At 41.1% G+C, this 72089-nt stretch overlaps 1 pseudogene; it reads left to right on the forward strand.

Annotated features, from left to right (window-relative positions):
- The first annotated feature begins 16706 nt into the window (after positions 1 to 16706).
- Positions 16707 to 42879, forward strand: LOC131998713 (S-formylglutathione hydrolase-like; annotated as a pseudogene).
- The last annotated feature ends 29210 nt before the right edge of the window (positions 42880 to 72089 follow it).

Below are 72089 nucleotides of genomic sequence, written 5' to 3' on the forward strand. Positions count from 1 at the left end.
CCCGGGATCTTCCTCCTCCATCAGCACTGTCCCTGGGGGCTTGTCTTCTGATTGCCTGGTTGGGATTGTGGAAATATGGCTTAAGACTTCTTGAGACGTCACAAAAAAAGCTTTGTTTTTTTAATTCATCTTTCTTTTTTCCTTATCTCAGACTCCTTTTTCTGAGATCATGGTTGTCCATGGGGGTCTGGCACCCACATGTGAGAGGGTAGAGTCCTTAAACGTGCAGTACTCACTCGAGGCTGAATTATCACTTTATCCTGAAGCCAGAAGCTCAGAGCTGAACTGGAGAACCAACCAGCTTGTACCTGGACTAATTGCTTCTTTCGTTAATTCTTCTTACTGACTGCGGGCCTTATGAAAGCTTTAGACTTTGGCCTTCTGTAATTTCACTAAACTCCCTTTTTTATCTTTTTCAAGAACTGAACATCTGGGTATTACATCTCAGATGAAGACTTTTCTAAAGTAAAAATAAAACCTAAGTAACTACAGAATTCTGGGTATAGCCTCAATTACACCTACATGAACGATGACCTTTGAGAGTAGCTGTCTTGGGTGGACGCAATATTATTTAGGGTCATTCAGGTACAAATGGAAGAAAGTCACTCTAGCTAAATTAGACAAAAGAGGGATTTATTTTAAGGATACTGGGATGTCTCACAGAACCTGGGGACACAAATATGACCAGTTTCTGGGATCAGAGACCCAGACGCTCTCAGAATTCAATTTCTATTTCTTTTATCTTAGTTTTCTCTCCCTCCTTCTCTTTCTCCCTCCCTCCCTTCCTTTGCTGAGGGAGAGAAGGCCTGAGGTACAGAGGGAAAGAGGGAGAGAGAGAATCTTAAACAGGCTCCACACTCAGTGCTCACAAAACCCAACATAGGGCTGGATTTCCTAATCCTGAGATCACAACCTGAGCCAAAGATCAAGAGTTAAACACTTACCCCAATGGGCCACCCAGGTGCCCTTTTATTCTCTCTACATAAAAGTTTCTTTCGTCCCCCCTTTTATGTGTTAAGTGGTCCCTCCGTTTCTCTAGGCTCCATTATGAAAAAAGTAGAATATAAATCCAGCTTGCACATCTCATCCTACAGGAAACCACTCAAGGACTGATTTTTCTTTCTTGGTTTTAGTTTGCAAGGTTCCCATGCCAGCCCTTTGGTTGGCTTAACTCAGGAGAGGTGCCTGAGTCTAGGAGCTCTCCTGGTAGCCAGCTGGATGAAGTTGTCAGATGGCGGTAGGTGGTTGCCAGAAGAAGGGCGAAGGTGTTGGGAAAATGAAAAATAAGCATGAAAATCAGCAACTTGTCAATGTATTTGTGTGAGCAAAGACTGAATTCATTGGTTCTGCTAAGTCAGGGCAATCCATTTTCCTAGGAAGTGAGCAGTTGTGGGTTTTTAACTCTATGAGCTATATGCCTCTATTATTAATTGAATTTACTTCCTTCAAGAAATCAATTCCTTTATAAGATAACCATTTATTTAAACATATCTATTCACAGTGTCCTTTTCCTTAAGAAGATTACAATAATAGCAAATACATACAGGGCTCACTTTGCCCTCTGCACTGATCTGTGTCCTGTACACAGATGCATGCACACTCATTCTGGTCCCCACAACAACTGTATGAAGAAACTGACACACAGAGAGTTTAAAGAATTTGTCCAGGGTCAAGAGATAATTAATGGTGGAGCTTGGAATGCAAGGTATATAATTAAACAGGGGAGAGAAGATACATTCAAACTAATAAAGAATAATGCAACAAAGAATGACCTTTTTAATTTTTTTAGTTTTAATCTTAATTTTAACTTAATTTTTAAGTAAATTTGGAGAGATTTAAGAACCACCTGGATCCAGTGTCATTACTCTGCATTGATTTCCACACACATCAACGTTTTCTGAGCTATCTATAAGGTGCCCATTGATTAGGGAAGGCTATTTTTATATTTAGGACCTTGCTTTTGTGCTAAGCATCTCTACTTACTTGAATGTGAATTTGCTGTAGTCGTAAAATAAGAGAACCAGAGAGATCATCTAGCCTCGTTTTACCTGCTAATTTTACAGAAGAGGAAAAACAAAAATAACAACAACAAAACATAACAACAAAAACCTTGAGGTCCAGAATGCTTAGAGCCTAGGTCCTAGCTTTTAGAATACACTGGAATGTTGTATTATTTTACTTTTTATTGCATTATGTCAATATCTACTTCATTTCAGCTTTCTCATTTCAAGGCAGATATAATGACATTTTTATTTCTGCCAAAAACAGAGGTTGTAGAGGATAAAATGAACATAAATTGAAAAACATTGTTACAGATTAAAATGTTACCGACTCTTCAATGCTATTATCATCACCATTGATTTTAGCATAAGACCTAGCCTCCTGTATAGGCTAGGCTTCAGCCAGAGATAGGCTTCCTGTATGTTGCTGGGAGGGTCCTTAGAGGTCATTTCTTGGAGCCCTCATTTTACAGATGAGGACATAGGGGTCCAGGGAGACCTCTGTGACTTGCAGAAGGTCACATATAATCAAAAATATTCTTCAATATCAGACTTCTGTAAGGATGAACATCTTGTGGAGCGGCTCCCTTGAAATGCCTGCACAAAATCAAGCTGAGGTTGTTGTCTATTTCACATATAATTTCCCCTCTGGTATTTGACATTACAAACAAAAGCACAGGGCCAGATGCTTAATTGCTTCTAAATGGAGGCTGGGAAATGATAAGCAACTTTTTGCCGTCTTTTCTGTGGGTCATTGTGTCTTCTCCAAAGTCATTGTATTTTTGTTGTTTGTTAGCTGATTTCCAAACTGGGAATTATGAAAACAGTCTTTTAAGGCATTAGAATGACTTATGGCAAACTATAATATAGCATTTCTAGATTTTTTAGGCATTGTACTCTACCTTACATTTCCATTTGGTATGCAATTAAATGACCATAACTGGCAAATTTCTAGTCAACTCTTAGCACAACAAAAAGCTGTACATGGAAATAAAAAGACCATTTCTCGCCAGATACTCCTTGACAGTCTGATTTTTTTCTCCTTCTTTAACAAGTCGAGTTTATTCTTCTCAAATAGTAAATGGCTTTTAGGAGCATTGCAGAAAAATTAGAAAATATTTTAAAACATAGGAAAAGGAAAAAAATATCCATGATTTCACCATTCAGAGAAATGCATTTCATACCATTTTTTTTACATTTTTATGGTGATAAAAGTATATAAAACATGTGTATAGGTTAATATATAGTAATACAATTTAATGAATATTACTAAATCAAGCATTTGTTTAATACTAATACCCATCATTTAGGTCAGGAAATACAATATTATAAACACCCCAGAAAATACCTCCATGGTTCTTGTGATTGCAACTTCCTCCCTTCCTTCTGATAATCACTGTAATTTTTATAGTTTTACTATCTGTGCAAGCTTACCTAAACTATACACTAATTGCAACATCTGTTACAATGAATGAACCAATACTGATACATTATTATTAACTGAAGTCCATAGTTTACTCAGATTTTCTTAGTTTTCATCAAATGTCCTTCTTCTGTTCCAGAATCCATTCTATGACAACACATTACATTTAGTTGTCATGCCTCAGACTCCTCTTGGCTGTGACAATTTTTTAGACCTTTTTTTTTTTAAGTTTTTATTCACTTATTTCTTTTAGAGAGAGAGAGTGAGCAGTGGGGTGGAACAGAGGGGCGGAGATCTCAGGCAGACTTTGCACTGAGCATGGAGCCTGATGTAGGGCTCCTTCTCAGGATCCTGGCATCACAAACTGAGCTGAAGCCAAGAGTGGGATGCTCAACTGACTGAGCTACCCAGGCGCCCCTAGACTTTCCTTGTGTTTGATGACCTTAACAGTTTTGAGGAGTCCTGGTAAGGTATTTTGTAGGACATCCCTCTATTGGAAATTTTATTGATGTTTTTCTCATGATTAGATTGGGGCTGTGGGTTTTGAGGAGGAAGATTGCAGAGACAAAGTGATACCATCATCATGTCATCTAAAAAAAGGTATATACTCCTCAGATGATTTGTGACTGTTGATGTTGACCTTGGTTACCTGACTAAGGAAGTATTCATCATTCCATTGCTGTAAAGTTACTCTTTTTCCCTTCTTTCCACATTGTCTTCTTTGGAAGGAACATATTATGGGCAGTTCACACCTAAACAGTGGGAAGGTATACTCCCCCCTCCTTCATGGTTGAGTGGCTACAACCATTATTTGGATTCCTTCTGCACAATTTTTTCTCTTATTTTCCATGGATATTTATTTTGTATTTTGGACTGTAATACAATACTACTTTATGGCTCAAATTATGGCATCTTTGGCCATTGGTAACACTTTCAGTTGTCTCCTGTGTCTCCTTGACATAATCTTATCAATGTGTGTGTGTGTGTGTGTGTGTGTGTGTGTGTTTGAACACTTCCTTACTTTCTGGCAATACAAGATATTACAGGTTCATCCTATGTATATCCCTTGCTGATACTAGAATTGACCATGTCTCCAAACAGCCCTGGTTCATTTTAATGGAGAATGATATTAGGAATGAAAATCAGGGCTCTATATGTGCTTATTGCTACTGGAGTATCATTTCTTTTACTTCCTCTTAGCTGGAAGAGCAAAGAAATATGTGTGTGTATTAGCCAATGTGCACATATCTCTAAATATTGCTATTATGTGAACATATGTATCTATTTTAAGCTAAACATGAAATCTTACTTGTGTTTCCAAGTTTTGCACCTAACTGCATGGATCATTCTAGCTTCTTCCCCTGCTTATCTGTCGACTCAGGCTCCAACAGTGAAAAACCTGACTCCCAGTATCCATCCATTTACTTAACTGTTCAGCTGCTATTTATATGCATAGAAGTATCAAATTGTTAATTTAGATATTCTATTTTCATTCTGTTATTTTTCCATGACTATGTTAGTAGTTACCATAGAAATCACAACATGCACACCTAACTTATTAAAAATTAAAATTTAATAAAATTCTTTCCCCTCTTTCTTGATAGATCTTAGAATACTTCAACAGTTTCCCCTCTCCTTACCTTATTGCTATATGGTATTCTAACTCTCCAGGGTTGTGCTTTTGTGGATTATGCATATGCATATGTACAACATTATTTATATGCATTTATGTGACCAGACATTATTTTGTGTGCACTTACCTACATATTTATCACATTTTTGGCTCTTCATTCCCTCTTACACATCAGTTTTCCATCTGGGATCCCTTTCCTTTTGTTTGAATTACATCCTTTGTCAGTGAGATGTTTGATCATGAATTTGGTTTTGGAGTGTTTGAAGAGTGTTTACTTCACCCTCATTCTCCAGAGATAATTTTGGTGAAGGTAGAATTTTAGGTTTGTATTAATTTTCTTTTAGTACATGGGCATTTCGTTGTTACTGTTGAAGTCAGTTACCTATCCCTCCCTCCCTCCAGCCCGCCTTCCTCCTTTCTTTCTTTCTTTCTTTTTTTCTTTCTTTCTTTCTTTCTTCCTTTCTTCCATACATCCATCCATCCATCCTTCTTTGTTTTTGTCACTTTGTCTTTTGTCACAGTTTGGCTATGTTGCATATAGATAGTAATTTATTTTTATTTATCCTGCCTGGGTATTCTGAGCCTGAATCTGTGGGTTAGTTCCATTTATCAATTCTGAAAAAGTCTTCAATCTTAGCTCTTCAAATATTGTCTCTGTCCCATTTTCTTTCCTCCCTTTCTGAGACTATAATCACAGGTCTTTCTGTGTCTCCTTCTGTCTCTGAGTTGTATGTGCCTATAGGGTTTGAATGCTTGCATTCCTCCCAAATTCATATGTTGAAATCCTAACCCCAGGGTGGTGGTATTAAGAGGTGGGGCCTTTGGGAGATGATTAGGTAACTCATTAGAGCAAGCCCTCCTGATTGGGATTAGTGCCCTTACAAAAAGATTTCCTTTCTGCATGTGAGGACACAGCAAAAGTTGCCATCTAGGAACCAGGAAGTAGGCCCTCCGCAGACACTGGATCTGCTGGTACCATGACTTTGGACTCCCAGCCTCCACAACTGTGAGAAATAAATTTCAGTTGTTTATGAGCTGCCCCTTCTGTGGTATTCTGTTACAACAGCCCCAATAACAGACACTAGAAAAATGTCATCTTCTTTCCTAGTCTCCCTTCAGTTATGTCTAATCTGTTGTCCAATACCACTACTAAGCTCTTAATTCCTTTTACTGTGTATTTTATATCCAGAAGTTCTGTTTGGTCTTTTTTTTTTTTTCAGACATACTATATCACTTCTTCTAGCTTTCTATTGCCACTGAATATTTTCCAGCTTGCTTTTTATTTCTGTAGGTGTAATGGTCCTGGTTATTTTATAATTAGCGTGTAATTCAGCTGTCTATTCCTTTTGTTGGTTTTCTTTCATGTGGTCTTGCATCCTTGTACAGCTGGTTATCTTTGCCAACTTCCTGGTCATTGCACTTGAGAAATATTTGTTCAGATTCCCTGAGGTCAAAGGTAAGTGTGTCTTCCTCCAGAGTGCCTTAGTAGCCTGAGGCTTCCTGGCCTGTGCTAAGCGACGCATGTCTGTGGTGTGGGAGGATGACAGATGGTTTTGATCTGGTTTGCCCCTATCCTTCAGGGTCATGCTTACTGTGAGAAAGAACTCCTATAATAATCCTAACCTTAGGCAGGCTTTGGGCCTGAGCTGCTTCTGCCCTCTTGCTTAGCAAAGCCTTAGGACCCAAGTCTAAGCAGTTTGTATTGACAAATATCCTTATAGTAAATGCTCTAGTCATTATACTTGTGATTATTCATTGCATACTCTGTATACTGATTTTTTCTCTTAACATTATAGTATAATTATTTTCCACATACTCTGTATCATGATATTTATCTTTTTAAAAATATAATGTAATTTTCTAAGTGTTATAAAAAACTGCTTTTTAAAAAAATCTTCAGATGATTTCAGCCTAAAGAACTCAAACAAATTGTTTTAACAAAATTGTCTGTTACCAGTAAATTCTGGTTACCTCTTAGTTCTTTTATAACAGAGAAGTAAAAATGTTAAAAGTCACAAAATGATAGTCTGACACTGGAGAACAGAAAACTGAATTTGATCATGTATCAGGTGAATAACAACAACAACAACAACACCCCAACAGTATGCCAATTCCAAGTAAGGCTAGTGAAGATGAGAAGTAGAGGGAAAGTGTTAAGATCTGCCTGTGGCAATAGCTAGGTTTTGATTTCTGGACCACTCTTTGCTGTTTCAGCTAGGGACTTGTACTTACTTTCTCTTGCATGCCGAAAGCTAGCCACCATCAGGGAATAATTCCTACTCTAATAAGAAACATAAAAGCCCCTGGATGACCCTCCTTCAGTTCTGGAAGGAGTATAAATTGCTATAGCTATTCTGAAGACCAATCCAACAATATTTAGTGCGGTTAAATAATCATTTTCCCTATAACGCAACAACTTCATTTCTGAGTAGTGTATCTAGAGACCCTCTCACACAGGTGGTTGATGAGAATCTACGAGAATATGTGTAGCATAAAAAGCTGGAGGCAGTGCCCCGTCCATCCCTAGAAGAAGGAGTATGTAAAGTACAACATGTGTATTGGCAAATGCCGTGCAGCAGCCAGAAGGAGTGAAACAGATCTACAAATAGGAATGTCTCACATACAAAATGTTCAATGAAAAATAGTAGGAAATAGAATGAGATCACAGAATGAGATCTGTTGCTGCTAACAAACCAGCTCAAACTTACCGGCTTGTAACAGCTGTTCATTAGCTCGCAAGGCTGGGAGTCCCCGTTTTGTGTGGGGATGCGCGGGGCATTTCTGCCGATCTCCTCTGGGCTCACTCATTCCCCTGCAGCTGGCTGGCACTTGGAGCAGTTGTTATAAGGTTGTCTAAGATGGCTTCACCTGCCCTTCTGGACATTGATGTTGGCTCCTTCCTTCTGGGAGGTCTCATTCATGTTTGCAACAACTTGTAGCAGGAGACGTGCCAGCAGCAAGAAAGGTCAAGCCCCAAAGCACAGAATGTTGTTAAGCCTTTGCTTGATCATGTTTGCTCATGTTCCATTACCCAGGGCAAGTTATGTGCCAAAGCTGGAGTCGCTGGAGAAGAGAGTACATGAGAGCGTAGACCCAAGGAGGTATGTGTGTGGTTCACTGGCTGCCAAGACCACCATAATCCACCACAATAAAACAATGATTACTATAGGCTGAATTGTGTTTTCCCCAGATTCATATGCTGAAGACTTGCCACAGGGACCTTGGTAGGTAACCATCTTTAGAACTAACGACTCAAAAAAGGTAATTACGCTAAAATGAAGTTTTTAGGCTGGACCCCAATACAATCTGACTGAGGTCCTTAAAGAAGGAGAAATTTAGAGATCAGGTATGTGCTCACGCAGAGAAAAGACCACGCGAGGACACAGCGAAAGGCCGCCATCTGTAAACCAGTCAGAGGCCTGAGAAGAAAGCAACCCTGCCGACACCTTGACCATGGGCTTGAGTCTCTGGAATGGTGAGAGACATCTGTTGGTGAAGCCACCCCGTCTGTGGTATTTTGTCATGGCAGCCCAAGCTAAGACGATGGTATTGATGTCGCTGTAAAGCCATATTTGTACTTTGCGTAGATACAAGGGCCATTGCATAAACATACGTGCAGATTGGAAGTCCGTACCCTACATACCAGAGTGTGGTGTCCGCATGGGAAAGAGAATGGCACTGGAGCAAGAAAGAAGCTGGAAGACAATCTGAAAAGAGTGCTAGCCATGGATGGATGAACGACAGTGTGCCACATAGTTAAGAAGGTGATCAATCCAATGGTCTCGAAATCAATCCATGATCTCTTTCGGCCTGAACTTGGAAAAACGGGATCAAGTAAAATAAAAACAGTCTCTCCTGTGTGAGGCAGCATGGGCTTTTGTAACAGGGATAAGACTATTTTTTAAAGCCCAATATTACTGGATTTGATTATGTTATAGGTTCTGTTATATCACTGATTCTTTCACATGAGGTAACATTGCTCTTGTTTAGAAGGGAGGAAACTGAGGCACAGAGAATTTCAACAAGCTGCCCGCAGGTGCACTGTGAGGAGTGGTGGGCAGGGGGTTGAGTTCCGATCCACGTGATTCCCACCCTGAGCCTGGGCGGCCCCCATCCGATCATCCATCACTTAGCACCTGTGTCCCCTCAGCTCCTTCGGCCGTTTCCCTGTGTCTGTTGGACTCCTTCCTTGCTCTCGGGTGCTTGTCTTGTTTCTGAGTCACTGGTCTCCTCATGTCACCTGCCTCACGCCTCTCTGCTGTCGGTTGCGCCTGATTTATAGGCTGTCTCTGTCCTGGTGCAGATCTGGCCCCCTGACACATTTCCACCTTGCCAGGGTGGCTCCAGTGTTGCAACTCTGAGGTCAGGGGGCTGGAACGAGAAAAAACACAGCCAGCAATAGACAGAAAGAAGCATCCATCACATCAGCCTTTAACTCCCGCCATTGTGGTTGTGGGCACATTGAAATATGGATGACTCAGGACGCCTGGGTGGCTCAGTGGGTTAAAGCCACTGCCTTAGGCTCAGGTCATGATCTCAGGGTCCTGAGATCGAGCCCCGCATCGGGCTCTCTTCTCATCAGGGAGCCTGCTTCCTGCTCTTTTGCTGCCTGCCGTTCTGCCTACTTGTGATCTCTGTCTGTCAAATAAATAAATAAAATCTTAACAAAACAAAACAAAACAAAACAAAACAAAAGAAATACGGATGATCCGATCCCATCTTCAGAGATTCTGATAGAACTGCACTGTAGACTTGCCAACAAACATTTTTGGAAAGCTTCTCAGATGACAGTACTATAGTCCAGGTTGAAGACTACTGGTTGGAAGTTCAAATTTTAGTGCTAAATGGATCGGTTTTTATTGTTACTGTTCTTATTTTAAGATTTATTTATTTACTTGACAGAGGTTGGGGAGGAGGGAGAGAGAGACAATCTCAAGCAGACTTCATGCGAGGCACAGATCCCAATGCGGGGCTTGATCTCAGTGCCCTGAGATCATGACCTGAACCACAGTCTAGAGTTGGATGCTTAACTGACTGAACCACCCAGATGCCCCTGTTTTTATTATTTTTAATAGATAATAATTAATTTTTTATTTTTTATTATTATCTCATTTTATTTTTTTAGTTTACTGAGTTATAATTCACAAAACCATAAGATATTTAAAGTGTACAAAACGATGATTTGATATATGTGTATGTTGTCAAAAAAGTCCTCCCTCTGAGGTAATTAACACATCCACTACCTCAAATAGTTACTCCTTCCCCCCCTTTTTTGGTAAGAACCCTCAAATTTTAGTAAATTTCCATGGTACAATATGGTGTTATCAACTATAGTCACAATGTTCTTCATTAGATTCCCAGGCGTTATTTATCTTATGACTGAAAATTTGTACCCTTTTACCAACCACTCCCTATCCATCGCTTTATAATGGCTAGAGAGAGCAGATTGTTAAGTACTGAAGACTTGTCCAAGGTGGCTGTGGTCGCTTGAAATTAGCCATGGGGAGGGTGTTTATGCCACCAAAACTGGCAAAGATGACACATCAGGGCTTGTTCTTTGGAGAGCTGGTCTATCGGAACACCGGTAGCTAGAATATGCTTGGGCTATAAAAATTCATGTATGTCAAAGGTCTGAACACGGTATGATGGAGTGCAGGTGTCCATGTGTCAGAGACGTGAGCACACTTCAAATGTTTTACAACTTTAGAGCTCAGTGACTAAGGGAAAATTATTTTGTCTGGTAAGAGCTTTGATTTTCCTAGCTCTTAAGTAGAAATGATAATGCCAACCTCACAGAAATGCTGTGAGGATGGAAACTCACGTGGGAAAGATTTTAGCATTGTGTACAAAATAGGTGCCTGAAACATCTCAGCTGAATATGCCCAAGGAGAGAAGTCTACCTAATACACCCATCCGTAATGCTTTCAGAAAATGCAAATGATAGTCCTACTTACAGATGTTTAGTGCATGCCCGATACTCTATTTTTCATGCATTAGTCTCCTTCACTTACAACAGCCTTTCGTGGTGAGTGCTGTGCTTTGCCATCATTTTAAAGATGACTAAATTCCCAGAGTTTCTATTTTTTTTTATAGGGTGTGTCCTTGTCGGGTTCTGTGCTACTGGGAAAGGGCGGCGAATGCTACATGATGGTAAGGCATGTGTAATAAACATGATCACATGTGGTAAGTGTGTCTGCCTCATTCAAAGAGGCACAAGGTCATCTGGAAAGCAGCACCCTTTGCATCAATTAACATGGAATCACAGCTCTGTGAAACCCCTCAGGGGCTGCCTGAGATCTCCACCAGAAAATGTGCCATAAATTGTGGTCATGTTTTACACAGTGCCACGTCTTTCTTCAGTCCTGTGGGGATTAGCTTCTTCCCGGAAGGGGTTCTTACCCTCCTCAGATAAACCAGCCTGAAGCCCCATTCTCATTTCACAATCTGATTCACAAACCTTGATACAATGGTACTGATAACTGCCTGCCACTCCGACAGGATCCCTGCCCGTTCTCTTAAAGAATATACAGAATAAAGCATAAAGAATATACAGCGAAGTCACTCATTTCATCCTGGTCTCCTGGCTGAATCAAGTCTGCTGTCTCTGGGCCATGAGAAGATCTCCATTTCTTCATCTATTCGCACTTCAATCGGCATTTCAAATTGGGGCGAAGATATTTTTTGTCCTCTGGGATTTTCCCTCCAGGGTGATGTCCTGCAGAAGGGAGGCAAAGTAAGAAGTTTCCTCCTTTGTCTTCATGGAAAAGAGACCTCGAAAACAGATTTTGTTTCCCTATAATTTATTTTTTTCTTCAGTTGCTGAATTTTTTTATTCGGTTGCTACGTTTAATCCCCTCAGAGAACAAGCAGCCTCCTCTGCCCTACTCTCTTCCCCGTTTCTTGCTCCTTCCCTTCCTCCCACCTTCTCTCTCTCTCTCTCTTTTTCTTTCTCTCACTTTTATACAGTGACTTCTCCACAGATCATGTTAAGCATAATTTCACCTCTGAGAAGTTGCCCAAACAGTGCTCTGAATCTGCAGAGAATGAAACACCCCAAATAATCTGTTTCTACAGCAGAGTTGATCAGATTTTGAGAGGAAATTCAAAGTTTTGATCTGAAAGCTTCACCTTCAAATAGTTTGTCTTAGCTCCTCATTAGGGACCAGTATTCCTCAGTCACACCTTATACGTATAATCCTGGTGACTGTTGAAGATCTTTCTTTGGTGCTTCTTTCTGAGTGTGTGTGCATGTGTGTGCACTTGTGTGTATGTGCGTTTAGTGTGCACAGATGCACCTGTGGGGAGGTTCTGAAGATTAACTTAAAACGGTTGAGAAGGGCTTGAAGAACTACAAGCTGATTCCAAGTGGAACCATATTTTAAAGAGATTTTGGAAAGAGATCTGTACACTCTATTCTAATTAGAGAGGGAAGCAGACCCTGAAATTCTCCAACTACAGAAGGATAAATATGAGCTTTGGTGTGGGGTGAGCATGTGGCTGGAGGTACGTAGGAGTGTGTGGGAGTGTTTGTCATTCCTCAAAGATAACACCGTATCTCTTTGCCTGAGGCTTCCTTTGTCTTTGCTATAGGCTGTTTCACATGAGAATTCATGGCATATGAGGAATAACCCATGATTTGACTCTTTTTTTTTCCATTAACAAGTTTTATTATAATAAAAGCTGGGCTAAGAGTCTGAGCATTAAATAATCTAGAATGCTGTTTTTTTTTTAAAATCTTTATTGCCTGTGCAAATCCAGACAAATTCTTAACCTCATGAGCCTCAGCCTTCAATTGGAAAATAGAATTGCTCAGTATCTACTTATAGAGGTTAAATGAGATAATGCCTAGAAAGCCCTTTGTACAAGTTGCAGGCACAGAATAAGGTTCAATAAATGGGAGTTATTTTAACTGTTTTGATCTACTCATTTCGTTAATATATATCAGATTTCTTTACATCTTTGATCAAACATCTTTTCTGAGAGCTTTTTCCTGTTCTTTCCAGGTACAGCTTAGGCAATGTTTCATGTCTCTGTTGAAGCTCAAACCATGTCTCTGTTGAAGTTTTGTAATTTATCTGGTCTTCTTCATCTGCCACTTCAGTGCACTATATCCGCTTGACCAAAGGGAATGCTGTGACTATTGTTCATCTTGGCATATGACTAACAAGTATCTAGCTCAGTATCTGTAATTATTGTCTCTGTTTATTCGTTCAATATTTACTGAGTGCTTGTTGTGTGCCAGATATGCTAGGAGCTAGGCATGCAATGGTATGCAGCCCCTATCTTCAGGAAGCTCACAAGCTAGTGAAGAATATGGGTAAAGAGTAAAATAACACAGGGGTGCCTGGGAGGCTTAGTCAGTTAAGCATCTGCCTTTGGCTCAGGTTGTGATCTTGTGATCCCGGGATGGAGCCCCGTGTCAGTCTCTCTGCTAAGCAGGGAGCCTGCTTCTCTCCACCTGCTCCTCCACCCCGCTCATGCTTTCTTTTTCATTCACTCTGTCTCCAATAAATAAATAAAAATATTTTTAAAAAGAGTAAATGAATACATATTGTGGTAAAAAGGGAAGTTCAGCTACATTTTTTATACTTAGAAGAGGTCAGAGAAGGCTTCCTGGAGGTGGAGGTGGGGTACATAGGAGAATTTGGGGGTCTGGCTTTAGGTTCCTCCAAAAGCAGAACCTAAGAAAAGGACTAGTTTATTTGGGAGTTGATCACAGGAGGCAGGATTGAGAGAGGAGGGAGAATGTGAGAGGGAAGGAAGAAAAGTCAAGAAATGTGCAAGACTGAACTGGTACTGCTCTGGTGAACAGGAGGTAGAGAACACTGTACAAATTCCCTTTGAAGGGCCAGACCTGGGACATTTATTTATCAGCGCAGTCTTCTGTTGGTTGAGGGTTATCTCCAGAGACATGAACTCTCTCCACTTTCTGGTTCCGTACAAAGGCTGAGGCAGCTTCTTTGACTTCAGAAAGAATCTTAAGGCAGAAAGTCAAGAAAGGTGTGTGGGAGGTGGGAGGGTGCAGTGGGAACTGTCCAGCAGGGCTTCAGCTGAAATCACATCAAAGGTAACTGTGCACAATAAGGCAGGGAGCCTTGGTCTACCAGTGGGGTGAAAAAGAATGCCTTGCCCTAAACCTTATGGGGCATTTGCCAAGGTTCAAGACCTCTTAAGAGCTATGAACACCACTTTAGAAGTTCCTAAAGTTCCCCAGAGTTGCATATCATCAGGCTCAGTCTGCCTTCCTTCTGTAGCCACCCAACAATTGTAGTTGAGAAATAAACCACATTTTTTATTTTTAATGTGTAATATATTCACTGGGTTTGATTTAATTTTTTTCAGAATATATTCTAGCATTTTTGGAAACTAAATCTTGTTTTATATTCTATCAAAGCCTGATTCATCTCTCCCCCTTTGCATGCCTTGTCAAATCATCAACCCCCTAAGGAAGCAGTTGATGTTGTTTCCTGAAAAACTAACCACTCTTCTCTTAGCAGGAGGACAAGTAGTCTAAGGGAAGGGGAAGAAAAGAATGCATATCGGTTCCCACGGCATGTACAATATTCAAAAAATAATGCAATGGCCACAGTTTCCTCTTGGGAGTGTGGCGGGGAGACATTGTGACTCTGAAAATCTCTAACGGTTACATTCAGAAAAGGTTAGACATAGTCTTTAGCTCCCCCTCAAAAAAATGATTATTTTTGAGAGAATGGCTACCACTTTACATACGAACCTTCTCTTCCAACTACAATATCCATAAAGATAATGATTCTTTTGTACAGTGGGAAATACACGTGCTTTAGAGGCAGAAACAGCTGGGTCCAAATTCTGGCTCTGCTGAATGCAAAGTCTGTGACCTCAGGATGAACATTTATTCTTTCTCAGACTCTATTTCCTCATCCTCAAGGGAGAGAAATAATACTTCTTTCACAGTTTCCTTTTCCAAAAATTAAATGAAGTGGTATCTGTCAATTGAGTAGAGTCAATATTCAACCATGTTAGTTCCTCCCCTATTTCCTTAGCCCAAGGGCCACGAAGCAGTGTCAGGTTACCAGTGCAGCCAGAGACCCACATTCTTCAGGGGGCTATCTCTCACATGCATTACAGTCATCATTGTTGAGTTTCCAGAGCTACGAGAAGCAGACATGAATTAATTGTATTTACTTATTGGATTTTTCAATTATTAACCTAATTAGACTTATTTTATCATTCACTTATTAGATTCTTTTCAATCAAGATTTCCATGGACAGTCCTCTTCTAAAGTAAATGGAAATAAGGATTATTTGGAACAGACTTTTCTAAGGGTCATCCAAAAGGAAAAGGAACCAAGAAGATGGACATGCAATGAATGGAAGAGAAGACCTAATGGTCAATAAAAACATGAGAAGATTCTCAATCTTAATCATGTATTTGAAAATAAATATTAGGGTAAGTCGTTTCAAATCCATTCACCAGCAAAAACATAGGAGATACACAATGCTAAGAGATGGTGAGGTGGGAAGGCAGTGGATATCCTCATGTAGAGCTACTTTGGAGACTGATTTGGCAATATGTAGCAAAGTTGCAAGTACACACACCCTGTGACCAAGTGACTGCAGCTGTAGGTACATCCTTCAGAGCAGCTATCACATATGTCCATAGAGACGTATAAGTGTAAGCATGGTTGCTAACAGCACGAGTAAAGGAGGGGGCAATCTAAACGACCAGCAGTGGGGGCTTCTGGGTGGTTCAGTTGTTCAGTTGTCCCTACTCTTGATTTTAGCTCAGATCTTGAACTCTTGGGTCATGAGTTCAAGCCCTGCACTGGGCTCTATGCTGGGTGTGGAGCCTAATTAAAAAAAAAAAAAATAGATAAAAATAAAATTTAATGTCCGGCAATAAGCCTGGATTAGAAATAGTGCTTTCCTAAGCTAGAATGCTATGACGATGTTATACGATGAGTTAAACACCATGGACAGGCATGAAAATATCTCCAAGATGCACTGTTTCACTAAAAATGTATCACAGTGGTGCACCTGGGTGGCTCAGCCCATCAAGCGGTCGACTCTCAATTTTGGCTCAGGTAATGATCTCAGGGTGGTGAGATGGAGTCCCATGGAGGGCTCCCTGCTGAGTGTGTTTATGATCACAATAATGAAAAGTTGAAAACAAGTTAAATACCCACCAGCAGGGGAAGCGATGGCAGCTAGATCAAACTAGAGGAGTTGTATCCATCTGGGTAAATAGTAAATGCAGAAGGGAGTATGTGTATCTTTTAAAAGTTAAATGCATGCAAAAGTGTAGAAGGTATTCATTAGTAGTAAGAAGACCCTTGTACAATGCATGGGTTAGGGACGCTGACACCTTGCAGCCAAAAATTCGTGAATAATTTAGGACTCCCTAAAAATCTAACTCATAGCCCAATGTTGACCAAAAGCCTTACTGATAACATGAACACTCCATTAACAGATATTTTATATGTTTCATGTATTATATACTGGGTTCTTATAAGAAAGTAAGCTAGAGAAAAGAAAATATTAAGAAAATCATAAGGAAAAGAAAAATACATATATAGTACTGTGTGTATATTTATTGAAAAGAAAATCTGCCTGGAGGCAGACCGAGCTGGGTGGCTGGAAAGGGGCAGTGGCAGGTGGCAGGGGGCGTGGGATGAAGATTTTCCTCAGTCTGGAGGTCTTGGTGCAGTGGGCAGCTGGGGGGCAGCCCCGAAGGTGGCTACAGGGCATGAAGGCACAGTACAGCTGTCTCCTCTGCCTGGAGGTGCACCTCCTGCCCATGGCCATGGACAGCTGTGGCCATTTGTGAGTGAGCTGGCCTCCCAGAAGCCAAGGGGCTAGCATGCAGTAACAGGGAGGGGCACAAGCCTAACCCAGGAGTGATCGGGGCCCTGGCCACTTTTGTGCAGCCGAGCATGGAGCATGGGAGGAGAGAAGACAAGAGAGCTGAGGATGCTGGGCTCCCTGCAAAGTAGGACCCCTGTCCTCTGGACAGTGTCCTGGCCTCTACCCCCGTGTTTGACTCCACTACTCCTTCTGTGTAGGGAGAGGGATCCTACAGTGCTGACTGTACAGCCCCCATGGGTGCTAATGACTTTGAGGGGGCCTCCCCGGGGTGCTCAGAGGTCAGCAGGAATAAAGTCCCTGGCAGTTGCCTTCCATTTGGTTCCGTGGACACTGGGGTGGGCAGTTGTGAATAAATGTCTTGCTGTCATTTCTTTTTTCTTTTTCTTTCTTTCTTTTTTTTTTTTTTTTTTGAAGATTTTTATTTATTTGACAGAGAGAGACACACCAGGAGAGAGGGAACACAAACAGGGGCGTAGGAGAGAGAGAAGCAGGCTTCCCGCTGAGTAGGCAGCCTGTTGAGGCGCTCGATCCCAGGACCCTGGAACCATGAACCGAGCGAAAGGCAGATGCTTAACGACTGAACCACCCAGGTCCCCCTTTTGCTGTCCCATTTCTTTTCTTTTCTTTTTTTTTTTTTAAGATTTTATTTATTTATTTGGTAGACAGATCTCAAGTACATGGAGAGGCAGGCGGAGAGAGAGAAAGGAGGAAGCAGGCTTCCCGCCGAGCAGAGAGCCCGAGGTAGGACTCAATCCCAGGACCCTGGGACCATGACCTGAGCTGAAGGCAGAGGCTTTAACCCACTGAGCCACCCAGCTGCCCCTGCTGTCCCATTTCTTAAAAAAAAAAAAATCTTCCCATAAGGGGATCCCTGCTGTTCAAAACCATGTTGTTCACGGGTCAGCCGTATGAAACTGTGTAACTGACGTATGGGTGCAAATGTGGGAAAGGCCGTGACTAAGTGTGGAGTGTCATGGGGGGTACGGGGGTGGGCAGTGGGTCAGAGCAGGGCTGCTTTATGTGTCTGAAATATGCCAAAGGACTAATAGAAAATAAGGGTCCTAATGAACGGAACATTGCCTCTACTAATGTAAATAATACTTTTAAATAAAAAAACAACAACAAAACAAAAACAGAACACAACAACTGTCATGTGTCCCTTCCATTGGCTCTAAGATCTAAGCAGGACATGCCTGAGCTGTATTTCTACACTTTGGACATTTCTGAGTTCATGAGGTGAGCTCAGTATCTCTGTCCTGTTTCAGTCCTGGGCAAGATTCAGAGACAAGACAGGGAAACAAGATAAGTCAATCTGGAGACTGGTGCCCTCACCAGATACTGGCACACGCCCCTCCCCTCTCTCCTCTGCACACTCATTTTCCCTTTGCTTCCCTCTGCAGCTCCCGACCTCCCCTCATGGCTCCTTGGGCTCCATAGTCTTTCCTGAAGACTAGGAAACCAACACGGTTTTCATCAGATTCAGCCCCCGTCAACATTGTTGAATGGCACCCAATTCTTCGTAATTTTATTGCAGTCCTTGTCAGTGTAATGAATGAGCCTTCTCACCGTGTGCTTTGTTTTAAGCTGCTGTGGATCCCAACTCTTGTCTCCATGGTTGGGAAAAGAGAGGAGGGAAATACATTTGCTTTATGGGACTGTTCACAGTTCTTCTTAAAACGTCCAGCTGGAGAAAGATTTTTTTAATGGACAGAGACTTTCTCCTATCCTGTGTGGAATCTGCACGATTCCTGGAATTAATCCTGATATGGGAAGTTTTCTTCTTTAGGGATTTCTTCCCACTGGGGGAAAAAAAAAAGGCAGAATGGCAGACGGGACACCAGATAGGGAGTGCTTTTTGCTTCCTTGACAGCCTAAAATGTCCTGACTGCTCTGGATGCGTCCCACTCTGTTGATGTCCTGCCCATGGCTGAACACATGTTGACGCTGACAGCAGGATGACCACGATATGTGGGTGCAGGAGGGACCCTGCATTGTTAACCCACTCCCCAGGAGGGTTCAATCCAGCACCAGAATTTTTATTTCACCTTCAGAGTAAGGCACTATTTTAAGCATAGGATTCTAGGTGTGCCTCTCTTGAGATTTTTTTTTTTAAATTTTTATTTATTTTTTAAATTTCTTTTCCGTGTTCCAGAATTCATTGTTTATGCACCACACCCAGTGCTCCATGCCATACGTGCCCTCCTTAATACCCACCACCAGACTCACCCAACCCCCCAACCTCCACCCCTCAAAACCCTCAGATTGTTTCTCAGAGTCCACAGTCTCTCAGGGTTCCTCTCCCCCACCAATCTATTGAGATTTAAAAGGCATGGTGCAGGTTTGGTGAATTTTCTTTGTCTTCAAAGACAGAGAATGGAGGAATCCAGATGGGGGGGTTGATTCTGGATGGGGCTGAACAGAGCTCTCCAGGCTCTTGGTTCCCACCAGGGAGATGGAGTAGTGTTCCAAGTTCTGGACACTTCTTCAGGCTGGTGCATATTTTGTTTGCATATGAAAGCTGAGAGGAAAGCTATCAGGAAGAAGAAAAACCCTGCTGAGTATGAGTTATCAGCTTGCTTGATGAAGTGAGCCTGCTGGGGAATTAGTTTAACTCTGTGAGGTCTGGCCTTTCACATGCAGGACTCTGGCTTTATAATTCAATCAGCTACTTAAAAATCTAGAATAAAATGGAGAGCAGAACAGCCAGAAAAAAAAACCACACACACACACACAAAATTTAAAAACCCACTTCTACTCATAAATGCATCATAATGCTAGTGAACTGAGTGGATTTTTCCATTTGCCCTTTAAATAAACATGGACATTTTGTGTTCATAGTTAGGCTGTACTGTGCTCAGGGCAGAAGAATTTAGCCAGGGAAATTGAGGGCAAGATGGTTGCTTTTGCAGCCTGAGCCTTTTCCTTGAACAATGATCTAAAAATCAACTTTAAAGTAGGAGCAGAACTGTGACTAGAGGGAGGTCACATGGTTTGCCGTTTGTGACTGACATTCAGCTACCGTGGATCCTTCTGGCCGTGCTGGTTTCTGATCAATTGAACGTGCCGTCTAATTTGCCAGTTACGATTTCATGCAGCTTGTTAAGCATTATTAACTATCGCTGTGATTCCATTGTTCTGTGGATATATCATAGTTTATTTGATTAGTTCCATATTGATTGATGCTGAATTATTTTCCTCCCAATGTGTTTGCCATGACAACTGTTCCTCCAGTAAATGCCATACGTATGACATTTTGCACATGAGCGAGAGTAGTCATAGGGCAAATCGCTGAGCTTCCTGACCAAGTGGTATGTACGTTTTTCATTTGGAAATGCTGCTAAATTGTTCTCCGTGGAGATCGCCCAAAAGTCGTGAGGTGAGAGGAGCAGATGGCGGTTATGATTTGCGTCTGTGTGGAGCAGACCCTTTTGTTGTTGCTTGTCACATCTTGGTGGATCCACCTCTGGGAGCAGCTGTGGCTGAGTTAGACAGTCGTGCAACTGCTTCTGTGGCGGCCACGGCTTCCCACCTGCAGGGCACCAAGACTCTTTCCACTTTCTGCCGCAGGGCATTCTTCCAGGCAGCTGGGAGTGGGGTTGGAGGCCGTCAACACCTCTCACAGTGGCCCTATCCAAGATGGGGTGGGAGGCTGAGGATACATGCCCCAGTGCTCAGTTGCAGGGCGCTGTGTGGACTCCCCAGGGCTCCCTACAGAGCCCAACACTGTTGTCCTGCACAGAGACATTGGAAATGCACCTTTCTTGGTCTTCCCTCCTACCTGCCTTCCTCCTTCCATTCCCTCGTGTGTGTATTTAGGCTTCTCCTTCTGGATTCCTTACTCAGGCTCTATTTATAGAAAAATCCCAGGGATGCCTGGGTGGCTGGTCAGTTGAGCATCTGCCTTCAGCTCAGGTCATGATCTCAGGATCCTGGGATGGAGTCCTGCCCCGGGCTCCTTGCTCAGTGGGGAGCCTGCTTCTCCCTCTGTGTGCCACTCCCCCCCACCCTGCTTGTGTGTGTGCTCTCACAAATAAGTAAGTAAAATCTTTAGAAGAAGAGAAAAATCCCAAATAAAACACTGTATCAGGGACTAATCACTTGGTGGAATGCAAATAAATGAGATATTACTGTGTTTAGCATTTCTTTTGGATGCATAACAAAGCAACTGGCAAATCCATTCTGTTTCCTTGTCCCGAAAACTCTGCTTCAAAGGTCCCTGCAACCCAACACCTTGCCTGTCATTAGCTAACATTCACTACTCCGGGAAGATAACGTTAATTTTAGGGATAATGAAAGAGACATTTTTTCTCCCTTTCATAGGCTCCTGGCTTGATTGAGGGCAGCTTGGGGGAGTGGGGAGAAAGACACCATGTGTAATGAGTCAGAAGAAATATTTAATTCTTTAATTTAATGGAGCTTCTTGGTTCATCCCTCACTTCCTCCTCTTTCAGGCACTCATTATCGCCCCAGGATCTAAATCCTGGAGTTCATCCTTGTATGTCAACTTGGCAATAAATGACATGGACAGGACAAGTGGGCCTTGTCACAGCTGTGATGGAATTAGGGAAGAGTAAAGTTGTACATTTCCTGGAATATTGTACAATGGGAAGTCACCGGGCTGAAGGCTGTCCACTCTGAGAACAAAAAAATAGAAATTCCTGGAATACATAGCATTAATAGATCCCCAAAACCCTTGTGATTCCTTGACAAGGAAATGGATAGGTTAGTACTAAGTTCAAATCTAAATTAATGGCAAACAAACAAACAGATGGGGTGCCTGGGTGGCTCAATTGGTTAAGCTCCCGACTCTTGAGATGTTTTGGCTTAGGTCATGATCCTAGGGACGCGAGATGGAGCCCCACACTCAGTGGCGAATCTGTTGGAGATTCTCTTCCTCTCCCTCTGCCCCTCCTTCCATACTCTCTCTCTGTCAGAAAATGAATAAACAAATAAAAGGGCAGGAGAAGGGACACCTGGGTGGCTCAGTTGGTTAAGCAGCTGACTTCGGCTCAGGTCATGATCCCAGCGTCCTGGGATCGAGTCCCACATCGGGCTCCTTGCTCAGCAGGGAGCCTGCTTCTCCCTCTGCCTCTGCCTGTCATTCTGTCTGCCTGTGCTCTCTCTCTCTCCCTCTCTCTCTCTGATAAATAAATAAAATCTTAAAAAAAAAAAAAAAGGGCAGGAGAAGAAGGTAAGAGGTTTGGCATGCTCTTCCCGAACTTTCCTGGGATAAGAATTTGGGTTCAAAACTATGCATCCAGTGTTTTTCATAATATTAGCCTTTGTTTTCTTAAATTATTAGCACAAATTTATTTTTCCTTCAAAGCAGAAGAATGGAAAATAATGGAGAGAAAAAAGTCAGGGAGAAGGAAGAGAAAGAGGAATAAGACCAGAATAAAGCAATTACAAACTGGGAGAACGGAAAACATATGTAAAGGCAGGTTCCATGTTTTCTTTCTTTCTTCTGCATTTTATTAGGTTCTCTTCCATAGGAGGAAGACAAATGCCAGAAGGTACTCAAGAAGTCCTCTGGAAAGTGGAAACATCCCGGCCACGATGACTTTAACAACCTTTATCCAGGAAAGCTGAGGTCAATAATCCCAGAGGCCAGAGCAATTTCAGCACTGGGGGAGAGTCACGGAGATGAAGACACCCTCTCAGACTGGGAAGCCTTCAGCGCATTCCTAACCCTGTTCTTGCTTTGGTAGTGGGGCTTTGGTCCAAGACCACAAGTAAACTGCCCCACTGTGACTTTGGGGGAAAGCTCTTGTCCTTCCAGCTGGTACTGCCCACTGCTGGAGACCCTGCTTTGATAGGGGGCACGAGTTAAGCAGGAGTTTCTCATCACATCAAGGATGTGTCATCTTGTGAGCCGGTATGCAAGACTGTGAGTTTGTGTTTGCTTCCGAGATTTTTGAGGACACGTCTACGATCTAATGTCAGATATAATCATACTGGATGGTTTGTCTGTGATTTTGCATCATCTTCATGTCGACTTCCCTCTCGCAGTGGGTGCTGGAAGGAGACACATTTCAGTTTCCCAAAGAGACTTCTGGTTGGGCATGAAGGACTGAGCCAACCAACTGGAGTCATTGTTCGTCTTTTTTTTTTTTTTTTTTTTTAAAGATTTTATTTATTAATTTGACAGAGAAAAATCACAAGTAGGTGGAGAGGCAGCCAGAGAGAGAGGGAAGCAGGCTCCCTGCCGAGCAGAGAGCCCGATGCGGGGCCCGATCCCAGGACCCTGAGATCATGACCTGAGCCGAAGGCAGCGGCTTAACCCACTGAGCCACCCAGGCGCCCCTCATTGTTCGTCTTTAAAGGCCATGTTGCCAATACAAAGAGAAGTCATAGGAGAAAGGACCCTGGAGAAAGCAAGGCCATACCATGTGCTCTGGTTATTTTTGTGTCCCTTACAGTTCCCTTTGAGGGATGTAGTAACTAAAGACAGTTGAGTTAGGGCAAGATTACTGGGGAAGGAGGAGAGTGTGACTGGGATCTAAGGAGGATACCTAACACTTGCACAGTGCGCTCAAGGATTTTCACAAGTATTATTTTGCCTGTTCCTCTCAATAGTCCTCTAGAGTTACTAGGATTAGCCCCCTTTTACACATGAGGACTCAGGATCAGAAAGGTTAATTGGCTTCCTTGAATTCCCAGAGCACAAAGGTGACCTGGGTGCAGACTCTGGCTTCATGATGCCAACCAAGTGAGAGGGCCATCAGACCAGCATCACCCTCCTCACATGGCTGCGGGTCTAAGTGGAGGCAGGAGACAAGGATTAGTAAGAAACTATAGCCACATCCAGAGCTAGTCTGAACCTCCAGCGTGCTGCTCACAAATAAAGCTTACACCTACTCTACTGAATGCTTTCGTATAACTGAAATAACCTGAGTGAGAGGCATTATATTCTGCTCAGTAATGACAAGACTCTTCCATTCGCTTCTCTGCCCTATGCTCTCTCAAAGTCTGTGTTCTGACTGGTGCTGCGTCTCTTCTTCCTACCAAAGATTCAATTGATATGAAAAGGTAGGTTCATTTATAACAGGGACTCTGCCTATGGAGACAGGGAAGCGAACATCATCCCAGTTCTTGGGGAAATAGGGGTCACAGATCCATCCTCTATAAGAGTATGGGAAAGACTGACTCTGATAATGCATTTATTGTGCTCAACATAGAGTCAGAGACAGGACAGTAAGTATTATTAGTTATAACTCTTACTCATCCAATTTTAAACCAGCTGTGATTACAAGTGCGTCACTAGGTCTCGACCTCGGCAGCTCATTGCTGACACACCTGCACCAGCTTCCAGCTTCAACGAACACAATTCCTGAAAGGTCTGGTGCCAGGGTGTTAGAGTATAAGGACTGCCCACTTCTTTCTCTTTCTCAGAATTTGTCTCTGCTTTTTTCCCCAGGACAACTGGCATCGTTAAGATAAACTAATATAAAAATGTAAAATACTCTTGCCTCAAAAGTGCTGTGAGTGTCGAGTACTAATGCCAGGCCTGTCTCAGCAACATCATCCCAACCTCAAAGCCACCTATGTGCTTGTTCAGGCCCAGCCCTCCCCTGAGAAACCATAGAGTTAAGCCTCGTTCCCCTGTCTCTGGGCCCAATCAGTCCTGGAAGAGAACCTCCCCACTGTGATCCCTGGGGGCAGACAGTGCTTAATTGATTCTAATGAACACAGAACCGTCAGCCCCTGCTCACCCCTGCGATGTGGCCCAGGGGGTTAACCTTCCGTCTCCTGGTTAATCGGTTTCCTCCCCAGGCTGAATTAAGCCTCAATTTTTATTTTTGATTGAATCTGTCTTTGCTGACAGATGTTTTCTGGGCAACCCGGAAAGTCCTCAGCATGTGATAATGTGATGAGGCCATAATGAATCCATAACTCCTCTGCTGGAATTTTTTTCTGGAGACTTTAAGAGATCAGGGCTGCACTGTCACAAGGGCAGTTGCTGAGCTGGTGAACCACTGACTTGATAGCTCTACAGAAGTGTTGCTGCTCTGAGCATATCCTGCTTTTTCTCAGAGGCAAGATGGGGGCTGCGGGACAAGGTTAGGTCATCTTGGATTGAAATCTTAGCGTGGCCACTTACCAGCATAGCTCATCTTGCTGTGGAGATCATATTAACAACAGCAAGAATCGTAACTAATAGCTATGGTTCTTTTATATCCTCGGTACTCCAAATGTGGCCTCTGGACCAGCAGCATCAGCATCTCCTGGGGGCTTGCTTGAAATACAGAATCTCAGGCCATACTTGGGAATCTGCCTTTAACTGAAATCTCTACATAAGTTGTGTACTCTTGAAAGTTTGTGAAGCACCTGTAATTACCTTGTCTGTTTCTCATTATAGTACTGAATATTTCTGGAAGGTATTCCTGGCTCTTCTTCCTTCTCACCTCCACTGCAAAGACTTGGTGACGTTAGCTCCCGGTCCGGAAGCTAGGTCACACAGCCATCCTCTGATAGGCTGGCATCTTGTTCCCTTTCTCTTGGCAGGTATCTTCAAGTTTCCTAGGACAGAGAGGGGATGAATTCAGGATTTTCACCCTTTTTTTCCTTTTCTCAGGAGAGCTGCATAAATGATCTCATCTCTGGAGGACTAGACTAGAGGTTTCACAATTTATTTGCTTTGGAAAAAGAAGGGGTTCTGATTCATAAATACATTTTTTTAAAGGATGAGCATGTTTATTGTTAACAACCAGTTTCTATGGTTTTGGTTTCTCAGTAATAAGGATGATAAATCACAGAGGACAGGAGCATGGTAGAAGTATTTAAAAAGGAGAGAAACATGGGATCAGCACTGAATAAACAAGAATATATTTAAGTACCATGATCCTATCATTTCAGGATCCAATTTTTCAACAGATGTAACTGAGATCTTATTACACGTTCCTCAGAGGACAGATCAGATAAAGAGTACGTGACACCCACACTGCCTTTTCAACCTTATCTCGGGCTTTAGACTGGGTATACCATGAGGAAATTGCTTGGGGACAAGATGGAAAGCTTCTGGGGCATCTAGCTCGGTGAAGGCCATGGAGAATCAGATTACCAAAGCAGCATCTTTCATCTGATTAATGTCCCTGAGAGTGACTTGAAGAAACTACTGAAAAATGGATTTGTGGCTACATTTTAGGGAGAGAATCCTGGGGAAGAGAGAAGGAGGTGCACATACCTCAGAGAAACTACTGCCCACAATGGAAAGCATATTAGTGCTTTATAGGTGTATAGCAAACTACTTTAAAACTAAGTGATTTGAACAGCAGTCTTCATTTATTATCTCACACAACTTCTGTGTGTCAGGAATTCAGGAGCCATCGATTAGGCTGGGTGGATCTAGCTTAGGGTGTCTTAGGAGGTCATGGTCAAGATACTGGCAGGTGCTGCTGTCATTTAAATGGCTTGAATGGGGCTGGAGGATCCATTTCCAGAAAGATTCAGTCACACAGCTGGAAAGTTGGTGCTGCCTCTTGGCAGGATGTGGACTGCTCCAAATGGCTTTCAACATGGCGGCTGGCTTTCCTCAGAGCAGATGATCCACGAAATCGAAACACAAATAACAATGTCTTTTATGACCTAGCATCAGAAACCACACGTTGTCACTTCCTCCATATCCTATTGGTTCTACAAGTCAGTGCTTTTCAGTGTGGGAGGAGATGTTACAAGAGTGTAAATAATAGTCAACAGAGATCACTGGCAGGCATCTTTGAGGCTGGTTACCACAGAAGATAAAATGTAACTATTTAGGGACCCAAGGAGAGGTGTCCTGCCTGGATTCCTAACTTTCTCCTTAATTGTGTTCCTTTAGGTCATTTGTAATTTCTTAGTCATCTCCGTTTCTTATTCTCTGAATAGATGATCTAGAATAGATGTTAGACTAGATGACCTCAAGCATTGGGATGCTAGAGGCTCTTAAAATGATGGAAAGGTCAGAGCTTTGACAGTTTTGAGGACATCTTCAAATTGCAGTCCTCTGTCACTTGCTGGAAGACCTAAGGCAAGTCACTTGCTGCTCTGAAGAAGGAATTTCTGCTCTCAAGTGGGGACAGGTCTGAGGGTTAAACCAGATCATGGGTATAGAGGTGTCTTGTAAATCAAAGGTACATGCATGTGTAAGGTGTTGTCTTATCTCCTCACAAGGAAGTTGAAGTAGAGGCACCCAGAAGGCAGTTTCATTACCATGCAAAATAAAGTCACCTGTGCTCTGCAGTGCATTACGAGCCCTCCAGACATGTTCTTCTGACAGCCTAGGCTATGAGCTTTTGAGTTATGCCAGGTGGTGACTATAATAGAAACTAAAATCCTTATTATTTCATATGTGTATTTTACAATTTATAAACAGCTTTTACTGACATTATGTTATGTGGGTCTTGGTTTTTTTATGCCAACATAAAATAACTTTTTTATGAAAGCACTTTTTAAGCCAATAATCTTAAAAAATGTGAAGGTATACCATTCATGCTGGTTGTTATTTTTATGATTGATTATTATCCTCTCCCATGAAGTAGATTAAGTCGGCCAGTTAGGTCCTATCTTTATTTTTCTATCACATGAGAAATTTATGTCTTAGAAAAGCTAAGTCGCTTATCTAAGGTCACAGAGCTACTTAGAATGAACCTGTGGAGAGATGTCTTATGTCTATGATTATATTTTATTTTTAAGAATCCTGTTCTAAACTACTAAGATTAAGAAGACCACAAAAGGAATCATAACTATTATTACTATTAAATTCTATGAACACATGTTATATTTTTCATGCCAAGTGCTGGAGTCAAAAAGAGGAAGGGACTGGTTTTTGGTTCACTCGCTGGTGGACATGGTGCATAGGGGCAGGCTAGAGGTACAGATACGTCATTTCAAGGTAGTATGTGACACATCTCTTTGCAGAAGTTTATAAAAAGTATGTGCTTTGGGGGAAAAATTGAACAAAAGAGTCTTCTGATTGAGGATATGAAAATAGGGGAGTGGTATTTTGGGTGGACTTTGAAGGTAATAAGGGAGTTGCTACATAGATGAAGGTGAAATGCATTGTGGCAGAGTGGGGAGCATGGCAGCAGGATGCTTGTTTCAGAAGGGAGGGAGAGGCGGGGGCTAGACTTGGATGGGCTTATAGGCATATCACAAGTATTTTGGACTTCGTTCCATAAATGGTGGAAAACCACTGGCACATTAAAATATTTATTTTCCTGATTACAAAAGTATATACACGGCTTTTGAACAGGGTAATGGCATGAAGAGGCCATTTTAAGCAATAATGTGTCATAGCTCAGGGGGTCAAGAAGCATTTTTCACAAAGGGCTAGATTGTAAATATTTTAGGCTTTTCTGGCCATATGGTCTCTGTGGCAAATACTCGACTATGCAGTTGTAGTAGGAAAGCAGCCACAGACGATATGTAAATGATTACATATGGCTGTGTTCCAATAAAACTTTATTTATGGATGCTGAATTTAAATTTTATAAAATTTTCACATAACTTCATCGAATTTTCACATGTCATGAAATATTATTCTTCTCTCGAATTTTTTCAATCATGTAAAAATGTGGAAGCCATGCTTGGTTCATGGGCCTTCCAAAAACAGGTGATGGGACACATTTCACCCACAGGCCATAGTCTGCCCATGCTATAGTAGCTTCTTGAAATTCCATCACCATCATTACCTGTGTGGTCTTGGAAAATGCATGCACACCGGTCATAGGAAACACAGACTTCTCAGAGCAGCCTTCTGCTTTGTAATATTCTTCTCCAGGTCACATCTGGTGTTGAAACACCCTCATACATAGTAGAACTGAACAAGCAAGGGGAGCATGCATGTTCATTCAGACCATCTTCCCCTCAGGTTCCCAAGATTCTGTGGGCAGGTAGGGGGACTCCTTGAATTTCTGACTCAGACTTTATTCATGTGCCTGTGCACTGGCCATCCCAGGCTGGGGGTCTTGTGGCTGAAGTCAGGCTGGTGGGTGAAGTAGTTTGGCTGAGAAGACACAAAAACATACATGCCACTTTAGGTGTTGATGGGAGAGCTGGGTGAAGTGGAGACATGTGGGTCTGGCATATGAGATCGAGCAACTTAAGATCTAATCTTGTTTGGGGGAAATGTCTATTCAAGTCCTCTGCCCCCATTTTAAAATCAGATGATCTGTTTTGATGCCATTGAGTTGTAGGAGGTCCTTATGTATTTGGGATAGTAATTCCTTCTTGCGGTTTGAAAATATTTTCTCTTATTCTGCAGTTTGCCGTTTTACTCTGTTGATTGCTTCTTTGGCTGTGCAGAAGCTGTTTAGTTTGATAGAGTCCCACTTGTCTAATTTGGGATTTATTTCATATACATTAGATGTCAAATCCAAATCCAAAAAAACATTGCCAAGCCCAATGTCATGGAGCTTTCCCCCTATATGTTCCTCTAGGAGTTTTATAGTCTTGGGTCTTATGTTTAAATCCTTGGTCCAATATATTTTTGTCCATTAATGTTGATAAGTACTCATAGAAATGCACAGAGTATCTTATCTCATTGATGATGCTTATAGTCATGTTTTGTACATGAGAAGAAGCAAGGTTAAAAGGGACACAGTGTTCTGGTTAGAGTCATGGAACTAACTGATGGCAGAAGTTGGGACTTACCCCAGATCATTTGATTCCAAATTCTATTCTTGTTCCCTCACCAGTCCCAGTCTTTTAATATTTGATATGTTTTTAAAAAAGATTTATTTGAGAGAGAGGGAGAGAGAAAGCAAGAGCACATGAGTGGGAGAGGCAGAGAGAGAAGGAGAGAGAATCTCAAGCAGATTCCCTGCTGAGCATGGAGCCCAACTCCAGGCTTGATCTTATAAACCTAAGATCATGACCTGAGCTGAAACCAAGAGTTGGACTCTTCTCTGCATGCACCACTGAGGTGCCCCATTATTTTATATATTTTGAATGGGGTTGAGGGAGGCATGAGGGAGAAAGGAGAATTGAATGGAGCAACCAAGAGTCTGCCTTTTTCCAAACAAGATGTGGCAAGGATATATTCATTCTTCTAAGGAGAGAGACCAGCTTTCTTGATCTATTTTTACTCCCTGCCTGCCCCTTCCTTCCTCCCCACCCTTGTCTCTCTCCCCATTCCTCTTGCTACCTACTACCTGCAAATTCAAGCAATTATTACTATGTCCAGGCTAAGAGACATAAAAGCGAATGATATCTTAGCAGATAGGATCTTAAAACACAACAAACCAAGTATTTGAACTTCAGTAACGGGTGGCCAATGCAGATTCTGTTTTTCATCAGTTATATTTTTTTCAGTCTGCTATTAGGACCCCCCTGGTCTGCTTTTGTTTAGCATGGTGAAGCAAGAAACTAGGAGCAAACATGAACATTCTCTAGTTTCATTCCTTCTCCTATCTAAATCAGGTATGTCACTTCTAGGGCCATGAGAGAGTATTTACATATATGATTCTCTTCCAGGCTTTGTGACAGGTTGGAAAGCTTTCTGAATGAGTGATCTGGGTCCCCACTTTAGTTGGCCAGACTAAGAATGGTACCCTAGAAGCCATAGCTGCTGATTATATTTTCTCAGATTGTGCAGAACTGAGTTATTTCCTCCCTATCCTCCTCTTTTTATCTTCAGCCATATCTGATACATACAGTCTCATTACACACCTTTCATCCTCCCTATGCAACATGGAGCTTGGGGCCCACTGCTTTCCATGAGAGTGCCTCGGTGGGGGTGGTCCTGTCGGCTGGCTGTTGTTTACTCCTCAACCAGTTTCAGATGGGAGTCAACTCTTCTTCACATCTCTAGACTCATCCCAAACCATTTATAAGTAGTCTATGATGTAGGAAAGAAGTCAGGGTTTGAAGCCGACAGCCAAGAAAGAATTCTTGAGACATCGTTGGTGCAAAGCGGTGGTTTTATTAAAGCATGAGGAGAGGACCCATGGACAGAAGGAGCTGTACTGGGGTCATGGGGAGTGGCCCATTATATACCTTCAAGCTGGGAGGGAGTTAGGGGAGCACAAGTCTCTGGAATTTTGGAAGCAAGACTTTCAGGGCCTTGAGGGGGCTAACTATTTTTGGGAAAATGTCATTTATTATCCTCTAATAAAACCTCAGTCATGAGATCCTTCAGATGTATATCGATGGGCCATATGCTTGGAGGATGATTGCCAACACGTATCTTGTGGGGTTTAGAAATAAAGGAGATTTCTAAAGGAATTTTTATGTGGTAAAGTAGGCTTATAGGATCTAGGAAGGGGGTTTCCAGCTAGGATTGCCTTCTGCCCTTAGCAAAGTGTCAACCCCAAGGCAGTTGAGTCCCTAGAGAAATGTTACTCTGCCTGTTTCAAGGACTTGTCAATAGGCTGTAGGTAGTAAGGAAATTTAATAATTTTTCTTTTGCCTTTGTTTCCCACATCAGTCTAGATCTTCACGATGAATCTGAAGATAGAAAGAAGAGGGAGGTACACTGTGCACCCTGGAGCAAACTTCTCAAATCCCTGTGGACATATTCTCTTTTTCCAGTCTTTTTCTCTTGTTACCTCTTTCCTCCCCCACCCCCTTCTCTGATGGTACCTCCATGTCTCTATTCTTTGGTCCTTCCTTCTTCTGAATCATCTTCTGGGTCTTTTAACCTCTCAACCTTGTGGGACGAGCCATTTGGATCCACCATGCTTCTACTTTCAAGATCCTCCAGGATCTTCCCTCCTTAGAGAGCTGTGTGGGATATTAATGACAAAAATTTGTTCTGTCATATTTAGAAGACTTGATTTCCTTTCTTCATTTTGTCATTCACAAGCTGTGTGATATTATGCAAAATACTTTACATCTTGGAAACAGTTTCCTTTCTATAGAATGAAACTCACATCTGTTCTGCTCTCTGGAAGATCGTCAAAATATAAAATCATCATGCAAATATGTGTGGAGTACCGGCCATGTCCCAGGCACCATGCTGAATGCTTTAGGCATGTGGTTCCGCTTACCTTATGATGTTGGAACTAGTATCACCCCCATTTCACAGACAAATTGAATAACTGAGCTACTAAGTAACTTGCTGAAGGGTTTCTAGCTTGTAAGAAGCAGAGCCAAGATCAAAATTTGAGATATGAACCTCAGTACAGAAAAGGTGCTATTACAGAGATTCTATGGTGGTACCTGGCCCAGGTAAGTGTTCATACCTATTTGCTTACTGAATCAGGGAAATAGATGACATGCTTTTCTGGTAGGATGATGAGAGGTATTGTGTGAATTTCCAAAAAAAAAAAATCAGGATAATGTGAAATTACTCACTTTATTAGTTTTATGGATATTTGACTGTGCTATGCATGAAAGATGTCTCGTAGAGGCATGTCGGTCTAGTATAGTGGCTGTACAAGGAGACCAAGATTTAGGAAATTAAATTTTCTAAGCCTTCCCTTTTCATCTGTACTTCTTATAATTCTGATTTATAAAAGCATCCCGTTATAGGTTGCTGTAAAGGTTCAATGAAGCCATGCAGGAGAAATGTTTAACATATGGCTTGGCATATACTAATCACTCAACTCATCTTGTCTGTTAATGACAGCCATAATACTAGTGAACTAATAATGAATTGCTAAAATACCAGCGTGAAATTTCAAATGAGTTTTCATTTTGTACTGCTCTTCTGTATAGTGGCTGCATGATTTTTAGGGTCTCCATTGAATGGTTTGGCATTGGTAGAGAGTGTTTTGAATGAGAAGCCAGAAGACTTGTGTTTACATCGCTTCTACAACTTCCATGTTTTGTGAGTTGGAGCAAGTTACTTTTTTCTAAATGAATCTCATTGGTAAAAGTAAGAATGAAAACACCTGCCCTTCCTCCCTACCCCTCTAGTGTAAGGTTACCTTGATGCAGCGTTCACAGTGGGGCTTTATGGACTCTAAAGTGCCCTGCCCATGGTTTTTTGTTTTTTGTTTTTTGTTTTTCCCTCCCTTCCATTTGAGAGCAGTGCTTTTCAGTTTCCCTTAAATGACCCAGCACTACAGCCTTGTTTAATAAACACGTGTGTCGGGTGCCTGGGTGGCTCAGTGGTTTAAGCCTCTGCCTTCAGCTCAGGTCATGATCTCAGGGTCCTGGGATCGAGCCCTACATCGGGCTCTCTGCTCAGCGGGGAGCCTGCTTCCCCCTCTTTCTCTGCCTGCCTCTCTGTCTACTTGTGATCTCTCTCTGTCTATCAAATAAATAAATAAAAATCTTAAAAAAAAAATAAACACGTGTGTGCTAGAGCATTTGGCTAATACCAGGAACTGTGTTTGCCATCCATGTTTTCCCTTGAATGGCAAAGTGAGCCATTGTGAGCTAAACTGTAGCAGTGACATTTACAATAAGTTTATAAAAGCAATTGCTACCTTGCCTGTTCTGCTAGTGTGGCATAATAGAGACTACTTAAGATGATTTGATCAGTAAACCGACAGTTTGAAGGAAGGGTCATAAAGGAGAGTGACAAAAAACAAATGTCTGAGATCCTGAATTTGCAACCGGATGAAGAATAGCCTTTGAGAATACATACCATTTATTTTGGGGTGTGCTTAACACCAGTCACTTTCTAGGAACCTTCTCTAAATGCTTCTGATAGCTGTGTGATTTATGTTGGTAATATTGTGATATATAAGAAATCTATTTTTGGTCATTCAAATAATCAAAATATATTCCTTGTGTATCTGGTCCTTCTCTAGGGTTTTTGGCTTATAGTTCCTAAAACCCTTGAAATTTCCCATGATAAGGGTTCTGGAGGGGTTTTTTGTTATGTTAATGAGGTGACTTTTGGAAAGCTCTTAGGTAACCAAAGCATGGGGGGCTAGTTGCCTGGAGAACCAAGCCTGTGATTGTAAGAGCTGGAACTTTCAGTTCTACCCCTAGACTTCAGGGGAAGGCAGAGGGGCTGGAGGTTGAATCAGACAATGACCAATGACTTATTAACTAGTCATGACTATATAATGAAGCCTCCATAAAACTTGGGAGAGTTTCCAAGTTGGTGAACATGGAGGGGTTGGTGAGAATGGTACCCTAGGGAGGGCATGGAAACTCTGCATGCTTTCTTCATATCTCACGTGATGCAACTCTTCATATACCTTTTGATTCATATCCCTGACCACATCTTTACATGAACTGTAAACCTAAGTAAGTGGTGTTTCTCTGAGTTCTGTGAACCGCTCTAGCACATTCACTGAACCTGAGCAGGAGGTCGTTGGAACCTCTAGTCTGTAGCCAGTAGGTCAAAAGCACAAGTAAGCCTGGCGCTTGGAACTGGCATCTGAAGTGGGGCTGGGGGCAGTCACCCTTGACCCTGTGGAGTCTGATGCTATCCCTGGATAGATAGTGTCAGAATTGAGGCAAATCCTTGGATTCCCTTCTGGAGTCTGAGAATTGCTTGGTGTTGTATGTGTGTGGGGACTCACCACCCCACCCCCACGCTGAATTGGGTAAGAACACCTAAAAGAAGGTATTACTATCCTTATTTTGTAGGTGAGGAGACTGAGGTTCAGAGGTGTAGGTCACCAGTCAGGCCACCCCTTGAATTCTGTCTTTCAGAGTATGGAACTACCGCCTATCCAGTTTTATATGCCAAAGTACTCTGAGTCAGCTTTGATGTACCCCTTCCTCTCTATTTTCAGATCCAATTTATCATGAAGGCTTAAATGATTTTAGTTCTTAGATATCCCTTACATTCTGTTCACTCCTTTTGTCCATGTCATCACTAGCTCTTGCACGAATCACGACACTGGACTTCTACTCATGTCCCGGTGTCCATGCTGCCCTCTGGTCTGTGCTTGGGTCTGATCATGTCCTACATCACCCCTGGCCCTCAGAATGAAGGCAAACCTCCTAACCATGGCCACAGGTGCCTCTTCATTTCTCGGACCTCTCCACGTGTTCCTCCTCTCTGTTCACGCTATGCACATTCCATCTCTCAGACCGGACTGGGCCCATCCCAGTGCTGCGCCTTGCCCAGGATGCTGGCTCTCCCTCACTTCCCCACTGACCCTTCTGATCCCTGCTCCAGCTACCTTTCCTAAGGGAAGTCTGTGACCTTTGTAAGAAGGACAAGCCTTCCTGGTGGATGACCTTGTGGTTCGAGGGACCTTCCTTCTCAGCACTTACAACAGTTGCATTAATTTGGGTAACAGGTGTGTTGGTTCCTAGCGATGCCTCCAAGGTGTAAAGTCAGGAAGACAAGGATGATATCTGAGTTCCTAGAGCCTAGTGAGCTCAGTGAGATATTGTTGAGTTTTTGAGTGACTTGGGCAAGGCACTGCAGCTAGAAAGTGATAGATTTGGCATTTAAACTCATTTCTTTCTGACTCTAAAGACTTTGCTTTTAATACCATTCACTTTGGGGCAATGCTGTTCTAGCAGGAGGACTGATAAGTGTCCTTTATAGTAAGATCAAATATATTTTGGTTCTATCAGATAAAGTTTGATAAAAATGGATTATTAAGAACAGATTTGATAAGCAGAGCTTCCCGCCCAAGGTTTGAGGATTTTGCATCAAAGGGAAATGTAATGAAAATGGATCAACCTGGGCTGATGGCAGCAGGAGGGTGTAGGAGGGTGCCTCCCTCTTTACTCCCCACCCCAAGTAGAGTAAGATAATGATGAATTATCTCTTTTGGACTGTGTGTGTTGGCTTATGTGTGAGTGAAGCAAAGTCTTTGAACCAATGAAGTCATGCAATTAAAGAATTTGCAGAAAATTGCCAGAGTGCATTGGTACTTTGTCCCAGGCACCCCTCCCTGAGTCCACATTATCTCGAATTTGCTTCTGTCTTGAACTGGCACTGTAGGCTACGGGATGGAGGGGAGGCAGGGAGAGGCCAGTACATAGCTCCTAGTTTCAATTCTGCTACACACAGCTGACTGAATTTGATCAACCTCCTTAATGTGTCTGGGTCCCAGTTTCCTCATCTGAAAAATCAGAGTGCCTAAGCAGGCCTGAGTTCCTTTCAAATCGACACTCCATTACCTCTCTTCCCACTGTTGATATACTTATGGAAGCCACTGTTCTCTTCTTCTCTCTGGTGGATGTTATGACTTCTATATTACAAAGGTGACATCTCCAACCTAAATGACCCCTCAAGGAAATTAAATCTTTAATCATTTCCACCTGGTAAGTGCAAAGGCTGAAGGAAAGAGCTAGCCATCAATAGCTCTGTAGATGGCTAATTAATTCAGTGGGATAGGATCCGTGCAAACACGTGCTTATACAGCCATAATTTGCCTATCATTTTCCTTTGCAACTCAGAAGAAAGTGAATAATTTCCAATGAGCCTCTCATTTGAACATATTGAAAAAACATGTCATTAGCAAAAGGAGCATTTAGTAGCTCGATTACCGTATTGCTCCAAGTATGTGGACCAGTTATTTTTCCATTGGGGGTAATTAGCCGAGCAGAAAGCTGCAAAGTCTTGAGACACCCAAATCCTTGTATGTCTTATATGGGTGTTGAGATAGCAGAGTGGGAAGGGGAGGGAAGATGAGGCCATTAAACAACAAGGGAACAGGTCAGCTGCATTTCCTGTGGTTAGTCAGAAGCCTCTAAAGGAATGGAAATAAAGCTATCATGGAAATGTGTCTGTAGCGTCTCATTAACCTAAGAAAAGTGCAAAATAGAAAAGGCTAAACCTGATGTAAATTTAAAAATTCAGTATTTCATTTGCTTCTCTGCCCTGATCCTTTCTTCCTACCGTGTTCACTTTTTCTTTCTTCTTGCCTGCAGCCACACTGGCTTACCCACTCTGAAGGAGGTGACCTTGGCGAGATGCTTCAATTCTCTGTATTTTCCATTTGTACACTTTGGGTCAATAATCCTGGGTTTTCACACCTTGAGTCATTACTGTTCAGATCCTCTAAGATAATTGGTTACACATGTGCTTTGGAAAACTCATCACCTAGCACAGACGGTGGACAGCCTCTGACCAGCAAGGGCAGCTGTTTCCTGGGGTTTGGTTGCCATAACGGGATGGACAGGAGAGCAGTGTCGGAGGAAGGGGTGGTAGAATTTTCCTGGATTCTTTTTTTTTCTCCAGAAAGAAAACATTGCTCTTCTATTTGAAGCGGCCTCTCTGCACAGGTGTGTGGAAATCCTAAGGTAGTCAGAGCTTTGCACTGATTCTAGAGCAGAGCATCAAGATTGCTGGGGCTGTGCGGTCATTTTCTATTACAGATTTTAGTCCACAGGCTGGTCACAGCCCCTCCTAATGTGCAAGAATCTTGTTGACAGTGGGAGTCAGAAGGCAGGGATCACATCTTTCTTTCCCTTTTGGCTGGGCAGTCCCAGGAGGGTGATGTGAAACATTTAATTGGAACATATATCAGTGGTAATAAGGAATCTATCTCTTAAAGCCTTCCTGGGAGAGTTCCTGACGATTTATAAAAGACACAGCATTGATTAAATGACTCATGCTTCCTTCTGCGTGGAGACAACTCAGGTCACTGGGCCATTTAGGACCTTATGTTCCCCCTTTGCCAATAACCCCCACTCCTGGAATTTATTTAGGGAATAGCTCATGCTATTTAACTCAATATTTTGATTAGCAGAGCTAGCATTCATGGAATATCAATATAAATTGCACTATCATACCAGACTTCATTTAAAAATTATCTGGCTCTAATTCAATTCTTCTTTAAGAACAGATTTTTTTTTTTTTTCTTTATAACTTAGTTTATCATTAGGGCCATGAACATTTTACAATGTTGGAAAAAATTATTTGAATTTCTTTTCATTTAAAACCTCTAGCCGTGAGGCACCAGGTGGCTTGGTTGGCTAGGTAACTGGCTTTTGATTTCGCCTCAGGTCATGATCTTGGTCATGCGATGGAGCCCCATGTGGGACTCTGTGCTCAGTGGGGAGTCTGCTTGAGATTCTCTTGCTCCCTCTCCTTCTGTCCCTCCCCCTACTTGCTCTCTCTTTTTCTCTCAAATAAATAAATAAATCTTAAAAAAAAAATAAGACCTCTAGCCTTTCATGTAAGCCAACTTTCACAAATACTGTACTTTCCCACTATAGGAAAATTGGTATTCAGAGAAAAGTATGAGCAAAAAGCCACCCATTACCCAGACTTCAAAGATTAACAACTGTTAATAGCTTAGTCTATTTCTGGTTCTTTTTGCTGTACCTGTATTTCATAGTTTCATCATATGTCACAGAAATTGTATATATTAACTTTAAAATAACCCACTTTTATTGTTATAAATGAAATACACATTTTATACATACAAATAGAACATAGAAAAATATAAAAAGGAAAATTAAGGTCACTTAGACTCTTAAGATTTAGAAACAATCATTAAAATTTTGGTGTATTTTCTCAGAATATTCTTTCCTATATCTTTAGTCTTTTTTCTTCCTATTAAATTCTTCAAAAATACAGAAAAGTTAGAGACTAACACAACTGACACTAATGTATCCAACCTCAAAGTCTCAAAAATATAGATATTTTTCTATGTAGATTTCAGATTCTTTTATTTTTCTTTTGTGATTCAGTGTCTCTCCCTCCCCCCCTTTTTTTTTGGCAAAATAAAACATTGCAGATACAGCTGATGCTTCCTGTGCTCATTTTTATCTTTCCAAGATTGATCCATGTTGAAATGGGTAGCTCTAGTCTATTTAATTTCCCTGCTGACTAATATTCTACCATATGGACATAGCACACCATAAGTACTACAGTATTGCCATCTGTATTCCTGCGTGGGTCTCTTAAAAAGAATCTCTTACGTATGTGGTATTGCTAATGTGTGGGGCAGGCTTGTCTCCAACTTAACCAGATATCGACAAACTATTTAAAGCGATTGTAATAATTTGTGTTCCTATAAGTGATGTTGGGCAGCTCATTTTGGTTTTGGCTTTACTCAGTGTTATTATTAGACTTTAAAGTTTTTGCTTATCTTGAAGAGTGTAGAATGGCTTCTTTTGTTATATGTTACTTATACCTTATTATTGATGATACGAGTAACCTTTATTTCTAAGTCACAACTGGTATGGATCTGTTTTTCGATTTAATTCATTGATTGAGCACTATGTCAATTGCAAGATTCCCTGAGGTTGCTATGTAGGGCTGCTGCCAAATCTGGCTGCCCAGATCTGCCTTCTCCAACCCTATGGCACCAGCATCGATATTGCTGTCTTCTGGTTCTAGAGTTCTCCTTCTTCAGAGTCTGGGAAGGTTCTAGCTATAGAAATGAGCTGTGGTAAAAGGAAGGATTCTATTAAAACAATTCTGTTGTCTTTTTACCTACTACTAATCATGCCAACCATAAATATACTTATAAAAATTGTACAGGCTATAGATGACACCATGCAATATCGGAACATATTGAAACTACAAATCCTCTTCCATTTTTCTCCCCTTTGCCAAGTAAATAACCACTTTAGATAACCTGGGCTTTTTCCTTCCTATTTGTGTTTATGTACAAACCTGATGAATATTGTTGAACATGTCTCTTGGGCTCATGTAATTTTGTAACTTAATGTTATCCGTCAACATCTGTGCAGGGTTCTATATTATGGAACAATAATAGAATAACTAACCTCATTCTTCTAATGATGGGTGTTTCGCCTGCCTTCAGTTTTCCATTATTATAAACAACTTGGTGGAAAATATTACTGTAAATGTCTTTGGGCATCAGTGTAAGAATTGCCTCAAGAGACATTTCTAGAAGTCCTATTTACATGCCAATTTTAAAAAGTTTCCTGATGATTCAATGACTTCTAAGTCAGTTTGGACACAGTTCCTAGATTTTGTGAGCTTTATGTTTTGTGTAAAATGGCAGAAGTAAAAGTAACTACCTGATAGGGTAGTTCTGGGGATTGAATGAGATAATGTGTATAAAGTCCATACACAGAGCTTGGACCATAGTAGAGGTTTAATTAATGTCAATTTTTTCCGACCTCTTTCTCAGCTGGCAAAAGGGAAATGTGAGGGGGGGGGAAGGAAATGAAATACATTTCCACTCATACCAGACTTTGGTCTAGAGCTGGCATTGTTCTCAAATATCTCTAATAGGTTCCCATGGAAAGAAAAAAATATTTTTCATCCAGAATGTAATAGGAAGTGTAACAGAGGGGAAAACCCTTCAATCCTCTGTGTGGAAAGCTATCATGTTGACATATTTCTCAAATGTGAAGTGAGGCGTTAAGGCTGTTCTCAATGATTCTTGCTTTCTCACTATCAGCTTCCTCTGCTTCTATTTTCTCATCTGGGATTAACTGTAGTATTTGTAACAATTATAAAAAATAAAAATAATTTCATATAAAATTTCTCAAATGCATTGGATCTAGTAAGGAAGAGTCAGAAATGGCTCATTTCTTCCCTCACCCTTCCGAGTTGCTCTGGGATTGATTCTTACCCATCCATTGGAACAAGTCTTTGGCATCCCATACTTTTTCTGAACAATTGTAGGGTTTAAGAAATCCTGTCCCGTTTATAATTGCAAAATTTAAAAATGTCATCCAATTTAAAACTTATCCTCTCTTGCATATTTTAATAAATAGCATAATCAATGGGAAAGGATGAAAGGAGACATATCTAAAATTCAATGGATAATTTAAAATGGAATCATAAAAAATATTTAAGTCTCCCAAAAGAAGTCAGAGAAAAAGGGAACAGGGGAAAAAGCTGGGAGGGCAAACAGAAAACAAACAAAATACCAAAACAAACAATAAGCAAATGATGGACCTAACTCCAATCACATCAATCACCAGCAAATCAATATTTAATAACATTAACTGTTAATGAATTACCCACTCCAATTAATATGTCAAGATTGCCAGAATTGATTTAAAAACCCAAGACCCACTGCTATGCTGTCTATAAGAGATTCACTTTAAATATAAAAATACAGATAGGTTTAAATAAACATGTTGTAAAATACACTCTAAAAATGAAGTGACAGAAGTCTGATGTAGCTATATTAATATGAAATAAAGTGTATTACAAGTCAAGAAAAAGAAGGATCTTTCATGATAGTAAAGGAATCAATTCATCAGGAAGACATAACATTAAAGAAAACTAAGCATCTTGGCATGAGTATATGTAAGTATATGAGTATATGTAAGTGATGAATCACTAAATTCTATGCCTTCAATCAATTTTACTATATATGTTAACTAACTAGAATTTAAATAAAAAACTTGAAAAAAAGATAAAAAGAAAGTACCTACTAACAGTCTCAATCTACATGAGGCAGTAATAGACAATCCACAATGTTTATTGGTGATTTTAATACCTATCCCTGAACCAATCAATCCATCCACTAAAGGAAACTTAGTGAAGACACAGTTGAACAGAACTACACTATCAACCAACCTGAACGAACTTACAGAAGACTATACCCACCAGCCACAGAATACACATATTTTTCCAAGTGCTTATGGTATTCACCAGCATAGATCATAGTTTGGGTCATAAAAAAACATGCAATAGTTTAAATCAAATTGAAACCATCCACGTATGTTCCTGGACCACAATAAAATTAAAATAGAAATTAACAATAAGATATCTAGGAAAGTCTCAACTATTTGGAGATGAAATATAAACCATGGGTCACAGAAAAATAAATCTCAGGAGGATATAGAAAACATTGTAATCTGAATGATAATAAATAGAACGTATCAACATTTATAGAATACAACCATAGTAGGTCTTACAGGGAACTTTATAGCTATCTATGCTTATAATAGAAAAAGGGGAAAGTCTAAAATTAATGACCTAAAGAGGATAGGTGGAACTAAAAAGGCAAGGAAAATCCGAGGAAAGTAGTAGGAAGGAAATCATAAAAATAAAGGTGCAGGACCGGACAAATGAAAACAGAAAAGAAAGAAAATCAACCAAGCAATTGTTTTGTAACAAGGCAATTGGCTCTTTGAAAAGATTGGAATTAGTAACCCACTAGTTACGCTGAGCGTGCAATAAAAGGGAGAAAACACTAATTCTCCATATCGGAAGTGAAGGAGGGATGATCACCGCAGATCCTATGGACACAAGGAGGATAAGAGTATTCTGAACAAGTTTAGAAGATGAGGTCCCACCTTTCCACTCCGGCTGCTGCTCGTTTCCCTGCCTGCCTCCCATCGCCGAGAATCATCCATCCTTTGGTGCAGGGAGAAAAAAAAAAAGCAAGTAGCAGTGGTCAGGAGACAGATTTCCAGCACCACGTGCTTTGGAGGATTGCAGAACGTTTTTGAACATGACAGTGTTGGACTGAACTGCCAAGTGAAATTTGCTATCTTACTTACCACCCGAGTCAGAAGCTGGAAAACGTCCTGCGCTGCATGGTTATCTGGTTTAACTTGCATGGAACAAAATTTTATATCAAAGTCTGGTTATCATCAAGCTGCCGCTGAACATGGCCTTGTCGTCCTTTCTCCAGATGACAGCCCTCCTGGCTGCAGTATTACAGGAGAAGACAAGAGCTAGGACTTTGGCACTGGTGCTGGGTTTCGAAGTAGATGCCACTGAAAATCCTTGGAAAATGAACTATAGAATGTACTCTTATGTAACGGCAGAGCTTCCCCATCTCATAAATGCCAGTTTTGCAATGGACCCCCTAAAGGAGGTCTATTTTTGGCCACTCTAGGGGAGGCCACAGAGCTCTGATATGGGCTTTGAAGAATCCTGGAAAGTCCAAGTCTGTGTCAGCATTTGCTCCAATTTGCAACTCAGCGCTCTGTCCTTGGGGGGGAAAAAAAGTCTTTAGCGGATATTTGGGAACAGATCAAAGTAAATGGAAGGCTGATGTTGCTACCCATCTTGTGAAGTCCTATCCAGGTGTTCAGCTGGACATACTACTTGATCCAGGAAAAGTGGCCAGTGGCCTACAGATGGACAATTACTACCTGATAACTTCTTAGCTGTCAGTACAGAAAAGAAAGTCCCTTTTGTTTTCAGATTACAAGAGGGTTATGATCATAGCTACTACTTCATTGCAGTCTTTAGTACTGAGCACATCAGACATCATGCAAAATACCTGAATGCATGAAAAACTTCAGATAAGAAAATTTCTTCAGGATTACAACATGGTAATAAACAGAACTGCGGGGAAAAAGGATTTCAAGACATTGGATTTCATAGTGCTAAAAACGCATCATTCCACAGTTGCATCAATTTCTGAATAAATATATAAAACCTGAAAAAACGAGATTATCATGATCAACTTTATGGTGGCAGATTCAACAATGTGGATGAAATAAACACAATTTTTGAAAATACATCTTGTAACAACTGATACAGGATCTACCAGAAATATTGATATGAACTTCTGCTAATCACAAGATACATTAAGACAATGAATATGCAAGCCAAAGACTGGGAAGAAATATTTATAAACATTTTCTGACAAAGGACTAGATTTGAGGGTATGGGAGGATTTTTTATAACCTCACAATAAAAAGATAAAACAACAATGGCAACAACAACAAAAACTACCGTCTAGAAGAAGAAAAGATTTCAGGAGACACTTTACAAGGATGATACACAAGTGGAACAAATGCTCAACAAGATTACTCATCAAAGAAATATAAATTAAGGGGAACCTGGGTGGCTCAGTTGTTAAGCAGCTGCCTTCGGCTCGGATTGAGCCCCGCGTCAGGCTCACTGCTCAGCATGAAGCCTGCTTCTCCCTGTCCCACTCCCCCTGCTTGTGTTCCCTCTCTTGCTGTGTCTCTCTCTGTCAAATAAATAAATAAAATCTTAAAGAAAAAAGAAACATAAATTAAACCACAACAAGAACAAGATACCACTCACACCCACCAAATGGTTGTTTAGAAAGGTTAAACAATAATGTTGGCAAGAATGTGGAGCAACTGAAATTCTCTCATATTGCTGGTGGGAATATAAAGTACGATCACGCTCAAAAGTTTCTAGAATTTCCTTATAAAAGTAAACATATACTTAACTTATAAATCCAGTCACTTCACTGGATTTAATCAATGAAAATGTATATTAAAAAACAACAACAACAAGACTTATAGAAGAACATAATAGTTTTACTCATACAGCCAAAAACGACACAGTCCTCCGGTCCACAAACAGAATGCATAAGCAAAGTCTCGTAATCTGCCACCAGTACAAGTAAAAGAGCTGTTGATATGTAGAGCAATAGTGTTGACTATCAAAAACATTTTGCTGAAATGAAGGGTCATTAATATATATTTTTTTATTTTTTATTTAAAAAAAATTTTTTTTCACTTTATTTTATTTCTTTTCAGTGTTCCTGAATTCATTGTTTAGGCACCATACCCAGTGCTCCATGCAATATGTGCCCTTCTTAATACCCACCACCAGGCTCACTCAATCCCCTACCTCCCTCCCCTCCAAAATCCTCAGTTTGTTTTTCAGAGTCCACAGTCTCTCATGGTTTGTCTCCCCCTCCAATTTCCCCCAACTCACTTCTCTTCTCCATCTCCCAGTGTCCTTGTGTTATTCCTTATGCTCCACAAGTAAGTGAAACTGTGTAGAAGAATGAAACTTGACCATTCTCTTACGTCATGCACAAAGATAAAAACTGAAAATGGACAAAAGACCTCAACATGAGGCAGGAATCTATCAAAATCCTAGAGAAGAACATAGGCAGTAACCTCTTCAACATCAGCCAAAGCAACCTCTTTCAAGATATGTCTCCAAAGGCAAAGGAAACATGTGAAAATGAACTTTTCAGACTTCATCGATATCAAAAGCTTCCGCACAGCAAAGGAAACAGTCAACAAAACAAAGAGGCAACCCGCGGAATGGGAGAAGATATTCACAAATGACAGTACAGACAAAGGGCTGATATCCAAGATCTCTAAAGAACTTCTCAAACTATATGGTTTAATTTACATGGAATTCTAAAATTTGGCTAACCCAATCTATGCTTGAAAAAAATCTAAAAGTGGGAGGCAATTGGCTGATAAAAAAACATGAAGGGGACTTTGGGGGGTTACGGTAATGTTCTTTATTTGATGAGTTTTGGGTTATACATATGCATTTGTCAAAACTCAACAAACATATAGTGAAGATTTCTGATTTCATCGTATGTAAAACTGTAGCGAACCCTAGTTAATGCATGCTGAGGTATTAGGACATGTATATTTATGTCTGCAGTTCACTTTGAAATGCATGAAACAAAGAGGGAGTAATGAATGGATAGATATGTGAGAAAGATAGATGGTGGGTCTATAGGGGTTCACCATAAACTTTTTTCAACTTTTGCTGAATGTCTGAAAATTTTCATAAGAAAATATTGGCAAAAACCCTCTTCATCCCTCCCTGTCTTTGTGACAGCCTCAGGAAATCTGTAGTGGGAAGAGGGAGGAAGATAGTGTGTTTGGTATTTGTTTGTCTGGTCATATACCTTCCTAGTAGTGGCTTCTGGCCCTTGTAGGGTTGACTTTGAGGAGGGGAGAGAGGAGAAGCCAGGAGGCTCTTATGGAATAGGACATTTGCATCTGGCATCCCCTTCTGGGTGCAGATGTGCAGATGCCAGCCCTTTTCAGGGGACCTATTAGTGTGTTCCACAGAAATTTCCCTAGTAGGAATCTCTGGCTACAGTTCACTAACTTAGGTAATACCTTTTCTGGATGGCCACTTACAATATCCCAACCACTTACCTCTGATGGCATGGTGCAGCCGCTTCCCGATGAGACTGACTGCCTCTGGTAGGAAGCTTTTGGGGACAGTCTTTTTAAAGATCTATCTGGTTCCTATTGTAGGGCCCATAGTGGGTTTTTGGAAAACATGTACACACCTTTGTGCAGTCTAACTTGAAGAATGGGCCATTCCCAATTTAGTTCTTCCTTCTTTCTGCCCCCTTCATCCAGTCCAACCCTCTTGCCTTTGGATTTACTCAGATGTGCATGGCAGTCCCTGAGTCCTGCAAACTCCAGGAGCACCTGTCAATCTCTCTGAGTTGTTGTTTTAAGACTCGTCATCGGGCAGCTCACCTGCCTTAAAATGAGGGGAAAGCATTTCCCCACCTATGGGGAAAATGTGAGGAGGGGGAACCTATGGCACATAACCCCCACCCATTTAAAAATATTTTATTTATTTATTTGAGAGAGAAAGAGCACGAGCACAAGTGGGGGAGGAGCAGAGGCAGAGGGAGAAGCAGAATCCCTGATGAGCAGGGAGCTGGATAGGAGGCTGGATCCCAGGATCCCAGGACCCTTAGATCATGACCTGAGCTGAAGGCCGATGCTTAACTGACTGAGCCACCTAGGTTCCCTGGCACATACCCCTTTTTAAAGAAGTCCTCACTCTAAGCTCCAGTGAAAAAATTTTTTTAAAGATTTTATTTATTTATTTGACAGAGAGAGAGAGATCACAAGTAGGCAGAGAGGCAGGCAGAGAGAGAGGGGGGAAGCAGGCTCCCTGCTGAGCAGAGAGCCCGATGTGGGACTCAATCCCAGGACCCCGAAATCATGACCTGAGCCGAAGGCAGCGGCTCAATCCACTGAGCCACCCATGCGCCCCCTCCAGTGAAATTTTAAATAAAGCTTAGGAGTAAATAATAGTCAACACTGGTAAAAGTGGCTCTCTACTTTACCCTTTGCAGCCTTGCAGAGAGGGTCTTGGACTTGACTTTAAATGAGAAGTTTCTTGACAACTATTTTTTGGTACTTAAGCTTTAGCTGAAATGCAAAACTTGGAGAAGATGGCAAGTTTTCATAATCCTGTGACAGTAGCTGATCTGTTTCCTTCCGCTGTCTCATGCATGGCAGAATATTTATGAGGTAGAGATGTTTGCAGAAAAGAACCCTAATGTGGAAAGGGGTCTCACAGACCTAATCCCTCCTCTTTTCCTCACTGAAGAGACTCAAAGATTCCACGGTTTGCCTGGGGAAACACAACTAAGTAGCAGGAGAGATGAACTCATTTCTGGTTCACTGCTCAGAAAGCGGCTTTTATAACTTGCCCTCTGCCAGGGGGATAAAAATGAAGTCAGCGATTTCCCTCCATTCCTGAGCCCGTGCTCATCTTAACCTTTGGCTGTGAGTGGCTGAGAGCAGAACACTTTCCCCAGTAGCCCTGGTAGGACCCCGGGCCAGCCTAAATGGCTTGCACCACACATCACCTGAGCAGCTGCCCCTTTCAAAGAGGAATTGGCTCAAAGCATTTTGTTTGGCTTTGTGAGTCAGCTGGAAGGAGACCCGTGACTCTGAACTCAGATTACAGAGGAAAGGGGCCATTCGTCTGGCAGGGTGGAGGAGCCTCTCCTTGGGATTTCTCGATTACCTTTTGAATAACCCTGTTTGCCGCGGACCACAAACTCTGCCTCCATTAGATGCTGGAATCCTATTACTGTCTGTAGTTCAGGGTGGACCCTTTTTGCTCCTTGCCTTTCTTTGGAGGGGCAGGGCAGAACTTGCATTTGGGGTGTTTGCTCTCTGGGGGTGAGAACAGGTAGAGTCAGGTAGCAAGTGATGGCCAGAATGCAAAGCAGACAGTTAGCAAATGCCTTAATGCTTTGGTCTGAGTCTTGTGTTTATCCTGCTCCCCAGAGGTGGGGTTGTTGGTTGTCTTTGGGTCCTCCATACAGCGTGGCCTCAGAGGGAAAGGCATTAGATTATTCCATTCAGCACTGTGTGAGGACTCCAGGCTAGGAATTTTATGGTCATTATTTCATTGCAGTCTCAAGACAGCCTCAGAACTATTTCCCTTTCATAGATGAGAAAGAAGTTAAGTACTTCTCCGGAGTTAACAAGTCAGAGGTCTAGAGGGAGGTCAAATTCTCGAAGCAATCCATGGGACGCCCCACAAGAATCCACAGATAAAAACTATAGCATTGCTCTCATATCACTTAATCAAATTGACATTAATGAAAAGCAATGGATTGCCTCCTTCTAGCCACAGGAAGAGCCACACGACTATAGCTAATCAGTGGTATAAATGCCTCTCTCAAGGGACTATGTGATCAGAATTCACAGGCAGCATTGAAATGTAGGAATATGGGAAGAGAGGACTAAGACTTAGCGGGTGTTGGAGAGGAATTCTCCCAGTGCTCTTCAACACGGGCATGGAGGTAGAGGAGCTGGGGAGATGTTAGTCAAAGGGTACAAACTTGCAAATCAAAGATGAGTAAGCTCTGGAGATCTAATGCAAGGCATAGTAACTGTAGCCAACGACACTTCGTTATGGACTTCAGAGTTGCTAAGAGACTAGATCTTACGTGTTCCACCACAAAAAGTAAATAATTATGTGAGGTAGTAGAAGTGTTAATTAATCCTATTGTCATAATCATATTGCAATATATAAATACTCACATCAAGAGGTTGTGCCCCTTCAACTTCCACAAGGCTATATGTCAATTATATTTCAATTAATAAATATCATGAGGTAAGCCCAGAACAATGAAAAGAAATAAATCTTGGGGGTTTTTTTGAGGGGGGGACACAAACAAGTGAATACAAGCAAGTGAATGTTGGTTTGCACCACTCTGCCATCCCATCTTGTTCGAATGACCTTCATCAGTGTCAAAACTTTTCAGTTTGGTGAGAACTCATTTAAGATTGTTTTCCTGTAGGGGCGCCTGGGTGGCTCAGTGGGTTAAGCCGCTGCCTTCGGCTCAGGTCATGATCTCGGGGTCTTGGGATCGAGCCCCGCATCGGGCTCTCTGCTCAGCAAGGAGCCTGCTTCCCTTCCTCTCTCTCTGCCTGCCTCTCTACCTACTTGTGATCTCTCTCTGTCAAATAAATAAATAAAATCTTAAAAAAAAAAAAGATTGTTTTCCTGTAATGGGATTGTTTCAGCAGAGAAAGAAACACAGCTTGTGGAGTTCTTGATGTGAGGAGGCATTTTCCGAGGTTCTGAGGGAACTTTTGGGACATTCTCAAACCAAGCTCCTATGGACAGACTTCTCTGCTGGACAAGCGCCTGTGAGAGGGGTATTCCATCCTATCTCTTCCTTCCAAATCCATCCCTCTGCTGGTGTAATGAGGGAGAAAGGGCCAGGGTAGGGGAGAGCTCTTTACCAATAACAGATATTAGGTCTGCACCTATCAATCTCTAGTCAACAGTTGGTCTTTGTGGATTTCTTTGTGGGTATGAATTGCACAACATGTAAATGCTAGCTTTTCCTCTCCCTTTCCTTGCCAGGACTCTGCTTCTTGCTCCACATCCGTAATCAGCTATTCCATGTCAATACCTGTTGAAGTGAGGCTTGTAATGCAGATGATTGGCAAACGCTGTTCTGGTGGCTAATGGTGGGGGTTGAAGGAAGGAGAGTCAACACAGAGTCCACGGGTGCTCTTCCAAAGTTGAAAGCCCTAGACAGGTGTTGGAAGGATGAAAATTATACTTTGATGACTCCTTCTTATTTGTGATGCTGATCTCTCTCATTTTCTATGATGCCTTCTCATCCTTTTTGGTTCCAGCCAAACCACTTCCCCCACTTCCCCCACTTCCCAACACGCATGTTGTTTAAAGGGTCAAGACTTATAGAGTCTTCTTACAAATTTATAAGTCTATAGTCTTCTTACAAAGAAGAAAATCCCAGCAATCTCCTGCCTCCAGTGCCCCTGTTCCAATCTCTTTAGAGGCAGTCACTTTCAATTGTCATAGTTACTTCTTTTGGTGGCTTTCATATCTCTAAAAAATATATTTATTCTGTTACTTCTCCATTCTGGGGGATTTAAGCATTCTGTAGTTTCTCCTTTCGTTTTTCTTTATATCGGCACATTTCTTATCCTCTCCTTCACCCCATCCTTTCCAAATAGTTATACCCCTTTGGTTAAATCAATATTCAGCATTTACATTTTTATGACTTTAAATAAATGCTATTCATAGCAGAGCCGTGTGTGTGTGTGTGTGTGTGTGTGCGCGCGCGCGCGCGTGCGTGCGTGCGTGCACTGTGATAAATTTTCCCTTCTGGTGTAATATTTGCTTTCTCTGATGTTAATAATTGCCTTCTGAGTTGTTTTAGTTTTCTATGTAGTTAAATGATCCTTGTTGTTTATTCCTGCAATAGTAACCTTTAAGCCCCAAGCATTCTACAAATTTTATCTGCTTGGAGTCTTCTTTCCTAGAACTTGGTTCTTGCTGCTACATTGAGTGGTTGTCTCTGGCCAGCGTGTGCTATTGTCGACCTTCAATATGAAAATTGTTTTGCCTTTTTTATTGGGTTGAACCCCCATTTCTTAGATTCCCATACCTTTCTTAGTTCTTTTTTTAAAAATACTCTCTCATTTTGGTGCCACCTATCTTCCAATAAGTTCCTGATAAGGGATCCATTGCGGTGGTGGGGTATAGGATTCTTTGTTGGAAGTAATTTTTCCCTTCAAGTTTGGAAGATATTCCTCCATTTTTTTCTAGTTTCTGGTGTTGCCATTGGTAAGTCTGAAACCACACTGATTCTTCATCCTTTGTAAATCATTTTCTTTCCTTTTTGGGAAACTATTGGAATATTCTCTTTGTTCTATCTTCCAAGGTTCCAAGATGGTGTGCCTTGCTGCACGTTTATTTTCATCTGCTTCAATACAGGAAGTTATGTCTTTCAATTGTGGGAACATTTCTCCTTCTCCCTCTCCTCCCCTTCATCGTCCCCTTCCCTCCCCATCCCCCCCATTCCCCCCTCCTCATTCCCTTCTCCTCCCCCTCCCTCCTCTCCTCTTCCTTCTTCTCCTTGGTGTCTATTTTTTTTCTGATTGTTTTCCTGTCCCTGTCTCTCTCTCTCTCTGCCTCTGTTTCTCTCTCTCTCCGGAATTCTGATTATTTTGGTATTGAGCCTCTTCTAATCTTCCTGCTTTTCAACATTTTGTTCCAATTCTTTTTCCTTTAGCTTTATTCCCCCCCCCCCCAAATAAAGCTAAACTCATTATACTCAACTTTGTCTTTTTACTTGTCTAATGAAGATTTTTTTTAAAGTTCTGCTCTCATATTTTTAATTTTAAAGAATTATCTTTCTGGACTGAGTTCTCTTTTCATGAAAATAACAGTCAGCTTTTATCTCTTTGAGAATATTCAGGATGGGTTTTTGAAGGTTTTATCTCCTCACACTGTTGCTTTTATTTGTCTGTTTGCTCTGGTGTCTGCCTTTCATGTTAGAAACTTTTCTCCGATATCTGGTGACCCTTAGCTGCCTCTTTCTGTGAATAAATGGAGCCCCTAAAAGCTGTTAGAAGCTCTGTGTTTGTGCTTCCTTGGAAGGTGATCTGGCTGTGTCAGTTTTCTGGGAACTGCCCGCCTCCCTACTCTGATACCAACATCTTTAGACTTTGTTCATTTGGGCAGGTGAGATTGTCTCCAGAGAAGAATCTTCTTATCTCCTGCCTGAGTGTCTGCTATCCTTTTTTTTTTTTAATTTTAATTTTTTTTTAAAGATTTTATTTATTTATTTGATAGAGAGAAATCACAAGTAGATGGAGAGGCAGACAGAGAGAGAGAGGGGAAGCAGGCTCCCTGCTGAGCAGAGAGCCCTATGCGGGACTCGACCCCAGGACCCTGAGATCATGACCCGAGCCGAAGGCAGCGGCTTAACCCACTGAGCCACCCAGGTGCCCCTCTGCTATCCTTTTTATAACCAAGTGGGAGAAGTGGGAGATCTCATATTCACATATAAATGATCACGTATTGCTGGTGTTTTCAGAACTCTACGTATGGAGAGCTCCTTCCCAGAGACACTACATTTTACCCCAGAGAAGAAACCTCTAGATTGCCAAGACCTTAAGGAGCAGGTAGATGATCAGGGCTCTACTTGTTCCTTAAATAGAATTCAGCCCTGTCTTTGTCCTTCAACCTTTGCATGCAGAGGTAAATTATGCTGCCAATTCTTGAGAATTTGTGGTATCCTGGTTACTTTCCCCTTGCTGGTTTAGGGTTCTACATTCCTGAGTTTATGCCAGGCATCATGTATAATCTGCTTTCCACTTTCCTAAATGCTATAGGTATTATCTTTTCTCTCCTTCTTTTCTTTATGGCTTTTTTTTTTTTTTAAGATCCTCTCATTGTTACTTTAATGTGATGTAATGAAGGAGTGGGAATGTATATATTTTTCAGTTACCCTTCTTAGCTGAAGTCCCTATTTTTCTGTTAGAGGAAAATCTTAATCATTCAATGTTTCTCTTAATTAGAATTCTATATATCTATTCTGCTTTGATGGGGAGGAAGATAGAATGAGAGGAGCATGATATTGCAATAAATGAACCCACTGGTCTATGTCTTTTGGCGTCAATATGGATTTGCCCTCTTTCTTTTTCGTTTAAAAAGAAGTGATGTTCAGAAAAATGATCCTGAATCATTCTTGGGACAATGGGGAAGACTCAGCTTTATTCAGTTTATAGACCTTGGGCCAAAAGGAGGAATAATATAAAACACAATAAAAAAAAAGTTTTTATAAATGATATTTTCTGATTAACAGTCCGAAACTGGACATGGAAGGTAACCCATGTGTGTTTGGCTACATCAGGCTTTTTGTTTGTTGTGATTTTTCTCTTTATCAGTGAGTTCTCCTTTCCATTGATAGCTTTTCTCTTTTCTCTTCAGCTTAACATCATAAAGAGAACAGGAAGATGCAGAACAGTTGAAATAAAGGAACAGATTACCTATGTCTTGCCCCCTTTCCCTCCTACCCAAAGACAACCATTGTTAACATGTTGCTATATTCTCTTTTTTTACTTATTTTTTTTAAGTACTTTTTTCTCAAAGGTATTTTTGATCATGGAATTGTCTTAGATGATGAATAAGTTGTCAGAAAGGAGGAGAGTGGGTGCACTCTCCTCACACTCTAGGTTCCCCAGCTGAAGGTGACTGATTTGGGAACCCCATGTCTTAATTTTATAGGATTATCATTATAAATTGTGTTTGGTTACTCTATGGTACTCTCTCCATAGAACTCCCTCCTTCATTTCCTTCCTGCTTCACACACACACACACGCACACACACACACACGCACACACATACAATGTGTGGTCCATGCAGAAAAACAATACAATCACTTCCCAGAAGGAGGGATAGTAACACTTTTACAAATGACAAAGGCAGCTCTGTTTATGAAAGGGATTTTTCTATTAGACTTGGCAAGAAACTGGGAGGTTCTTTTCTCTCTATCTAATGGGAGTGTGTTTGTGCATGAGAGAGAGGGAGAGAGAGAGAGAGGGATTGGGAGAGAGAGGAAAGATGAACGAACAAGTGCATTATTGAGGGACGCGCATTCTCACTGAATGGGGAGCAGGCAGCTGCAGAAACGAGATAGGAACTTGGAATGCTTCACGGTGCCAAGACTGTCAGAACAGCTCCTGGGGTCTGAAAAACGACAGCAGGATTCAGCGTTCCTCTGACAAGCACTGGAAAATAGAACATGAAGAAGTCAGAGGAAGGGAAGCTATGGGGCAAGCCATCACAATACTTCCTCCTTCTCTACGGATGACTATGAAATGTTAGACACTTCAGGGGCACAGGTGCGGGGACATTTGGACAGGTGGTCATTATGGTGCTGCCAAGCCACATAGTCACTCTCCGATAGTGCATTTTCTTAGCTTAAATAGTCGAGAAGATTGCCTTTTAATGTACACAGCCCTCACTTATCCTAGATCATATTTCACTTTTCTCAACTGATCTTTCTCAACTGATTGTCTATGCCAAGGGTCAGCAACCATTTTTTCTGTAAAATGCCAGACAGTTAATATTGGAAGTGTGGTGGACCATATGTTCTCTGTCGCCACCTTTTGACTCTGCTGTTGTAACATGAAAACAGTCATAGAAATTCGTAAATGAGAATGTGGCTGACTTCCAATATAATGTTATTTATGGATACTGTTTTACATGTCACAAAATATCATCATTCGTTTAAATTTTTCCAATTCTTTGAAAAGGTAAAAAGTTGTTCTTAGCTCATGGTTCTTAGCTATGCAAAGACAGGCCATAGGTTGGATTTGGGTCACAGTTGGCCAAACCCTGGTCTCTATGCAAATCAGGACATGTGGAGGCATACAGAAGGGGTTTCCATCTGTACCCTTCCCTTCCCTTCCCTTATCTCCCCTCCTTCTCCTCCCTTCCCCTCAGCTTTCCATTGTTCTGATTTAGAAATAAGAACTTCAAGTAAGAGAAGTGAAGGTTTTCTTCTTCAACCCACTGGTGAAGTCCCTTAGGATTGCTCTGGGTCCAAAACTTACTTCTTTTTAAATTTCCTGTTCTATAATTCTTGAATACACAGTTAGTTTATACTAATTAGTATGCCTTGCACAACTGGGCTGTAGAAATAAGCCAGGTCCAGCCCTGCCCTCTAGGGCTCACTTTTTTCAGGGTATGATATTGAATAATCCATATGAACCTACTTATGTGTAGTCTTGCCCTTAAAAATGAAATCTAGGTATATAGGTTAAAATTATGGTTAAGGTTTGAGAAGAAATCCACCCTTGGACCAAGAAGGCAAAGGGAACAAAAAGTAAATATATAAATTACCCTTATTACCTGTGCAGCAGGGTTTAAAATAACAAGACTAACACTCCTACACTGTTGGTGGGAACGCAAGCTCATATAGCCACTCTGGAAAACAGAATGGAGGTTTCTCAAGAAGTTAATTGCATTACTGGGTATTTACCTGAAGGATACAAGCATTGTGATCTGAAGGGGTATCTGCACCCCAATATTTATAGCAGCAATGTCCCCAATAGCCAGACTATGGAGAGAGCTCAGATGTCTATCAACGGAGGTATAGATAAAGAACATGTGGTACACACACACACACACACACACACACACACACACACAGGAATATTACTCAGCCATAAAAAAGGATGAAATCTTACGATTTACATTGACAAGGGTTGAAGGGTATTATGCTGAGTGAAATAAGACAATCAGAGAAAGACAATTATCATGTGATTTCACTCATACATGGAATATAAGAAATAGCACAAAGGATTGTAGGGGAAGGGAGAGAAAACCAGGAAGAAATTAGAGAGGGAGACAAACCATAAGAGACTCTTTGTCATAGGAAACCAACTGAGCGTTGCTGGAGGGGAGGTAAGTAGGGGGATGGGTTAACTGGGTGACAGATATTAAGGAGGACATTTGATGTAATGAGTACTGGGTATTATTTGCAACTGATGAATTACTGAACTTTGTATCTGAAACTACCGGTGTGCTATATATTGACTAATTGAATTTAAATAAAATAAAACAAGACCATTATTTTAAATTTTGCCTCCAGATGAGCATAGTTCCTAACAAGTTTCCCATCCTCTCGTTCCAGACATTTTTGGAAGTGTCCTTACTGCTTAGGTTTTTGCCTTCTGTGAAGTACTACCAGCCAAGTCTCTCCTCCGTGGTTGGATGTTTATTTTTGAAAATGATAATATTTTTGTGAAGTCACATTTTGCAAATTAGCTGTGTTACGTTACTGGGTGATAATGTTTGAGTCAAAAACGTCATGAAAAAGCCCACAGTGATGAGTTGTGACAAAGACCCCCAAGCACTCAGTTGAGGCAGATGTGTGTAAAGAACAGACTTTAGAGTAGAACAGACAATTCAGAGACTACCTCTGCCATGTATCAGCTATATGATGTCAGAGGAGAAATTTTTACCTCTTTGGGACTCAATTTTCCTATCTGTACAGTGGGGCTAGAAATACTACTTTTCCACGGTTGTAAGGATTAGAGATGATGTATGTAAAATGCTCTGGGCATGGTAGTTATTGTAAAGGATAGTTTACATGAGTCAGAATTTTTTCAAAATAGGCTTTTGGGGATGGATTCTGGAGCAGTGTTAAATATATGAATCAAGATTTTTCACTTCTGTTTTTGAATATGTGCCGCCTTGGTTTTTTTCCACAGAAAAATTTGACACCTCACTTCTGAATCACACTAGAAACACCATGTTTCATTGCAAGCTACTGTTTTCTTTAAAAAAAAAAAAAAAGTGTTATTTGTCCAGCTTCTCTTGAAAGATCAGCTAAATGTCACATTATCTTGCTTCTGCTAATCTTTCAAAATGCTCACTGCAACAGTCATAACAATTGTTCATGCTCAAGTTATTTAAGAAGTACATCTCTAAATATAGTGTTACTGAATTTTCATTTTTATTTAAAGTCCAGGTTTATGTTTCCACATATAAATATGGATTCATTATAAAGCATCTGGAAAACATAACAAAGCTAGTTTAAATTTTTTCTCCTGGTCTTATAACACAAAGCTAGCCTCAGTTAAATCACTGTTGCCATTTTGGTATATGTTGTTCTAACCTGTTTTTCATTTTTGTGATAGCTGTACCCACTCATAATAATGTGGTAATAATGTGATGTGTATGTGAATGTGTACATACGCATATATACACAATCCATCAATATTTATCTTTAGGATGGTATCTATTTATTTTTGGCCATAATAATTTACAGACTCATTACAGGGAAGTTGGAAGATACTAAACACTGTAAAGAAGATACAGAAAACATCCCATAATTCCATCATACATAAATCATTTCCTGAATATTTTTTCTTTCATGTATTTTTAAGGTGTTGAGATATTATTACCTATTGTGATTCTTTTTTAAAAGATTTATTTATTTATGTTGGAGAGATTGAGAGAGAGAGAGAGAGAGAGAGTGGGGGAGGTGCAGAGAGAGAGCATCTTCAAATAGACACAGGGCTATCTTTTCACCACTGTATTGTCTTTGCTCCTTTTTAAAACTGTATTTGTGTGGTCTGTTTCTAGGCTATCTACACTGCTCCACTGATCTATTTGTCTCTTATTTTGCCGACATCACACTGTCCTGTTTATTACAACTTTACAGTAAGTTTTGAAGTCTAGTAGCATTAGTCCTCCAACTTTGTTCTTCAATATTATTTTGGCTCTTCCGGGTCTTTTGCTTTTCCATGTAAACTTTAGAATCATTTTGTCAATATCCACAAAACAACTTGCTGGGATTTTAATTTGGATTCCATTGAATCTTTAGGTCAATTTAGGAATAACTGGTATCTGGACACTATTGAGTCTTCCTGTCCACAAACATGGAATACCTCTCCATTTATTTTATTTTTTTAATTTCTTTTATTAGATTTTCCTCATATGATCTTATATCCGTTTTGTTAGACTTATACTTAAGTATTGCATTTTATTTTGTATGTTCATATAAATGGGATTGTGTTTTTAATTTCAAATTACACTTGTTCATTGCTGGTACATAGGAAAACGATTAATTTTGTATTCTGTAGCTTAGTTCTAGAAGTATTTTGTTATTCTTGATGTTTCTTTTGCATTTTCTACATAAACAATCATGTAACCTGCATACAATGACAGTTTTATTTCTTCCTCCCAATCTCTATAGTTTTACTTCAATTCCTTGTCTTATTGCATTAGCAAGAATTAGCATTATGATGTTGAAAATGAGTGGTAAGAAGGTACGTATTTGCCTTGTTCCTGATATTAGCAGGAAAGTTTCTAGTTTCTCACTATTAAGTCTGATGTTAGCTGTAAGTTTTTTGTAGGTGTTCTTTACCATCTTTATAAACTGAGGAATTTTCCCTTTGTTCCTTGGAAATTCAGGTGGGCTGGGCAGTTTAAAGGTTCTGCAAAGCTTGGTCTCACCGAGGTTCCCAAAGCCAATTTTTTTTTCTATGTATACTCTTTTCCAACTCCAAGGTATTAGATTTTGCCAAGCATTTTTCTGCATTTATTAATATAATCATGTGATTTTTCTTTATTAGTTTGTTGATGTGATGGATTACCTAATTAATTTTGAATGTTCAACCAGCCTTACATACTTGGGATAAATCTCACTTGGTTATGATGTGTAATTCTTTCCATGCATTGTTCAATTTGCTAATATTTTGTCAAGAATCTTTGCATCTATGTTTATGAGAAATATTGGTTTGTAGCTTTCTTTTCCTGTAATGTCTTTTTCTGGTTTTAGTATTAGGGTAATGACCTCATAGGATGAGTTGAGAAGTATTCCCTCAGCTTCTATCTTCTGAAAGTGATTGTGGAGAACTGGTATAATTTCTACCTTAAATATTTGGTAGGATTCACCAGTGAATCATTTGAGCAAGAGCTCAGTTTTAATAGAAGAAAAACAAAAAGATGTTTGAAATAGTAATATTTCAGCACAGATTCCAAACCTTATAAATGGTTCTTCTATCTTTTCTAATCATTTATTTTCTTTGAAAAGAAAAGAACTATTTATTTTTAAAAGAGGTCATCAGAAATTGTAACGGAGTCTGTCTGAAAGTGGGTTAAAGATAAGGCTCAAGAAAAAAAAAATCAATTTCCTGTAGCAGAAAAACAGTAGGCAGAGAAGAATTGAATTTTGGAACCTCTGCAGGTATAAGCTTTGCAGAACCTCTTACTACCCAATCCATCTGAATTTTCAACTCCCAGAAATCTTTTCCATGAATACTCCATTTTAGGGTAGTAAATTACAACCATTTATTGTTAGCCAATATGTGTCCTTAATAAAAAAAAAATTAAGGACACATATTGGCTAACAATAAATGGTTGTAATTCTTGAAACTTTCCATATATGAGATTCTGCTGTCGAGTGAAAGGTGGATACAAACATAGATATTGCTAATTAACAGTATCTCCATTTCTTCCAGGTTGGAGAGAGTATTTTGGATAATTCACTCTCTTTTGGGGAAAAGCTTAGTCTTTCAGATTCCTTCCCTTCCCTACCTTGAAAATCTTTAAGACAAGGGGACAAGGGGCTTTGGATTCAGGTGGTGTATTCTAAATCTGTCCTGGTCTCTGCTATAGAGGGATGGGTGGGTCAAATTTGGTTCAACCTGAGCTGGTGTCCACTGAGAATTGACAGGCCTCATCTGGCCCTTTGGGGCATGGTGTGCTGGTGCCCACTACTGAAGTTCTGATCATTTATCTCTGGTTTTGGTGTCCCTACAAACAGTGAACTCCTTGTCCTGACTGAAGACTCTGCTGATCACTACCTTTACTGGCACCTCCTCTTTTACTCCCTACGACATATGGAAGCTTCGGCATCTCTGTGCTACTCTTTGGGGAATGTACTCTTGTTCTTTAGGTGTCCTCTTGCTCAGGTGACCAACTGAATGCCAATCTTCTAAATGAAGACTTAAAATCTTCTATTTTATGTCAGCAAAAGTGAGGGAAAATTGCTCATGTGCTTACCCTTCTCCTTTCAAAATTCCCCATCTTCCTGTCCCAGAACTTTCTTTCCAGGCAACTTGAACTTTTATATATTATGTGCTGAGTTCCTTAACTTCCTTTTACAGTAAAACTACATGAGTTCAGTCTCAAAACTCAAATGAGTTCAGAGCTAATTTTTACTGTGCATTTGATTTGATTGGCAAAGAGTGTTTTTCTTTTGGTTATTTGTCTTTTGATTTAGAAACTCTCTTCACTCTTGAAAAAGGCTGATTTAATTCTTGGCTCCCTCCTCCCAACAGAAGAAGGCTATGAGGGAGGAGCCCATGACAACAAGATTTCTGACATTAAAAAAACGCACCGGAAAATATTTATAAAATATTCTCCTCTTTCGGACCATTCCTGAGTATAATTGGTCATCGGACATTTGCTGACATCCTCAGGGATGCCAATGTTCTGCAGAAGACAGAAAATTTCTGTAAAGTTTGAAAGCTTTGGTTATAACACTGTAGGAGAGAGGAGATGGGTGGGGATCCCAGTGGCTGGTGTGATTCACACAACGTAAAATTACAAAGTCAGTTCAGGATCTTAAATGAAATCATTTATAAGTTTTTCTCTCAATATATTTATGTAGTACTTATCACCCCAGTGACTCAACTGTTTTAGGAGGGAAGAGCCAGAGCAGAAAAGGATTTGGAGGAGAGGGCAGAATATACTTCTCAAATTTCTTGACTTCCTCCAAAGAAGGCAGTTTATTAGCAAGGCTTTGGCTTGATTTCCCAGACTTAACAATCGTAAAATAAGTAAGTATTCTTACAGCTCATTTGTTTTATTACAGTCACTAGGCTGATGATGGTAAGAGCTGTTGTGCAACATTTAGGATACATGCATTTTTCTGAAAATGCCATGGTCTTTATTTTATTCAGGGATGAAATTCATTGTATCTTCTTTAATTGGTGCTTGTTTCTTAAGTGAGAGACATGATCCTGTCCATCTCTTCCTGTCCATCTTCTTCCACCCTTATTTGCTGGTTTCTCCTAGTTTTGGTTTCGCCATCTACTTAAGAGGATCAGTTGAGTTGATCAGACATGAGCTCACCTTTAGTCCTTTCCCTAATAAGTCAGTCTTCTTTTTTTTTTTTCTTTTAAGATTTTATTTATTTATTTGACAGAGACAGGTACAGCAAGAGAGGGCACACAAGCAAGGTGAGTGGGAGAGGGAGTAGCAGCCTCCTTGCTGAGCAGGGAGACTGATGTGGGGCTCAATCCCAGGATCCTGGGATCATGACCTGAGCTAACGGCAGAGGCTTAACGACTGAGCCACCCAGGTTCCCCATAAGTCAGTCTTTCAAATTCACTCCTTTAGGTAGCTCTAGGGAAAATCTGCCAATTCCAGAATGTTCTTCTGTCTACCTGATTCTGTGGAATAACTGGTTTGGCTGGAAGTAATGTATATATGCAACATGGTAGTTAATTATTTTTTAAAAGATTTATTTATATATTTATTTGACACAGAGAGAGAGATCACAAGTAGGCAGAGAAGCAGGCAGAGAGAGAGAGAAGGAAGCAGGCTCCCTGCTGAGCAGGGAGTCCGATGTGGGGCTCAATCCCAGGACCCGAAGATCATGACCTGAGCTGAAGGCAGAGGCTTAACCCACTGAGCCAGGCAGGTACCCTAACATGGCAGTTAATTGATGCTACATAGATATATATCAGTTTTCATGTATAAATGAAGTCCAGTAAGAAGTGGTCCATGTGTATGACCCCTTTGCTACTAAGTCCTCAGATCCTCAGAGACCCAGACTCTTCTAGCTTTATCAATTTACTCTCCCTAAACATGACGTACAGTTTTTTAGCCTTTGGCAGTTTCTTCATTCCAGGCTGTAGTAAGAAGGAAAGGATGAACAAGAAGATGAGGGCATGTCCCAACTGTCCCTCAAAGAAGGGGGCCTGGAAGCTACCACATGACTTTCTCCTTAACATCCCATTGCCAGAACTTAGTCACATGACCCCACTAGGCCCCAAAGAAGTCATGTTCCAAGGTGAAAATTGTCTTTTTATGGAAGAGGGGGAATTGAATTGGGGAGGCATCCAGTACTCCAAGCCAAGAAATTGGTTTTCCTTTGTGATTTATAATCTGTTCTAAAGATAGCTTTAAAAATATTCTTTATAAAGGCAGTATCTCTGGGGCAAGACTCTGGCCCATACTAGTGGGGTGTGAGTTTTATTTGTTTGTTCTTAAAGTCTGTATTAACATTATTAGAGCTATATCAAGATTATTATCTTAATTACCTTCTCTCCTAAACTGCCTGTTTATCATTAAATATATGATATTATTCTGTTTTGAAAAGAGAAAAATTATAAAACTCAACTCACAGACTATTTACAAAATCATAATAACAGATATCCAATGGGAAATGGGCTTTTAAAATATTTCAGTCTAACATAATAGCCTTAGAATGTGCCGGAGTCCAGAGCAAGGAATGATTAAATCTAGGGGGTTTAGAACACAGATGTTCCGGTTGGTGGCTATTGCTGCCCTCCCTCCACAGCTCTGGTAAGAAGCTCTCCCACAGACAGGACTCCCAGCTAATCCACTCAGTGGGCAATAGAGCTCAAAAACCGAAAATGGGACTCATCTCTAGACTCCTTTATTGTTTCAAAACTGCTAACAATGAACTATCTGGCATGGACAAATTTTGCCCAAGGCAACAACACACCATTATTTATCTGCTGCCATTTGGGTCCATACTAGAGCCTGATGAGGATGAATGGATCTTTCTTCACTCCATAAAATTTTACTGAGGGCCCATGATGTGCCAGACAGTCTCAGAATTTTGAAAACAACAGCATGCAGCCAGTTGCCATTTTGATTATTGACCCATTGTCTGATGTTCTCCCACTCAGCTGCAAACAACATTTTTCAAGTTTCTTTGCCAACTGGTTCTTGGTTAGGTTTCAACCAGTAGGAGGATAACAGTGGTGAGAGGAGAAGAAAGCCTGAATATTTCTTATTAACTTTCTTCTGCTGATAGTTATTCTTATTTTGAGATACAGTCCCAGGTAGACCAGATGGCTTGACCTGGCAACTGTGAACTGGATGCTATCTGATCTGTGAAGACACGGGCTTTGTGTGTGCAACAATACTACATCATCAAGGGGAAATAGTAAACATGAGGCCAGGCTCTAGAAGTTCAAGAAGGCATCATAAGGTGTATAAGGAAGTAACTCAGATTCCCAGGGTATTCATTCCTCCTTCTAGCCACTTCTATGCCTCATGGGGAGTTTCCTATACTGGTTGACGGAGGAAGTAGAACTTGGGCCTGGTGAATTGATGGGCCTGCATGATTCCCTGACAATAGCTGGAAGTGGACTGTTTCTGCTTTATAGCTCTTTTGAGGAGTAATGAAGGGACTCCTCCACGTGAGTGGAACTTCTGGCAATATATGTGGTCATCTATCTCATAAGGAAGGATATATGGCCATGAATTTGTGTCTATATTAATTTATGGCAGTAGCTTAGTGTTTGGCTGGTCAGTCAGGGATGGGGAATGAATGAAACTGGAATATTGGTGACAAGGAAGTCTGGAGAAGAGGAATGTGGATGGACTCCATGGAAAGGGCACAGAATGTGAGTATATTCACCTCATGAATATGGTATCCATAGGGCACCCACATAGATGGAAGTCCCTAATAATCAGGAGAACAGAGTGGCCTATTCTATGCATATCAGTTGACCTCTTCTTCAAAGCCACTTCCAAGTGGCTAGAGCAGCAGTGATAAAGGCCATTCATAGGCTCAACTAAAGTGGACTTCCCTCACCAAGGCTGAGCTGGCTGCTGCCACTGGGGAGTACCTAAGCTGGAGCTATAGGGTCAGGGCTGTGCAGCATCATACCAAGTTGATGACACCGAACTCTTTCCATATAAAAGGGGTCCATCCTGGAGATTGATTTATCTTCCCTTCCCCCCAGAGTTACTGTCAAATGCCATATATATATATATATATATATATATATATATATACACACACACACACACACACGTATATATGTATATATATATATTTTTTTCTTTTATTTGATAGACAGGTATCACAAGTAGGCAGAGAGGCAGGCAGAGAGAGGAAGGGAAGCAGTCTCCCTGCTGAGCAGAGAGCCCGATGCGGGGCTCGATCCCAGGACCCTGGGATCATGACCTGAGCCAAGGGCAGAGGCTTTAACCCACTGAGTCACCCAGGTGCCCCTCAAATGCCATATTCACCATCATGATATCCTATTTAATCATGCTGCTGACCAAGGAATTCATTTTATAATGAGAGGGGTTGACATCAGTCTCAGCATGACTTCAGTGTCTTACTATGTAATCCTGCTGCCTGTGTATCTTTTGCACAGTACTAGAGGTATGATGTTCTTTCTGCCTCAGCCAGAATACATGGGTCTGGGAATTAAGGGTGGAAGTGGAAGCATTTTTTCCCACTATTACCTTAAATAGCCCCATTTACAACATTTCCCCCCCTGTATCAGCAACTATGGTTTAGAGGCCTTAATTCCCAAAGGAGGGATGCTACTTTCAGCAGACACTATAATGGTCCTATTGATCTGGGAGTTGAAAATTGCACCCAGATGTCTTGGGGCTCCTTGCGCTGAACCAGCCGGTGAAGAAGAGAATTCAGACCTAGGAGACGTTGGGTTGGGACTACACAGTGGGGGCAGGGAGGACTATGCTTGGAATTCCCAGAGATGGGGACTGTAGTTTCCTTTGCAGAAAAAGATGAGAGTGCTTTGGTCTGTATGAAGGCCTCGACCTGCTGTTGTGTGAGAGTTTATCCCGGGTAGCCCAGTGAGAATAAATACTGAGTAGCTGAACTGGTAAGGACCCCAGTCATTTTTGCTGGTTTGCTTTCAGATTCAGCCTCTGCCCTTCTCAGGCTTCTTTCCAAGTGTCTTCTACTTACACTTAGCCAAGGGGGGGCCATGGGTTAAACTTGGCCACAGGGGCCCATGGGAGGATGATTGGAAGGTAGTAGAAGGAGGAAGCAAGGGTCTTTCTCTGTCCTTTCTGCCTGTTGTGAGACAGCCCTACAGTAGCTACCCTTCCCTCCAGATAGCCTGGCACCTGGGCTCCAGCAGCTTTGTTTCCATTCTTCTTCCCAGCCCTGGGGTAAGGGTGGCTTCAGGTGCGGGTGTTAATTTCTTGTTTGCCTCACCTCTTCCTGTTTGTTCTTTCAATAATTCTAACAACTTCGAGGTGGTTCCTGTTTCAAATTCCCTTCAATGAACTATCTGGCATGGTCTTCAAGTTTCCCACAGCCCAATGGGTGAAATACTGAAAAACAGACAATTATAGAGCAGTGGGATCATTGGTAAGAAAGGGATAAGCATGGTGTCCCCTGGAGGCCTAAGGGAGGGGTGCTTAATCTCTTCTTTGGGATTGAAGCAAGCAAACAGACCAAAAAATCCAAGAAAGGAGGTTTCCTGAAATTGGTAACATGTAAACTCATCTCCAAAGGACTAACAAACCACCCAAGATTTGGGAGATTTGGGGACGTGGGTTGCCTGGGGTATAGGAGGGGAAGCATTCTGATTCAGAGAAATGTGAAAAAGCTGGAGGCCCTGCCTTTCACCAGTGTATCAAGATCCTGCTCTACTACCGTAGGGTTCTCTCACAACAGGCAGAAAGGACAGAGAAAGACCCTTGCTTCCTCCTTCTACTACCTTCCAATCATCCTCCCATGGGCCCCTGTGGCCAAGTCTAACCTGCTCTACTTCGTATAACGCATAGAAATAATGTCAGGACTCAATGTTGCATGGTTTATATTTGGTCAGTATAAAAATATAGTTGGAAGCCCAACTCAGCAAATATTTTGTGTTCCTGTGGACTTAAAAATATTTTTGCCCCATTTTCTTGAATAAAATATTATTGAAAATTTGTGGGCTCTTGGCTTAGCTGTGGAAATTCTTCCTTTAAAGATGGATCGTAGCTGTAAAAATTCTGTGGAAATGATATTTGGGGTGTAGAATGAAAGGACAGGGATCATGATTAACAACACTACTCAATCACAACAGACATGCACACACACAAATACACACAACTGTTTAGTGGGCATACTGATGAGAAGGTCTATCGTGCTATTGATACAATAACCTTGTATCAAGGGTATTTGGAAAAAATAAAATGAGTTGAGAAAATTTAAGGCAAAAATGTATGGTTCAGTGAGAGCTCATGGAGAAAGACAAAATAAGGGGGAGGAAGGGCCTCATGTTGGCATTTTGGGGATGACAAGTGTGAGGGAAGCCAGGAGCACAGTGAGAGCTGGAGCTTGGATCAAGCAGGACTTACCCCTGAGGCTGAGCGGAGGCTACAGCATCCCTGTTCACTTCCATAATGGCCCACTTCTGCTGACAGTACTCATATGAGAAAAATCTTGCAAAAATAACCAGAAGAGGCACAGTCCTCCATGAGTCAATTTGCTCCACCTTGGTGTGAGTCTGGGCCGGGGGTGGGGTGGGGGAGTAGTCTGGGAAGGATCATGTTGCACACGATGGATGAGATAAAGATGGAAAATTCTCAGCTCTATATAAAGGTAACTGGGGGCACTTGTTCTTGTTGTGTTTTCTGCTAAATTCTGTTTCGGTCGGACTGAAGAACAGACTCTGGTGATCCTGGTTATCACTCGCGGATGTCAATTATTTCCCAGTAACTATACCAGGACCTTGTATGAGCCGTTTAATCACGTTTTCCCAACTTGCCTATCAATTAGATATTATGAGGATCATTTTATCGATGAAGACAATGGGACTGAATAAAATAAATAAATAATAAATTGCCCAAGATTAGATAAAACCCCATATAAACCTATTTCTCAAGCCCTTGCTCTCTCAACTACGTGACCACGCTGGTCACACACACACAAATTACTCCATTTGTTGAGACTGTTTCACTTACCTGCCCGATTGGTCTGTGAGACAATCTAATTAAATGAAGAGGAATACATGGTTTAGAATTTGAGAAAAACATTACATTAAAATACTTGATATTTGATTAGAATATCTTGTCCTGCTATATGTGAGAAAAAAATTAATACTGACATAAAAATTGTTGTATAAAAGATGTTCAATTCTTCATATACAACCTTGGAAACAGCTACTGGTAAAGGAAGGATCTGTTTGCCTAGGAAAAGCGTGGAGTGGTGAGCCAGTCAGCCGTTCCTGGAGATGAATGTCCATTTTATCCTGGGCCTCTGGCCATAGTCAGTTGCTACCAGGGATAAAGATATCTGACCTCAAATAGATGCTCTTTTATTGTTGGCATTCAGAACACGTAAGGTGGAGAGATCAGGTCTAGCAGAGCTGAGTCGTATGAAAGACAACTTTTTATAGCAAAAAGAACCACCTTGGGCAACCATGCTTGATAGTGACGGTTGTCAGAAACTCCTGCAATGCTCGGTAAGCTGACAGAGTAAGGGCCTAGACCATTCAGGAGGAAAATATCGGGAAACTTCCCCAGGGCCAGGAATCCTCATTAGCTGAGTTTCTGGCTATAGGTAAGAGTCAGCAGGAGGCAAGAGTCTGCAACGAAGTCAGCAATGTCAGCTAGACTCTCACAATCATTTTCAGCAACAAAGGCAAAAATCTGCTGGCATTTCTGTTTACAATAGGTTTATAAAGTATCTTTATTAACCTTTATTATTTTTAATTTAAATTCAATTAGCCAACATATTAGTTTTAGATCATTAGTTTTAGATGTGTTCAGTGATTCATTAGTTTGCATATCACACTCAATGCTCATCACATCTATTAACCTTTGTTAGATTTCTCGAACTTCCTTTCCCTTCATAGGACATGTAGTTAGAGAATACAGAGATAGAATTGCTATAAATCTATAGTACAAATGGCTATCACCTGGAGAACTCTATCACATGTAGGAAAAAAAAAAAAGAAAAAATATTCTATCCTATGACATTGTCTCTTGCTTAGTTGCTGGTTATAAATTGGCCTGTTTCCCACTGGAGCAGAGAGTGTCTTAGTTATTATATGCGGAATAATTACTTCTAGCTGCATGGAAGCGTCTATGGATCTGTGGGAGAAAGGGTACGGGTACACACACACACACACAGACACACACACACCCAAGCAGCCAAGAAGGTGGAAGGTAAGAGACAAAAACCGGGATGTTTGCCCAGCTCCTAATGATTTCCCCAATGCCATGCCTGCATGATATACTCCGTCCCCTGGGCATGGCTATTTGTTCCAAGAATAGAGATACCTAACCCAAGCTGAGTCAATTAGATCCTCTCTCCTAGCAATTTGAAACCTGCATCGAGACACGGGGGAATAGAAGGTGGTCGGAGCTGCATAATCCTGGGCAATGCCTTACAAAGCATGTCTCCAGTCCCCAGCTGCTGGAGATCCTGGAACTTCTCTGTTTCAGTATTCCCAAAGCTGAATTGTTAGGATCTTCCTTTCTTCTGTGGCCATCTCCACCATCTTGGTAATACATCCTTGACCCAAAATAACCAAAGAAAGGAAGAAAGAAAGAGAGAGAGAGAGAGAGAGAGAGAGAGAAAGAAAGAAGGAAAGAAAGGGGAGAAAGAAAGAAAAAATAGGTCAAGATGTCTGATCTTAAAAAGAACCAAGAGAATGGAATGAAATATATGCATTTGTTTAGAGGACTGTATTCCTGTATTACAGAAAGAAGAGAGGGAGATATGCTAGGGAGGTATATATTTTGGATGCAGCTAGTCCAATATGATCCGGATATAGAGTCTGTCTTTATTATCTGCCTTGTTTCTGAACACCAGTTCTTTAAACTTTACATCACTGAGAATGGATTTTGACTGCGACGAAAAGTAAAACAAAATAAGATGAGATGAAAGAAAATAAAGTAGTGTAAGCAAGTAGGGGATTAGTTTTGCTTACAGAAGTACAAAGGAAGAGCTCAGGTGGCAGCTCACTGGTACTGTAGGAGCTCAGGCACCATCTGTCTTCCTGCTGTACTGACCTCTGCCTGTGGCTCTCATCCCTGTGGTTACAAAATGACTGCTGGCGCTCTAGCCATTGGGCCAGCATGACTGACAGAAAAAGGACAAAAGGCAAGAGGTGGCACCAACAGACTTCTGCTGATTTCTCAGTTGCTAGAACTCTGTTGTATGGCCCCTCTAGCTATAAGGAAGGCTGGAAAATTAATTTCTTAAGCAAAAAAAAAAAAAAAAAAAGTAGGAAAGAATAGGTTTGGAATGGGTGCTGAGTGAAGCAACGAACTTCTACAGCCTTCCAGAACAATCTTAGTGAAACTTCTTGGGTATAATAGTGTTTAGAAATAAAACCCAAAGTCAGCTCCCCAGTCTAGTTTTCTGGTTTCCTGGACAGAAATTCAGTCACACACTGAAACTGCCCTCACTCACCGCTGTTGCCAGTAGACCTCATTCACAAATCTGTATCATGGACCCACTCAGCAATCTAATATATATATATGTGTGTGTGTGTAATTCTGTTTAAAATGAGCAATGTACTTACATGCAACAGAGTCAAGAGACACACAAGTTTATCTTTCATCTGTGTCCCTCATGCATTCAGTTCCCCCAACTGGCTGCCATTAATGTTGTCAACTCTTTGGAGATCTTTTCAGAGAGAGTTCACGTGTTCATAAGCAAAACTATTTATGAAATGCAGTCTTCTCTTCCAACTGCTCGCTGCATCCTTGCACACTTCAACAAACAAGTGACCATGCCAAAGTCTTTGCCAAGGGAAGAGGGAGGGCAAACAAACTTTACTTGGTGAGTCCATGCCAGCTGCCTTCAGAGACGAGATCTTATTTAACCCTCATGATGACTCTCTGAGGTAGATATATTTGCATGTTCAGGTTAGACCTCTGAAGCTCAAAGTCATTAGATGACACATGTTAGGCTACTGATGAACTAGTCAAGAGTTGAGCAGGAACCCGAATCTCTGAGTGATGATTTGCCAGCCCCAGAAACACTGATATCTGAGCCATAGCCCATGTACCATCCCTTGATCTATTACATTTCTGCCAGCGGCTGGCTCTTCCTACCCTGACTGACTGCACAGGTTCTTCTTTCCCTGCTGCGCTACCTTTTAGATGATTCTTTGAAAATATATGCTTATGATTGTGGAAGCTTGGATTCTTTCCTCATGGGGCTTACAGCCATGATTTGCAATGAGTTGACTGTTAATTAAATGATCTGGACTTCCTCTGACCTCAGCCTGGAGACTCTCCACTGCTTCCTCTGCTCCTAACTGCTACTGAGTTAACCATTTTTTTTTTTCCTCTTAGAATTTCTCCTCTTACCATCCCTGTCTGTCTAGAGCCTTGGTACTCAAAGTGTGGTCTGTGACCAGCAGCATCAGCATCCCCTAGAGGCTGGTTATAAATGCAGATTTTCAGGCACAACCCAGACGTACTGAAATCAGAATCTGTGTTTTCCCAAGAACCTCTGCTGGTTGCCAGGCACAGCAGTGTTTGAAGAGCACTGTCCTAGATATGTCTACTGGCCAAATCTAGTCAGCTGCCCATGGTCATGTTTCACTTGGTTATGTAAGTACCCATATGATATACTCAATTTCTCGTCTTGGCCTGAAAGGCCTACAATATCTACTATCTGGTTCTCTAAGGAAAAGTTTGATGACCCCACTCTAGAGACTATGCCCTGCTGTACTTGAATTCTGGGTGGATTTTTATCTGACTTTCACCTGAACACCACCTGAAGGAGGTTGGGCACAGAATCCCCCATCTTGATGTCTGTGCACCTACAGACTTTGGTATGTTTGTACTCATGCCTGTATGTTATGATTTATTTTTGTTTGTTTGTATGTCTACAAGTATGTTTCTCTACTAGTCAAAAAGCTCCCTGAGGACAAGATGAGACCTGCTTCCCTAGAAGCAGACTCTGGGATGCTCTGTTCAAGGGGGTTATCGAAGGATTGCTCTCAGGAAAAACCTGTAATAAAGGGAAGGAGGCAGACCAAGGTGATGAAGATGATAAGAAAAGATGAAATGACTGCACCAGATTGAACCTCAGCCTGATCCTGTGGAGAGCTCTGGAGTGTGAACGGCATCCCGGAATTGTCACACCTGAAGGCAAGTGTTGAGCTTTTTGTACCCTTATACCAGTCATTGCATTGGTGGTACAGTGGTAGGATTCTCGCCTGCCTTATACCAGTCATTGGTCTGGGCTGCCCTGGCGGGAGGCTGAGACTCGCAGGCTTTTCTGGGTGAAGCTGCTCTTCCTGGGAGCTCACCTGTAAGCCCGTGGCAGCCACTACTCAGGCAGCTGGCAGTAGGAGTCAGTTCCTGTATGTTTTTTTATTTTAATCTGTTTCCTTAGTTGTTAATACAATTCCTGGCACTTAGCAAGCATGCAATAAATCTTGGTTACATGAATGAGTCTCTTCCTAATATAATACATACTTGCTTGTTAATTAGGACAGGCAATATCCATTGTCTTTGTTTATGTTTGTCCAATTAATAAAGTAAATCATCTTCTAACTAGTTGGTTTAACAAGACTAAATGAGATAATCCACATAAAGATACCTAGCAAATCATCTGATACATAAAACAGGCAACAGTAAATGTTCATTTATTTCCCTTTAGAATTAAGTAGGCTTTGTAATATATTTTATTAGGAAGAGTGTCAACTTTCTGGTTTATGGCTTGTAATAAATTCAAATGAATCAAGAAAGATTTTCATTTTTATTACTTGTGCAGTCTCGGCTTGGGGCTTCCCAAGATCATCACCTTTAGCTGTGAGGAGGCATAATGGGAATATAATCTAAGATATTATAATAGCAATGACATTAAAAAGTGTGACAAGTATTAAGAAAATACGGGCTCTGTGAAAATGGTCTACAATGCAAATAATCATCACTGCCATAGATATGAATCCTATTATGGGCCAGACACTAAGCTAGGTGTTTTATATATCTTATTGCTGACGCTCAGAATGACCCTATATTTTGGGAATTATAAGTGCTAGTTCACAATAGGTGGTCAAAGTATATAATTAGGATACCAGAAATGCACTATTTTTTTAATATTAAAAATATTATTAGGGTATCTCAGTGGTTCTTTTGGTTAAATGTCGACTCCTGATCCCAACTTAGGTCTTGATCTCAGGGTTGTGAGTTCAAGCCTCATGTTGGGTTCCATGCTGGGTATGGAGCCTGCTTAAAAAAATAAAAACATAAAAACATTCTTAAATTCATTATGCTAGAAATCAGAATTTTGTGGATTTCTTTATATTTCTGTTTATTATTATTATTATTTTTAATTTTACATGGGGAGGGTCACTACACATTTTTTAGTGCATAGGATTCCTAAAAATCCTAATCCTAATCCTAATCCCCCACAGACATGATTAGCCCAATTTTAGGAATGAGGAAATTAAAACTCAAGAGTTAGATACCTCCTGAATCACTTAGGGGTTACTAGAGGAACAGAAAGAAAGAAGAGATGATACTTCAATGAGAAAGAAGAGATGATACTTCAGTGAGAACCGTGTATATGTAATTGAAGCTGAGCTCCTCACCCCATAGAAACCAGTTAGGAATACCCTGAAATGAGACCTGGGCATCTAGGTCTGGAATTGGCTTGAGTTGTCAGATTCTGAAATAATCCAGATGAACACACCCACCAGTATCCAGCAACCGCCACCCTCTTAGGGCCACAAACAGAGGCCTCTCTTGTCTTCCTGCCTTCTGACCTTTTGCCAGCTCCTCCTATTACTAGAATCAAACAGGAAACCAGCAGGTGAGGGAGACCCAGCAGCAGAGCCTGTGAACTCCCAGCCCTGTAGAGCAGAATAGAGAAGGGTGGGGATGGGTTGGAGAGATGACAGGCAAATACCCAGGACACACGTACAGCTGGAAAGGTGCGTGACAAGGCTATCATATGCTGCCTGTCTGTAGAATGGTTATGTATCATGGCAAAGTGATATTACTGAGTTAATCTTACTTTGCTTGAAAATTCATGTTTGAGCTAATCTAATTCAGTTTGCCTGAAAATGCATATTTCTGAGGACTGAAAACTGGTTCATTTGTCCTCTGATCCCTGATCTTTATTCAACATTAAAACCAATCTTTCAAAAGAGAGGAAAATTCTTCCATATTGGTGAGCTTATGAATATTGGCATTGGCACCCATGGGTTGAA

This window comes from Mustela nigripes, chromosome 13 (assembly GCF_022355385.1).
Source record: "Mustela nigripes isolate SB6536 chromosome 13, MUSNIG.SB6536, whole genome shotgun sequence".
In the NCBI taxonomy this organism is placed as follows: Eukaryota; Metazoa; Chordata; class Mammalia; order Carnivora; family Mustelidae; genus Mustela; species Mustela nigripes.